Here is a 72,089-nt window from a genome sequence, read left to right as displayed (position 1 = left end):
TTTGAGTTCCAATAATTAGTTCTAAAGGTTTTGGAATCAATAGAAATTACAACAGTGCCCAAATGTATGCACCTGCCTAATTTTATTTAAACAATTATTGCGCACTTTCTGTAAATCCAATAAACTTCATTTCACTTCTCAAATATCCCTGTGTGTGTCTCCTATACGATATATTTAACTGACATTTTTTATCTTAACATCAATACATTTATACAGAAAAATCATGAAAATTAACAAGGTTGCCCAAACTTTCGCAGGTGCTTGCCCGCTTCCTCAGGTTACTGAAAAACCAGGTGCCTAAAATAAATAGTATACATAGTCTAAGAATTATTATATAAAAACAGCCTTTACAGTTCAAAAAAACCTTTATCATGTACCTCTATAATAATAAATATGCACAACATTTTGCAGTCAAAATGATTCACTGTCAATGCAGTATTCTTAGGGTTAATCATACCAGCTTTATATAAATATGATGAATATGACATATATTGAAAGAATATATACAGTATGTATATATATAAACATTATAGTTGAAAAGTGAATGAAAATTGTATTCAAAAGTGCATAATCATGCATCCAAAAGTGCATATTCTTGTGTTATTAATTCTCCTATATTTCTTAATGAGGTACTGAGTGCTTAAAGATTGGGATAAAAAGGTCTGGATAATAACTGCATCGAAAAATGCATATATTTTGTATTGATTATTATTATATTATTTGCATAAGTTTGTCTCAATTTGTATATATATGAATTTCTTTAAAAAGGTGCTTAGTGCGTTATTATTTTGTGCTGATCTATTTTGCTGCAATCTGAATCACACCAGAAACAAGCATGCAACTAACTTTGTCTGATCTGAAATAATGTCAGAAACACCTGATCTTCATATGCTTTTTCAGGGCCTGTGGCTAAAAGTATTGAGGCAGAGGATTAGCAGCATAGCCAAGCAACTGGTATTGCTTAAAAGGAAATAAACATAACAGCCTCAATATCCCTCTCGCTCCTGTTGTCTTTTAAACGTGTAGCATAGTATCGGTATGTTAGATCATTGACCAGGCTTGAAGATATGCAGGCTTACCTCAACTGTGTAGCAAGCATGATCGCCTTTATGTGCGACACGCCCCTGTGCAGCGATTTATAGATCTAATTCTTTTTCCAGTACGCAACTCCCGAACTGGCCTATCCACCTATAGGTTGTGACATCACGCTGTTTGATCACATCACTGCAATGTGATTGGACCTTCGGCAGCCATTTTAGTAGTGCTTTCTGTCCTGAAATTGAGAAGCTGGTTGCTTTTTTGTTTTATTATACTAGGTAATATGTTTACCAATAATGAGATCTACAGGCAAACAGGGCATAGCTATGGGTTCTAATTTTTTTTTATGGGATTATGTCTGTCGTTTACTAATAAATTTTGATATGCAGATTGAGAACTTGGAAGTTCCTTTTTTGATTGCGGGTTCTAATTTTGCCCATTTATGCCAACCTTACAATGGGTCTATTTGAGGAAATGATGCTTATTTCAATAACATATAATTTTTTATCAAAGATATAGGGCTCATTTCCACTAGCGTTGTGGATGCGACCTTCATGTCGCATCGCATCCAGCTGGAAGCATTTCTGGCCGCCGGCTGGATATCCAGATGCGGCGTCATGCGTTTTATCATCGGCGGCAATGGGGAATCCGATGCATGCTGCGGAAAACTGCAGCATGCTATCCATAATTTCCCCTGCGTCGCATCGTGCCAGATTGTGTAGGTACATTTGCAACAAGGGAAAATACTCCACTGATGTAAATTGGTTGCATTTTTGTGGTGCGATGCAGTGATCACATCGCACTGCGTGTAGTGGAAACGGGCCCATATTGACAATGTAATTTTTATTTGGAAGGGAAATGAAGAATCAATTAGGGATTTTAACCAGTATCTCAAAGGCGCGTACACACGCCATACTTTAGCAAACGACGGGTCCGTCAGACCTTCCCCCTATCAGGGCTGATTAGAAGCAGGTTGAGCAGTGAGGAATGAAACAGAGAGCAGGGTAGGCGTTTTCTTTAATGTTCCCACTGATATATATGGTAAAATACATGAGGGTGCTTCATTTCTGGTTCACTTTAAGTATCCGTTTAAAGGGGAACTTCAGCCTAAACCAACAACTGTCATTAAGTTACATTAGTTATGTTAATTAGAATAGATGGGTAATATAATCTCTTACCCACCCTGTTTTAAAAGTACAGGCAAATGTTTGTGATTCATGGGGGCAGCCATCATTTTGATTGAAAGGAGGTGACAAGGAGCAGGAGACACAGTTCCAACTGTCCTGTGTCCTGATAACCCCTCCCAGCTGCACACACTAGGCTTCAAATGTCAAATTCAAAATGTAAAAAAAAAATAATTTTGCACCAAAACAGCAGAACGAGAGCAACACCATCAAAAATCCCATAATGCTTTGCACAGCATCAGAGGAAAAAAGCCCGGGCAGTTTTCTTCTGTGCAGCTAAAAATGAGGCTTGGATAAGAGAAACAAAGTTCTAATGCTGTGAAACTGTTTAGGAAACACCAGGCCTTTTCAGTGCTGCTGAGTCGATTTTTAGTCCGGAGGTTCACTTTAAGCACTCAGCACCTCATTCATAAATATAGGAGAATTAATAACACAAGAATATGCACTTTTGAATATATATTTTTATGCACTTTTTAATACAATTTTCATTCCCTCTTCAATTGCAATGTTTATATATTGTGTATATATACATGTATATTTTTTCAATATATGCCATATCATATTTACATAAAGCTAGTATGATTAACCATAAGAATACTGAATTGCCTACACTAATGAATAGTTTTGACTGCAGATTGTTATGCATATTTACAATTATTATCCAATTTTTTTTATCCCAATCTTTTAAGCACTCAGCACCTCATTAAGAAATATAGGCAAATTAATAACACAGGAGTATGCACTTTTGAATACAATTTTAATGCATTTTTTAATACAATTTTCAATCACTTTTCAACTGCAATGCAAAGATTGTTTATAAATTCTGTATATACATATATTTTTTGTACTATATATCATATTCACCATATTTACAGTGGCTTCCAAAAGTATTCAGCCGCCTTGAAGTTTTCCACATTTTGTCACATCAATTTTATTGGAATTCCACGTGAAAGACCAATACGAAGTGGTGTACACGTGAGAAGTGGAATGAAAATCATACATGATTCCAAACATTTTTTAAAAAGAAATAACTGCAAAGTGGGGTGTGCATAATTATTCAGCCCCCTGAGTCAATACTTTGTAGAACCACCTTTTGCTGCAACTACAGCTGCCAGTCATTTAGGGTATGTCTCTACCAGCTTTGTACATCTAGAGACTGAAATCCTTGCCCATTCTTCTTTGCAAAACAGCTCCAGCTCAGTCAGATTAGATAGACAGCGTTTGTGAACAGCAGTTTTCACATCTTGCCACAGATTCTCGATTGGATTTAGATCTGGACATTGACTGGGCCATTCTAACACATGGATATGTTTTGTTTTAAACCATTTCATTGTTGCCCTGGCTTTATGTTTAGGGTTGTTGTCCTGCTGGAAGATGAACCTCCGCCCCAGTCTCAAGTCTTTTGCAGACTCCAAGAGGTTTTCTTCCAAGATTGCCTGGTATTTGGCTCCATCCATCTTCCCATCACCTCTGACCAGCTTCCCTGCTGAAAAGAAGCACCCCCAGAGCATGATGCTGCCACCACTATATTTGACAGTGGGGATGGTGTGTTCAGAGTGATGTGCAGTGTTAGTTTTCTGCCACACATAGCGTTTTGCATTTTGGCCAAAAAGTTCCATTTTGGTCTCATCTGACCAGAGCACCTTCTTCCACATGTTTGCTGTGTCCCCCACATGGCTTGTGGCAAACTGCAAACAGGACTTCTTATACTTTTCTGTTAACAATGGCTTTCTTCTTGCCACTCTTCCATAAAGGCCAACTTTGTGCAGTGCATGACTAATAGTTGTCCTATGGACAGATTCCCCCACCTGAGCTGTAGATCTCTGCAGCTCGTCCAGAGTCACCATGGGCCTCTTGAATGTATTTCTAATCAGCGCTCTCCTTGTTCGGCCTGTGAGTTTAGGTGGACGGCCTTGTCTTGGTAGGTTTACAGTTGTGCCATACTCCTTCCATTTATGAATGATTGCTTGAACAGTGCTCCATGGGATGTTCAAGGCTTTGGAAATCTTTTTGTAGCCTAAAAGCCTGCTTTAAATTTCTCAATAACTTTATCCCTGACCTGTCTGGTGTGTTTTTTGGACTTCATGGTGTTGTCGCTCCCAGTATTCCTAGACAACCTCTGAGGCCGTCACAGAGCAGCTGTATTTGTACTGACATTAGATTACACACAGGTGCACTCTATTTAGTCATTTCCGCTCATCAGGCAATGTCTATGGGCAACTGACTGCACTCAGACCAAAGGGGGCTGAATAATTACGCACACCCCACTTTGCAGTTATTTATTTTAAAAATATGTTTGGAATCTTGATTTTCATTCCACTTCTCTTGTGTACACCACTTTGTATTGGTCATTCACATGGAATTCCAATAAAATTGATTCATGTTTGTGGCAGTAATGTGACAAAATGTGGAAAACTTCAAGAGGCTGAATACTTTTGCAAGCCACTGTATGTAAGCTGGTATGATTAACCTTAAGAATACCGAATTGACTATACCAATTAATAGTTTTGACTGCAGAATGCATATTTATTATCATTATACAAATATATGATAAAGGTTTTTGTGAATAGTAATGGCTGTTTGTATATAACAATTCTTAGAATATATCAGGGCTGTGAGTCGGTACAAAAATCACCAGACTCCGACTTATTTTATGAAATCACCGACTCCGACTCCAGGTACCCAAAATTGCTTCAACTCCTCGACTCTGACTTCTTAGTCCAATTTTTACAAAGGCTATGGGTTTGGTTCAAAAATCATCCAACTCAGACTTCTTAGTTTACTGAAACCACTGACTCTGACTCCAGGAACCCAAAATTGCTCCAACTTCACAGCCCTGGTATACATATACAATTTATTATAGGCACCTGTTTTTTTTACTGACCCGAGGAAGTGGGCAAGCAGCCGTAAAACGTGTTGTCAATTTAATATGGACAAATAAAATACCTTTTTCAATAGACTGGCCCAAATTCTTCAAGAGAGCTAAGATTACCTCTCTTTTTATAAGATCAACAGCTTTATTAGCCTATCTTTTATGCATTGGGAACCGTCACCCGTTTTAGTGTCTTGTCAAAAATGTTTAGTTTGTCCTAAAGAACATTCATAGTGTTACTGACCTGGTACAGACCTGGAAAACCAAGCAGGGACTGTTAATTTCCCACCTGCTCTGACAGTGGTTGCAAGGATTTGCAACCCACATTTGCAATTTGTTTTTCTGAATCTTACTCGATTCTGCACCATTGGGCTCCTGGTCTCCTTTTGTCTTTTAGATGAGCCAGGGATTGTTACAACCACAGAAACCATCAACATAAGCTATCTTTTGATGGACAAATATCTTTTTTCAACCAAACTCTGTTAACTACAGTATATAATTTGAGAAACGTATGCAGCACAATGTTTTGTGTTTTTTCTGGCTGCTATCTCTCAAAATGCCTTTGAGGGGCTGATCATCATAAAATGCAATGCTCTAATTTATAGAAGTTGAAATGGGAGGTTCCGAAATATCCAGATGAGCTACAATTTGTCCTTTGAAGTATGGTTGTGCCTGAGGTCACATGTGATCCACTTATTTTTGAAGAACAAATGCTATAAAGCTTTATAATTCTGTCCAGCCAGTTCTGTCCTTCAGGTGTCTTCATACATGTGTGAGACAAAGTACAGCCAGTGACCTATCCTTTCTCCTGACACTCCACACTGAACTTTACAGGCTGCAGCACACTTATTTCTATTTGGTCATATATAAACTACATTAAGAGGCTAACATAAGCATTGAAATGACTTTTTTATCTAGTGATGTGCTAAGCATCAGGTGAAGTACATTTTATACATCCAAAACAATATGATGTTGTCTTGATCAAATACCGAGTTTCACCTAGAGGGACCACTTATCATGGGGTCCATGATTTATGTATTATAAGTAAGTATATAAGTATTAATACAAGTTTGTTTATAGTAAAATATTCTTACTTTAAGAAGTAGAAAGAGAGCAATTACAGCAATCACACTCCCATAATAGGTGGCAGTTTCTCTGCCTGCATCAGCATTCCACAAAATGACAGCATGCTGCTGCAGAGGTTACTAGCTACCTCAGCAATGCTTAACATAATGCTGAATATATTATTTTTTAAAATCAGGTCTACAGAATTTAACATCCAGTATCTGATTCATGGTCTCCACCCTTTCACAAATGAGCCAAGTTTCACCCTTGTGCAAAACTCGTTACTAGAGTTGATATAAAAACATCATTACGCTTACAGAGGGTGGACTACAGTGAGAGCACACTAATATCCTTTGCCTTAAGGTGTGTACACACATGCGACTATAGTCGTTTGAAACGAACGTTCCCCGATCATTTCAAACGGCGATCGTTTAAAAAAACCTCCAACAATCATTAAGCCAAACGATGGACGAGCTAGATCGTTAAAAACGAAAAAGATCTGCCTTGGCAAAACGAGTACATCGTTACAAAACGGTCGTTCGTACTAGGCTTGACATGCGCATTTCGTTATATCTCCATAGAAGTTTTCATTTTAATGCGCAAGCACAACACGTGGTTTTCGTTATTTAACGTTCGTTCTATGAATGTGTCCTGTGACACGTTTATTGCTCCATGTTTATACCATAATTGTAATTTTAATTGACACTAAAACAGGACAAAGTTTTTGTTTTTTTTAATGTGTTTTCAATGCTATATTATGTAAATGCTCTACCTACAGTATGAGTTCTCGTACTGTAATGTAATATACGTAACGTTAGTTTTATAGTGTATCGTACGTTTTGAACCGTTCGTTACGTGCGAGCGGAACTTCCTATGATGTCACTTCCAGGAACAGTATGTGACATCTTCACTGTACAGAAGATATAATAATAGCTAGACGTGAGCCAAACGTTCGTTGGCATCACACTCATCGCAGAAAACACGCATTTTCCTGTATTCTACTGTGACGTTGTCCCGGATCGTTACACACTTTTAAAAGCTACTTTTGCTTAAGTCGTTCTTTCATCAATTAAAAGATTGTTCGTCGTTCACAACGAACGATCGTTGTCGTATGTGTGTACGTAGCTTTACACAATAATGTCTATTTGGGAATGTGTGCTTGATTACAGGATGGGACAGGAGAATGATGAACTCTCTGCACTACTTATCTTAGCAGACAGGGAAAAGAGCTCTGGCTATGTTGTGTAGCACAACTGCAAATGAGAAAAAGGAGGGCACAGCGCTATTTTAGTTGGCTGTCTGTATCACATTTCACATAAATCTTTTAACAGTTGAGAAGCCCCGTACTTGCTTTTTCTTTCTGTGTAAATAGCAGCCTTCCCAGAGATATGCTTCAACATAGTTACATATGTAAAAGACGCCTAGGGACTCTATTAGGTGACAAATCACAGTTATAGGTTACCTGCAGCTTCTATTGGCATGTCAGTAGGGATGATCAATGAGATGCAAATATTTCTGAGATCATGCAGGATTATAGCAGTAGGAGAACAGAGGCAACAGCGGATAAAAACTTTAAAATTTGCTGGGAGGAAGTGGTGGACTTACCTCCATAAAGCAGACACGAAAGACTGTCTGAATAGCAGCAATCACATTTATTAAATAGTACACCAAAAAAGTGCAACGCGTTTCGCAGGCCCAGCCGGCTTCATTAGGCAATAAACGTGGGGACAAAACAGAATTTCGGCAATAGCAAGTGTAGCGCCACACCTGCTATTGCCGAAATTCTGTTTAATATATAATCCTGCATGAACTCAGAAATATTTGCATCTTTTGATCATCCATACATGTCAGGTTAGAGAGGATTAACTACTGGAGAGTCTGTAAAAACCTGATATTTTATCCCTTGAGATCAGATGTTGACGATGTTTGCTAGCTCATTCCTTATTCTCTCCCCATTGAAGCGACAGCAGTGACTTGGGGACAATAAGATTCTGCATTTCCTAATGCTTTTGGGATGTGTGTAATCAGGTTTACATTTCTTTTGGTGATAATTTTTTCTTGCTATTTACAAGTGAATTCTACCAATGCAGCTATCGAGAGCCACGTTTTTTTAAAAAAAATAGAGAACAGCCTTTATGCCTGTCACTCTAAAGGCGGTGTATGCACTAGCTACAATGCATACAGTCCACAAACCCACAAGATAACAATTATTCGTACTATTATTCAAAACAAGCTCTTGCATGCAGAGGAGTGCATATGCTTACCGATGTGACATAATCATCTCGGTCAGATTGGGAAATCTAGTGACATGAGTATGTACTTTGTAAATGTCAACGCTATGAAAATACATAATAATAATAATTAATAACACTCTGTTCTACAGCCTCCAACATCCCTTGCCCAAACCTGCTCCGATGGGAAAAGAGATGATAAACACACATACACTGAATTGGATTTTCCCAAGCAGCTGTTACAGCTGATCCAGGCGTGTTCATTCATGGAAAAATGCTGCCGTAATGCTGGCCACACACACACCTTATAATTTAATTATACAATCTCTACAGTCTGAGTCTCCTCCAACCGAATATAATTTAGGCAGGCAAATTAGATACTAGACCTCATTCTACAGAGATGAGGTAAGGCTAAAAATTATAGTACCGATTATAAGATGTGGTGTGGCCAAAATAAAGCTCTTCATAAATTCCCAGATCAGTCTTCCAACCCCCCCCCCCCCCCCGTTTACTGAACCGCTTACTGAAATAAAAATGTACTCACTAGTTTTGTTGCAGACTTCTTCCGAACAGGACTCTAGCATCCTAGGCAACTCTGAGTGAAACAGGAAATGAAGAGGTACAGTGCAGTGTAGAATGTTAACGGTTGCTAGTGGAGTGTCCAAAACGAATCAGCACGGCAGGGAGTGGGGAATTCTTTATATTTACTGGAAAATCCATGGATGATATGAGCAAAACTTTAATTTTGCAAGTGTATACACATGCTAGAGTCTCGACAGTACTAGCCACCTCAACAGAGTTTAATCTAGCATCAGCATGTATACAAGGCAATAGTGTATCTTCTCATATTGTTTGTCCATTGATTTCTAGCCAGCAGATGGTGAAACAGAGATCCACTCTGAAGGCCTCTGTGAAGACTGCAAAGGTGCACAGGAAGTGCCTCAAAAGGTCCACTATTTAACCACTTGTGGATGGCATAAATAGAAATTTGCACCGTTTGTGGCCGCTTATTTCTGACAGGGCATACAAGTTTGTGTTAAAGGGAATGTGTTTGTTTGTAGTAAAATCTACTGGTTGGACTGAAAAACTTTGGAAATGTAACTAAAGTTTTGAGGTTTAAGGTTAGTCTACTAATATCTCCTGCTCACAAACCTTTACCGATCAGACCAGAAGACATAGCTCAAAAAAATTAAAAAATTAAAAATAAATATTTTCTTAAAAGTTAAATGTTTATTGCAAAACTACATATTTGAAAATAAATCTATACGATCTTTGGGAAGTCGGTGCATGTGTGCTACTGGTAAGCTGGCGAAAGCGAAATTCAGAGCATTGGTAGACTTGGTCGCCACAGTGCTTCACACCCCTCTATATCCTCCTATACTACTTGATACTACCACCACCGCAGTGCTTCGCACCCCTCTACATCCTCCTAATACTACTTCATACTACCTCTGCCGCAGTGCTTCACACCCCTCTACATCCTCCTAATACTACTTCATACTACCTCCGTCGCAGTGCTTCACACCCATCTACATCCTGCTAATACTACTTCATACTACCTCCGCCGCAGTTCTTCACACCCCTCTACATCCTCCTAATACTACTTCATACTACCTCCGTCGCAGTGCTTCACACCCATCTACATCCTGCTAATACTACTTCATACTACCTCCGCCGCAGTTCTTCACACCCCTCTACATCCTCCTAATACTACTTCATACTACCTCCGCCGCAGTGCTTCACACCCCTCTACATCCTCCTAATACTACTTGAGCCGCAGTGCTTCACACCCCTCTACATCCTCATATGCTACTTCATACTACCTCCGTCGCAGTGCTTCACACCCCTATACATCCTCCTAATACTACTTGATATTACCTCTGTCGCAGTGCGTCACACCCCTCTACATCCTCCTAATACCACTTGATATTGCCTCTGTCGCAGTGCTTCACACCCCTCTACATCCTCCTAATACTACCTCCGCCGCAGTTCTTCACACCCCTCTGCATCCTCCTAATACTACCTCCGCCGCAGTGCTTCACACCCCTTTACATCCTCCTGATACTACCTCCGCCGCTGTGCTTCACACCACTCTACATCCTCCTGATACTACCTGCTTTGAGCTGTGGAGGAGGAAGTGACAGGAGGATAGAGGGTAGTATGCTGTTCTGCAGACAGAGGTGGTGATTAAGGTGAGTTAACCCTCTCTGCTGTGACCCAATTCCCCCAATGCTCAGTCTTCCTTACTGATGAGGTCTCAAGATCCAGGCATATACAATGTACAAAGGAATCATCCAACAAACATCTTGAAATGTCTGTAAATGAACACTGCCCTCAGACATGTGATGGGCTCATTACTATGGGGATTACAATGGGGAGAGTGTGGGCATAGACAACAAATCTCTCACTTTGAGAAAATATACAGCTGATCAGTCAGGAATATCTAGTCTGAACGAACATGAATCCTCCATGCAAGGTCGGCTGCACAGGACTATTGAGCTCAGCCAGGCACGGGTTGTTTCACTAAGGCTGTGTTCCTAAACTGAAGAGCAACCATCCAGCAAACCAGCATTGGATTTTTTAAAGAAAAAACTTGGCTGCTATTAAACATGTAAAGGCTTGCAACACATCCCTGGGCCAAATCAGAACATTGTCAGGATTGAAGACGTTTATGCTATGGAAGCCACATGCAGACACCTATGGGAAAATACCTGGCTTGACTCACTTGAGGTGTGCATGTGATTGCAATCACACAACCACTAATTTACTTACCATTAATTACATAAACTGTGTTTTGATATGACTCATGCAAATATTTACCACCTAATACATTTTTCTGTAAAAAAAAATAGGCCAGTTTTACTGGATTGCTTATGTCCTTTCCACAAGGAGAACCTTAGTAAATTAAACCAATAGTATATAGCAGTCCAATTCAACCAGCAGGAAAAGCTTCAAATAACACACTGAATATAGCCTTTTACAACTTGCTGGCATCTTATACAGCGTTCTGCTGACTGTGCACAATCATATAGCTTGTAAAAGCAGATAAAGCATTGGATAAGAATAATACTTATGAAATGTTTTCACTGATTATTGTAAAGCTCGACTGTTAATTAATCAGGAATGTGTCATTGCCACTCATGAAGGATTTGTACACAATTGTACGGGTGACACTCTTGTGCACATAACACTGCATCCAGCGTGATACCATGGGCCATATGCAATTCACTTTTTCACCTGAGTTTTCTCCTAGGTGATATTTTTAAACTTGTCAATAAAATGCCTTTTAAGCCACCAGAAAGCAAGAAAATACTCAAAATAACTTTGATAGTACCTTTTCACCTACTTTTTGGTACTTTTTTAGTTGAAAAGTACTGAAAAGTCATTATACCCGAAGATGAAAAATTATCTCCTGGGAGAAAAGTCAGGCGAAAAAGTAAATTGCATATGGCCCCATGTGTTGTAGATTTTGAGGTACATAGAGAGCTTCAGAAGATGTCATTTTAATTCTATAAAACTAGTAATAGTAAAAAGTTAATAACCTCAGTGATTTAGATACACACTTTAGGCCATATCCTATTAAATTTTCTTTAAGTAGATATTTTCAAACCTTATCAATAAAATACTTTTAACTCTTCCACCAAGCAAGAGATTAATCAAAGTAAGTTTGATATCACATTTTCACCTACTTTTTTTAATTGGCAAGTACTGAAAAATAATTTATTCGAGATAAGATAAACAATTTTCTCAAGAGAAAAGTTCCAAGAATATGGCCCTTTCTGAGCTGCTCACCTGGACCATGTGAGCTGTTGGGAAAGTCACTATACAGTACCCGATCAGAGTTCTTGTTCCAGGAGAGTGGTTGGAGGTTATGCTGGGAATACGCAATGAGATTTTTCAGCAGATTTACTGTCCGATCAATTTTCCAATCGTTTTACTAATCTATTTTCTGATCGTTTTTCTAATCGATTTCCATTCACTTCTATGAGAAATCGATCAGAAAAACGACCGAAAATAAGCTTGGGCATATCGGAAATTATCTATCGAACCATCTATCTGCCAAAAAAATCTCATGGTGTATTACCAGCATTAGCATAGGATCAGTTTTATAGCCATGAAACTACCCTTCCTTTAAATATCAATATAGCGCAGCTATCTAGTAATCAGTGTGCTTATCTCTCAGGAAGTCTTAATAAAACTTGCTAGGATCATTTGTAATGCTAGGTACACACCATACAATTTTCTGTTAGATTTACCCATCAGATAGATTTTTTCCAACATATTGGAAAAATCTATCTGGTAGGGAAACCTAACAGAAAATTGTATGGTGTGTACCTAGCAGCCTTTAATGAATCGATGCCACACCATACAATTTTCTGTTAAGATTTACCTGCCAGATAGATTGTACGGTGTGGCATCAATTCATCAAAGGCTGCTAGGTACATACCATAGATTTATCTGCCAGATAGATTTTTCACAATATGTTGTAAAAATCTATCTGGCATGTAAATCTAACAGAAAATTGTACGGTGTGTACCTATCATCAAAGAACCAAAGAGGAGAGAGATAATACTCCTCCTATGCAATATTGATCTAGCTATCATCCCTAAATATACACAGTGTTCTCCTCAGAAATTATTTTAGTAAGGTGGGGTAAAGCCATAGCTGGGTGGTCAAAAAAAGATAAGGAAAATCGCACATGGCGCTACATGCAAAATATGTGGCGTGCCAAAGTTCCCATGCCCCACTTGTGTGGTGAATATTTCCAGTGCTCCTCATACTTTGCTAATTCCCATACTTTTCCAAAGCCTTCTAGTGCTTTTCAAATTATGTTCCAACTTTCCAGTTCCCATAGCCCAGTACCAGCAACCCCCAATTCTCTCCTTGAGCTTAGTAGCACCCATGTGTTCCACCTCTGTTGGTACTTCTGTAGCATGTTCCCAGCTTAATTCCTCACAACCATATATAACGTATGAGACCCACCTGGGACTGCTAACACCTGGGCTGCACTGTGGAAGCAAGGGCAGCACCTAGCATAAAGGGGCTGGAAAGAACTCTGCATACATATACATACACCCCCTCTCATAACACAAAGGAGGAAAATGTATTTGTATTCCTATTTCTTCCTGACAAAACTTCCCTTCATTTAGAACAGTACCACACAGTCTGATCACTCTTCCTGGCAAACAAGTCCTCATAAAGCAATTCTACTATTCCTTGCCATGATATATTGAAACACTCTTTGAAGAACAGTAAATAGCTACCATACTCGGAATAGTACTTTGGTGAACAAGATTTTTTAATAAACATCACCCAGTGGTTCAAATTACATCAAATTTTACAATTAAAAAAGCGTAATTTCAAAGAAAATGAGTAACCAGAGACAATTTACAATGTCATAAAATGTATTTGGCATTTTTAACAAGTGCATACAAATACAGCTAAAAGCATTTGTTTTTCCAAGTGCTCTAAAAAGCATCTCAAGTCACAGCCTACACTGAACAGTAACTGTCACTGGATAAGAACAAATAGTTGCAAATATAACATTAACAAAGAATACCTTTCTGATCAGTACATACCTTTGTTTAAAAAAAATAGAAACACAATGTATTCAGAAATTAAAAATTATACAGCCATGTTTATGCAGTCTACATTTACTTTGTGTGTGCAAATACATATTTCTACATATCACACACACACAACGTAAGATTTAGTAAGATTATGGTGGCTACAAAGCAAAAAAAAAAAAATCCTTTAAAAAAAGTCAAGAGTCTCTCTCTTTTTTCACTTTGACATCCCCAGCAAGAATGGTGGCAATTTCACCCTGCATGAAGGCCCATGGTACATTTGATCCCACCAGGGGACATTTTTCCCCACTTGGACAATACACTTCTCCGGATGAGCCTTGCTGTTTAATACTTTGCCTTGAACATGGAAAGCAAAATTTGTGAGAAGGTACTGATGGGCACTGTACAAAATGTGTGTCCTCAAGACGCTCATGGCATAGAGTGCAGCATAATGGTATACTGTTTGGTATGGAAGAATCAGGAATGCTTTGGGGGTGCACCTGTTCCATTCCTGCATGGGATGATGTTCCACCACTGGGAAGCTGGCTTGGTACTTCCCTTGGAGCCATTCTTCTTTGGTTCATAGAGGAAGGTGAAGGTGGGCTGTTGCTATTTCGTCTAGTTGTAGAGTGAACCTGGTTGGCATCTTTAGAAGCTTGACTGCCACCAGCATTATCAGCCACCAAAATTAAAGCAGCCATTGGAGACTGGCCATTTTGTGCAGCTTCAGGTGGTGTGTTTCGGTTGGAATGAGGAGAAACAGTTGAAGGTGGGGATATGAAGGATGAACTAGTCATTGTCATATTTTTAAGACCATCAGTTGCTGGCAACCATGACGGTCCTTCACCGTTTAATTTAACAGAACCACCTTCGCCCTCTGGCTCCGGAGACGTCTTCCGCTTCCGAGCTGCACGAGCACCTACAGAAGAAAACAAGGAAAAAAGCATTAGAAGAGAAATACTTGACATTAAAAAAATATATGTCCACTCACAGCATTAATTTGCAGCAGTGAAAAGTATAGCAGAATTCAAGGACCAATGAATCAAATCTGTAAGCCAGCATTTTAAGAAGGTGAAGGAATATTTGTTTCCAGGGAATCAAAGTTTTTAAAGCAAGGATCACTGTTATACACCAAGTGTGGTATGGTCCGATGTTAGTCATGGAGCAGATATGCCAACATCAAACCACCAAACCTTAATACCTATAATGAATACATAGTTTATCACAAGCTTTCAAAATTTTAAGTTTCATCTTCAGGCAAGTTACAGAACTTGATTAGAACCATACAAAAGTGAATGTAACATACTTTTGTACAATTCTAATCCAGTTGTGTAACATACCTGAAGAAGAAGTTTTGAAAGCTTGTGTTATGTACAGTTAGTCACTGAAGCAAACATGAGCTTGCACAGCACACAATAAAGTCTCCATAGTTGCTAAAGGCAAGTACACACGCCATACTGTAGCTAATGACGGGTTCATCAGACCCTCCTGCTGGGTGGGCGTTCTGCTGTGGAGTCGGAGGCAATTTTGGGCACACGGAGTCATAGTTGGAGTCGTTGATTTCCTAAACTGAGGAGCCGGAGTTGGGTGATTTTTGTACAAAATCCACAGCCCTGTTAAGTATTAGATTAAGGAGTCTGAATCGGAGCCATTTTGGGTACCTGGAGTCGGAGTTTCATAAACCGAGGAGTCGGAGTCTGAAGATTTTTGTACCGACTCCACAGCCCTGGCCGACAGTAGGCCGTGTGTACACGCTGTCGGCAGACTGATAAGACTGTTTCTGACAGATCAGTTCAGCGGAGATCAGCCTGTCTAATTAGCGGTTATCAGCAAGTGTGAATCAAGGATGTGAACTGTGCTACAGCTCTGTGCTAATAAGTAAACTCTAATGCTGGGAATACACCATATGTTTTTTTGGCAGATAGATGGTTCGATAGATCATTTCCGACATGTGCGATCTTATTTTTGATCGTTTTTCTGATCGATTTCTCATAGAAGTGATGGAAATAGATAAGAAAAGATAAGAGAATCGAATTGGGAAATTGAGAGGAAAAACGAACCAAAAATCGATTAGGTGGAAAATCGACCGAAAAAACGCATCATGTATTCCCAGCATTAGGCTGGGTTTCCAATAGCCTCCACACATCCTCCAAGACGCGCGACGGCACTTCCTCTTCTGTGAGTAAGCAGCCGAATGCCAAAAGCTGTGCCTTGCACGGCTATGGGATTCACTGCCACTCGCACTAAAACTGACAGCAATGTTGGTCGTATCGCTATGGCAAGTAATTCGGCCAGCAGGCATCATTATTCTCTATGGCAGAGTTTCCCTGCACGATTTGCCTGTGGGGAAACTGCGGATTCGGCCCAATTTCCACGCTAGTACAAATGGGCCCTAATACTGGGTTTACACCATACAATTTTCTGTGATGCTGGGCATACCGGTGCAATTGTGCGCCGGCATCGAGCCAGCGCGTCCCCACTCGTCCGCGTGGATCGATTCCCGCCCGTTAGGGCTGCACGGTTTTTCGGTTCAAAACCGAAACCGCGGTTCGAGGCAAGACGATCTGCTGATCGTCAGTGCCTTCGGTTTTTCGGTCCGCTGTCTAACTTGCTTCTGGCCCCGCTGTGCGCGGATTGGCCAGAAGCAGTGAATATGCATAAGTGTTAATGAGCGGGCGGGGGGGCGGATCCACTCGAGCGAGCGGCGGGCACATACAGCATTACTAATCACTGGCTAGCGATGGAATGACGGCAGCGGTAGGCGGAGCTGTATGCTCTGTACAGCTCCGCCCACCGCTGCCATCATTCCATCGCTAGCCAGTGATTAGTAATGCTGTATGTGCCCGGCCGCTCTCTCGAGTGGATCTGCCCCCCGCTCATTAACACTTATACATATTCACTGCTTCTGGCCAATCCGCGCACAGCGGGGCCAGAAGCAGTGATCCTCAACACTAGCGGCTTAACTAACATTAAGCTCGACTGAGATTTTCAGCTTGTGCTGCAAGGAGGGCACGTCTGAGTCAAGCGCTAGTACCAGTCTGGTACTATCTGCGCTTGACTCAGACGTGCCCTCCTTGCAGCACAAGCTGAAAATCTCAGTCGAGCTTAATGTTGTTAGTTAAGCTGCTAGTGTTGAGGATCACTGCTTCTGGCCCCGCTGTGCGCGGATTGGCCAGAAGCAGTGAATATGTATAAGTGTTAATGAGCGGGGGGCGGATCCACTCGAGAGAGCGGCCGGGCACATACAGCATTACTAATCACTGGCTAGCGATGGAATGATGGCAGCGGTAGGCGGAGCTGTACAGAGCATACAGCTCCGCCTACCGCTGCCGTCATTCCATCGCTAGCCAGTGATTAGTAATGCTGTATGTGCCCGCCGCTCGCTCGAGTGGATCCGCCCCCCCCGCCTACTCATTAACACTTATACATATTCACTGCTTCTGGCCAATCCGCGCACAGCGGGGCCCCCCCAAGTGCAAAAAGCAGGATTTGAAAAAAAATCGGGGGGAAATCGAAATTGCGATTTCTGAGAGAAAATCGCAATTTCGATTTTCCCCTAAAATCGTGCAGCCCTACCGCTCGTCCCCGCGGGCACTTCCTTATCACCGCTTGGTTTCTTCCATTGTCCGCCTGCGGGGATCGAGCGCGGTATCACTCCGGCACGGTGATGGGACACGTCGGATATTATCAATCGAGCCATTAGCGGCTCGATTGATAATAAAAGAGCCGTGTATGCCCAGCATTAGATTCTTCTGTTAGATTTTCTGTTAGAATGCATAATTAGATTATTTTCTGTAGAGAATGGTCATTATCTCTGGTGCATTGTCTTCTGTTTATCTTCTGCTGAGTAGAACAATGCCTAATTGCTCGGCAGATAGATGGTAAGATAAATAAATTTCCAACATGTTGAACTTTATCTATCTGGCAGGTAACCCTTTGAGCCTATTTCCACTATGTCTATATTTGGGCTGAATATTGCTCATTTCTGTGTATTCGAGTAGGGCAGGAAAATGCTGCGTATCTTGCTTGTGACTTGCTATCCAGCTCACACTGCAGAGCAAAGCTGGAACAGCATGCTGCAGATTTCAGCAGCACGCAGCCGAATATTTATAGCCATGCATAGCACAGCTTAGCAATGTGGGCAGTGGCTTAGCAGCAGAGCGGAGGCCAAATCGGAAACCATCAAGACTCGTAGTGGAAATGAACCCTTTCTGTGCTCCCAGGAATGTGCAGGAATGTTCAGGGTTTTTTTTAGGATTTCCATAAATTGTAATGAAGACATTTTTTCTCCTGAAGGTTATCATGCAGTGTCTTATCTTTAAAAGCAGAGGAGAAGTTCCACTTTAAGGGCTCGATTCAGTAAACGGTGCTAACCCAGTTAGCACGCCTAAAGGCTTTGGGCGTGCTAACTAGGGTACTAAGTAGTAAGCACATACAAACTACTTAGCACCGTAGTTAGCACATGCAAACTTAGCACCGTAGTTAGCACATGCAAACTACTTAGCACCGAAGTTAGGACATGCAAACTACTACTTAGCACCGTGCTAACTAGGGCCCTAAGCTTCATGGTTAGATACCCCTAGTCTTGCTAATTATGATCTTGTAAAAGATATATTTAAGAATATTTGGAAATTTAAATTCAATCTGAGCTCTATATATTATGTGACGATCATTATATTATTGTTAACAATACCTCTCATCTTCCACAGTGATAATTGATGCTGAAGCTACTGTTGGAAAAGTTAGGAGGCGCACTGCTACACTGCATATTCTGTCATATGTTCCTTTTCTTTGTTGAATAAACACTGTTTTTTTAAAAAAAACTAGGGTGCTAAGTAGTTTACATGTGCTAACTACGGTGCTAAGTAGTTTGCATGTGCTAACTACTTAGCATGTGCAAAACATGTTAGCACATGCAAAGTGGCTTTTCACTGGCGTGCTAACATTTAGCACCCTTTTCTGAATCAAGCCCTAAATGTATTGCCCGAATCAACGTTTGTTAGTTTGATATTGGAATATTTGTTATATACCAACTGATTTTATTTTATGACCTGAAAAAAAGAGGACCTGACTTAATCTTGGTACCTCCACTCATTTGCAGTTTTAAGGGCAATAAATAGTGTTTTCTAAACAGCATAACTTTTAGGCCTGGTTCACTGGCTACAGCTTGTGTGACCCTGCCCTTACAAAGACTTCCCACTTCTTATCAAAAAGATGACATCTCTCTAGTGAAAACCCTTTTTTCGAGCACTGTATTAGAACATTTGGGATTTTTACAGTCTATAACCTTTTTAATATTATTTTTACTTCCTGTATCAATGAGTTCCCAAACTGACACAGCAATAAAACCTGATAGGTTCTCTATCCTTTTTGTAGTTTTCAATATATGGGAGAGGAGGGGTTTTTGCTTAGAACTTCAGTAAGCACAGCAGCACATAGATGGGTATAGATACACTTTAAACCTCAACTCCAGCCAAAACTTGGACAGTTTCCTAAATACCTATCTCTCCTTTCTGCCCCCACTGGAATTTCCTACAACACCTAACAGCTCCAAATACTAGAGCCACAACAAGAACCAGTTGAGTGGGTGAGTTTTTATACAAAACAAACTTGATTTTGCTAATAAACTGCAAGTTAATTAGACAGGATCTTCATCTTCTTTGTCACTGACATAGTTAGAGTATCTTCAAGTTTGGAGTTCGAGAAACAGAGCATTAAACAAAGGTTAGTAAAATATAATTGCAGATTACGATCATAACTGCAGAACCTTACATATTTGGGCACATCTCTGTAGTGCATGAAAATGTAAAATGTATGCAACCTTTCCAATGCTAATAATAAGTCAAAGGACTGATGATGGAACCATCTGTGAACTATACTGTACATGGCTTATATCAGTGCAAAGTGCAATGGGCCAGGCCAAGCTTTCCCCTCTGCTGTTTCTGCCTCTACCTAAACAGCACGATTAAAAGCGCTTCCCCTCTACAAACTGGGGCTCTTGATTTATTGTCTACTTGTGAAACAAGATCCACTAACAATGCAGATTGGCGGTCTATTTTCTTTACATTATGCTCACTCTTCATGCCCATGGGGCTTTGTCATCTGAGTAACATGGCTGATTTCAAGATTACAAAAATGTAAAAATGTTGATGAATGTAAGTAAAGGTGAAAGACAATATAGTTTCCCTTCAAGGGTATGAACACTATTGTAAAGAGATCTGAGCTGAACTACCATATTTTCAGAGTATAAGAGTATAAGATGCACTTTTTCTCCCCTTTAGTGTGTGTGTGTGGGAGGGGGGGGGGATTAAGTCAGTGCGCCCTATGTGGACTGGAACCAGGTGTCCCTCCCCCCCCACAATTACCTACATACTCCTCCTCAAGTGATTGGACCCAATGATAGAGTCATGGTCCCGCCCATGAGACCATCAGCTCCAATTAGAAAAGGGAGCAGTGTGCAACCATGATTAGCGGGTCCGGGACAGCGCCCCCTGCCATTTTCGTGGATCTCTTCCCAAAGCCTTTTGTAGCCTCTCTATGTGCGGCTACTTCCGCATCACCTGACAGGAGCGGCGGGCACCCGACTGTATGTATTATCCTCCGGGGCAAAGAAGGACATGGGGACCGAGGAGGACACGGAGGGACATACGGGAGCAGAGGACAGACACTGGGGGCTAGGAAGGACACACAGGAGCAGAGGATGGACACAGGGGGGGCAAGGAAGGACACACAGGGCAGAGGATGGACACTGGGGGATAGAGCGGACCAGCAGAGGAGGACACAGGGACAGAAGAGGATACTGGAGAACAAAGAAGGATGCAGGGGGGAACAGAAGAGGACACAGGGCAAAGAAGGATGCAGGGGAGCAGCGGCTGCTAGGTACAGAACAAGAGAACATTTTTGAAAAACATACCAAAGGCACATTGTGGCATTATTTTGACACTCAGGCCCTGATTTATGAAGACTGGAGAGCCTGTGTGATCCAACAAACCCAGCTTTGAGTTATTTAAAGTGAACCAGAGACAAAGCACCCACATGAATTTTACCATATATTATCAGTGTGAACATTAAGCTCCATACACCCGCTCAACAGCGGTCTTTTATGCAGCACAATTGTTGAACAACTTTTGTTCTGAAACAAGTTGAAACAGCTAAAATAAGTATTTTGCTATTGTTCAAAAAGCTGATAAGACTGATAAAAAGTCAAACCAATAGTTGTATTGACTTCTTATCAGTCTTAACAGCTTTTTTTGAACAATAGCAAAATACTTTTTTTTTGCGGTTTCAAAACAAAAGTTGTTCAACGATTGTGCTGCATAAAAGACCGCTGTTGAGCGTGTGTATGGGGCTTTAGAGAAAACACCTACCCTGCTCTCTGTTTCACCATTCACTACTCTGAGTTTGAGCTGAGTCTGTCTTCTCTGATGTCTTTTCAAGCCCAAGCCTGCCTCCTTCTGACTCTGCTATAATACCTCAGCTATAATGATTCTTGAGCAAAGCCAGACTGAATGCTCAGTCAGGGATTTTATCAGGGCTGATAACAAGCAGGCTGAGCAGTGGATGATGAAACAGAGAGCAGGGTAGGTGTTTTCTCTAATGTTCCCACTGATATATATGGTAAAATACATGAAGGTGCTTCATCTCTGGTTCACTTTAAAATGTCCGCTATTTCACCTAGGTGAAACATGATCACAGTAAGGATTACCAGAAGTTGAGTAAAAACAGCAGTTGTGTAACTGCAGTATTACAGAAGAACTTGCAGTGACACTTTATTGTAATAAGATCAGGACTACCTTGATTTATGTAAAGATTTTGCCAGGTAAGTGCATGCCTGTTATTTCAATAAGACCCTAGTTCAACCTCCCATTTATGGAAATGTATAGAATAGCGTTAAAATCAGCAATGCATCACGTCTTTACTATTTGCAATAAATATTTAAAAAAACTTGACTCTCTCCCATAATTCTTTCTTGTCATCAGATGAACACCCTGACACACAAGACACACCCTGATGAAACGTCCAATGAGGACGTGAAACGCGTTGGTGGGCGGAGCTAACGCGGATGCATGTGATGCAGCACTCTAAGACACACACAGCCTACGGGATCTCTTGCTGGCGTCCTATGTATCTAAATGGGCACGGGAGTAATCGGAGCAAACGGCTGACTTCAGCGTGGCCCTAAGAGGCCTGGACTCTTGTGTCGTCTAAACGTTAGGACATCTCAATGGTTGCTGATTAACGACTGGATGGGTGGGATCTAACCAATATGACTATGCAATAACCAGCGAATTGATCCAAACAGACCAAATGTTGGAACTTGTGGACTGGTTGTCAAACGAACAGCAGAAACCTATTAGAGACTTAAGGGAGGCCCCCAGATCAGAATTATAAATGGCACAGGTGTGAGTGATGAGTGCATACGCGGGCAAATGAGTGGTAATGTAGTGTTGTTATCCGGCCAGGAATAAACTACATGACATCCTGATATTAAGCACTAGCATGTTTTGCATGCAAACAGTTGTGATATTCTCCGCAAATTGGTGTTTTTAATTGATTGGGATGTAATTGTACAATCTCGGTTGTATTTGTGAGGGGATCTGTTTTTGAAACTGTGACTTTAATAAAAAGCAATTTTGGTATACCTTTGAAGGCTTTGTGACCCATAAGAAACAAATTGGTTAGTAGTGGACAGTATATGCGGCGTTTAGCGTTCCCCCACATTCTATGGGGGCTTTGGAACCAAATATCCAATAACAACACTGATTCTTATTTATATGCATTGTCATCAGATGAAGTCAGCAGCAGATCGCATATCCTCAGCCACTAGGCATGGGCTCTTTCAGTATTCAAATGAAGTCTAATGACTTCACCTGTGACAACAGGCAACGTGGGTTAACTTACCCAGAAGTCTTCGGTCCCATCTGTGTTTCATTACTTGTCATAGGCGTACTGAAGACCGCATTCCAGGGCTCACTAACGCGCTTCTTCCTTCCGGCTTGAAAGAGGAAGTGCAGTAGTGAGTCTTGGAACGTAGCTTTCATTACGCCAATGACGCGTAATGAAACGCAGACGGGACCAAAGACTTCTGGGTCTCATGGACGGGACCACCTGGCCACAGATGAAGTCATTAGACTTCATTTGAATACCGAATTTGAGTCCTTCTGGACTCGTGAGCCCATGCCTGCCAGCCACCTCCTTCCTCTGCTGGAAAAAATAACTCTTATTGGCCAGCACTGCAGCTATAGCTCCTCACTGCCTAGAGCAGGTATGTCAAACTGGTCCTATGAGGGCCGAGGTCCTCACACATTTTTGATACAGCTCAAATGAATTGATGGGTCTGAATCAGGAAAGGTGTGGTCCTTCAGGTAGAACACATTCCTTTCTTTCTCAGTCCATCCTAAACACTGGCATGGATCTGGCCCTCCAGGCCTGGAGTTCAACACATGTGGCCTAGAGTGTGATAAAATATTTAACCCTTCCTACACTGACCCCAATGTGGTTATAAATGCCACTTCTCCCCACCCTGCCTTTCCTGTAATAAGAAAGCATTTTTTTTTAAAAAACACTGGGGATGGTGGGAGAAGGGTTAAATGTCAATTTTGTCTTCAGGTATAATGAGAACTAAATTAACTGTAACACAAACTTCTCTGTAGGTCCTCTTTAAACTCTAAAGCCTTGTAAACACGCATGACTTAACCACTTCCAGACCGCCTAACGCACAGGGGCGGCCGGGAAGTGGAGCCCACAAGGACCAGCTCACCCACAGAGGCGGCGGTCCTTGTAAGGGCATGGGTGGAGCGATCACGTCATCCGTGACGCGATCCTCCGCCGGCGCCTGTCACCGCTCACCCGCCGCAACATCCCGCCGGCCATACGGAAGCGCCGGCGGGATGTTAACCCCGCGATCGCCGCATACAAAGTGTATAATACACTTTGTAATGTTTACAAAGTGTATTATACAGGCTGCCTCCTGCCCTGGTGGTCCCAATGTCCGAGGGACCACCAGGGCAGGCTGCAGCCACCCTATGTCGCAGTGTTTACATCTGTTCTCTACCCTAAACACCCACTAATTACCCATCAATCACCCCCTATCACCACCTGTCACTGTTACCCATCAGATCAGACCCTAATCTGCCCCTTGCGGGCACCCAATCACCCGCCTACAAGCTCAGATTGCCCTCAGACCCCCCCTTATCAATTCGCCAGTGCATTAGTTACATCTGTTCTTCCCTGTAATAACCCACTGATCACCTGTCAATCACCCATCAATCACCCCCTGTCACTGCCACCCATCAATCACCCCCTGGCACTGCCACCCATCAATCACCCCGTCACTGCCACTCATCAATCAGCCCCTAACCTGCCCCTTGCGGGCAATCTGATCACCCACCCACACCAATAGTTCGCCAGCAGATCCTACGTCAGATCACCTCCCAAGTGCAGTGTTGATATCTGTTCTCTACCCTAAACACCCACAAATTACCCATCAATCACCCCCTGTCACTGCTACCTATCAGATTAGACCCCTATCTGCCCCTAGGGCACTCAATCACCCGCCCACACCCTCAGAATGCCCTCAGGCCCCAGCCCTGATCACCTCGCCAGTGCATTGCTTGCATCTATTCCCCCCTCTAATCACACCTTGAGACACCCATCAATCACCTCCTGTCACCCCCTAGCACACCTACGCATCAGATCAGGCCCTCATTTGCCCCGTGTGGGCTCCTGATCACTCGGTCAAACCTTCAGATCCCCCTCAGACCCCCTTCCGATCACCTCCCCAGTGCATTGATTGCATCTATTTTCCCCTCTAACCACCCCCTGAGACACCCATCAATCACCTCCTGTCACCCCCCCTAGCACTCCTATCCATCAGATCAGGCCCAATACAACCTGTCATCTAAAAGGCCACCCTGCATATGACCGGTTCCACAAAATTCGCCCCCTCATAGACCACCTGTCATCAAAATTTGCAGATGCTTATACCCCTGAACAGTCATTTTGAGACATTTGGTTTCCAGACTACTCACGGTTTTGGGCCCGTAAAATGCCAGGGCGGTATAGGAACCCCACAAACTGACCCCATTTTAGAAAAAAGACACCCCAATGTATTCTGTTAGGTGTATGACGAGTTCATAGAAGATTTTATTTTTAACTTGTGACAAAAAAATAAAAACTTCTATGAACTCACCATACTCCTAACGGAATACCTTGGGGTGTCTTCTTTCTAAAATGGGGTCATTAGTGGGGTTCCTATACTGCCCTGGCATTTTAGGGGCCCTAAACCGTGAGGAGTAGTCTTGAAACAAAAATGACCTGTGAAATCCTAAAGGTACTCATTGGACTTTGGGCCCCTTAGCGCAGTTAGGGTGCAAAAAAGTGCCACACATGTGGTATCGCCTTACTCGGGAGAAGTAGTATAATGTGTTTTGGGGTGTATTTTTACACATACCCATGCTGGGTGGGAGAAATACCTCTGTAAATGACGATCTTTTGATTTTGTTTACACACAATTGTCCATTTACAGAGTTATTTCTCCCACCCAGCATCGGTATGTGTAAAAATACACCCCAAAACACATTATACTACTTCTCCTGAGTACGGCAATACCACATGTGTGGCACTTTTTTGCAGCCTAACTGCGCTAAGGGGCCCAAAGTCCAATGAGCACCTTTAGGCTTTACAGGGGTGCTTACAAATTAGCACCCCCCAAAATGCGAGGACAGTAAACACACCCCACAAATGACCCCATTTTGGAAAGTAGACACTTCAAGGTATTCAGAGAGGGGCATGGTGAGTCATTGGCAGATTTCATTTTTTTTTTGTCGCAAGTCAGAAGAAATGGAAACCTTTTTTTTTGTCACAAAGTGTCATTTTCCGCTTACTTGTGACAAAAATTAATATCTTCTATGAACTCACTATGCCTCTCAGTGAATACTTTGGGATGTCTTCTTTCCAAAATGGGGTCATTTGGGGGGTATTTATACTATCCTGGAATTCTAGCCCCTCAAACATGTCAGGTGGTCAGAAAAGTCATAGATGCTGGAAAATGGGAAAATTCACTTTTTGCACCATAGTTTGTAAACGCTATAACTTTTACCCAAACCAATAAATATACACTGAATGGGTTTTTTTTTTTATCAAAAACATGTTTGTCCACATTTTTCGCGCTGCATGTATACAGAAATTTTACTTTATTTGAAAAATATCAGCACAGAAAGTTAAAAAAAATTATTTTTTTGCCAAAATTCATGTCTTTTTTGATGAATATAATAAAAAGTAAAAATCGCAGGAGCAATCAAATAGCACCAAAAGAAAGCTTTATTAGTGACAAGAAAAGGAGCCAAAATTCATTTAGGTGGTAGGTTGTATGAGCGAGCAATAAACCGTGAAAGCTGCAGTGGTCTGAATGGAAAAAAAGTGGCCGGTCCTTAAGGGGGGTAAAGCCCACGGTCCTCAAGTGGTTAAGTTGGCTGATAATGTATGCCTCGAGTCGATAGGTGGCCCCCGACCGCAGCTCTACAAGCAATCCGCTGGGTGGATCAACTTCTTTGTTCACGCCGCTCTTGTCTGCCACATGACGTAAAGTACACCCTGCTCCTCCTCCTCCCCCCCCCCCCCAACACAACACGTTGTCAGCTACACAGCTGACACGTGTCCCGATCACCAACGAGTGACATGAGTTAAAGGTGTGCATACAACTTAAAGGGAACCAGAGACGGAGCAAACTAAAAAATAGGAAAAGCTACTATTCATACCTGGGGCTTCCTCCAGCCCCATAAGCCTGGATCGCTCCTACGCCGCCGTCCTCCGCTGCCTCTATCGCCGGTACCGGGTCCCGTCACTTCCGGCGGATGCGGCCACTTTTCCGCATCACAGGGGCTCCCTCCATATACGTACGCATGCGCCTGCGCAGTAGTGAGGCGCATGCGTATGTATATGGAGGGAGCCCCTGTGATGCGGACAATTGGCCGGCAGTGACGCAGTGTGCTTGCCTCGACTGGTCGGGAGTACGGGACCCGCGCAGATAGAGGCAGCGGAGGACGGCGGCGTGGGAGCGATCCAGGCTTATGGGGCTGGAGGAAGCCCCAGGTATGTATAAAACATTTTTTTTCTACATCTCTGGTTCTCTTTAAAAAGATGGTGGGAGTAGCTTACAGGGAAATACTGTAAATCCAATAGAAGTTTTAAACTGCTAAAATATATATATTTGTTGACTTCTGTGTCATATTCCATAAACTTTCTTTAGCCATCTGGTTCTACAGTAAAGAGCTTATAAAACATCCCTTATACCACTTAATGCTACTCACACAGACAAAGACTATCGAACAGAAAGCAAAACTCAGTTCACAGCCTTACCATCTCAGCAGTTCTCTCTGCTGCCTGTAATTGAGCTTTACTGAGCCCCCAGCAGGGGCCCAAATTCTTCTGAACTTCCTGGCATGGAAAACCCTGTCACGCTTCTGTATCCAGCCCTCTCCCATTCCACTGGCTTGAAAGGTCACTGTACCAATACAGATGCCAGCTAGCTATGAGAAAACTGGGGGCAGGCAAAGAGTCTGGTGTCAGATATCCAACCATCTGCGGAACCTGGTGAAGCTCAAAACAGCCCTGATAGCAACAGCAGGGACCACTGCTGATGTAATAAAGTTGCCTACTAGGCAGACTGGCTACCTGAGCGTTACCGCGAACCACTGCATTACATACAAATTTTTTTCAGCTCCCAGTCTACAATTGTGCTTCACATATGAATGCTGGGAAAATGTGTTTTATCTATGCATGCTGGGACACTGTGCCTCACAGATGAATGTTGAAAAATATCAATGGAGGCTGCAGCCCCGCCCTGTCTGTCTGTCTCACTGTGGCTCAAACAAAAAGCTTTATTGTACAAGTTGAACATGCAAAAATTACTCCTGCGTTCCAAGAGTACAGTTGGAAAACTAACTAGTTGTCTGTCAAAACAGTGCTTCAGAGAAAAAACAGACCGTAAATGGAAGGCTAGGTCCTTCAACTACTGCAATTAACAACTTCGAATATACAATGCAGGATACATTTAATTTAAAATTAAACATCAAGCATGGAATTGTACAAGAGATTTAAACAGACTCATTGAAAAGCCCTGCTAAAAATTCAACACACAGCTGAGCTAGAGCTGATTAGTTTAGCACGGCTCTGCTACTTTCGAGCTAATTCACACTACAAGAGCTTTTTTTTAAGCACTTTGCAATTTTAAAAGCTCTTGCTAATGGTATCCTAAGTGTGTGTTCACACTGGAGCGATGTGATCTTATAAAAATCCCCCATAGCGTTGCATTAGCAAGAGCTTTTAAAATTTCTAGCGCATAAAAAACTCTTGTAGTGTGAATCAGCCCTTCCATCTGTAGTTCCATGTGCAGCCTGCTTGGTTGCTGCAATCTCCTCTCTCTGTGAGGGCCCGATTCCACTTGTGCGGTGTGAATTCGTTGCGGAAAACGCAGAAACGAATTTGTTTGTATGCAAATTGTAATGCAAATTTGCGTGCGTTTTTGTGTATTTTTGTAAGAATGAGAATTTAACCATGACAGTGCCTGTGTGCTTTTACATTGATTTTAGGCAAAATTGTATGCGAATTTGCATGGAAAATACGCATAGTGAAACCGCATGCGAATTTCCTATTAATTACGTTGCATGCAAAACGATGGCTCTGCTGTGCAGATTTAACCTGCACAGCAAACTGCACAGATTTTCTGACAAGTGGAAACAGGCCCATTTACTATCATTGGCTATGTGAATCTGCATGCAGAAAACGCATGCAGATTCGCTATAGTGGAAACGGGCCCTGAAGACAGAGTTTCAGCTCTCTATTGCTACAGCTTGACTAATGCTTGTCAATACAACTGCATGCACCACCTAAACTTATGTCAACAAGCAAGTTAACTTTTTTTTCTTTAGAGTTTAGGAGTTGAAGTATCTCCCTTACTTAAAATTCACTTCATACTTCAGTAATCCTGCACACGGGTTACTAAGGACGAAACTAGTGACTCATTGAATAGCAATGCCGTAACCACCAGCACATTTCCTCTTTGCAGGCCTGTATTCATAGCAGACCAACAAATCTGCACCCGCTGGGTATGGCACAGATTCATGAAGAGCCACTTCTAGGGTGAAAGGGTTAAGTGTTGTGTGGTTAATCAGGCAGAATAGGGGTTGAATGCTGAGAAGAGAGGCGCTTGGTGGCTGTGCAGTGAAGTTTATATGTTGGAATAAATAATTGACTTGTAATGATGGAGACTTGATTGAATGCAAAGGAAGGCCCAGTGCACACCGAGTGGTTTTTGGAGCGATCCGCCGGCCGCATCCGCCTCTAAAAACGCTTGTCTAATGTATTGCAATGGGATGGTGCACACCGGCGGTTTGCGGTTTTTGCCAAGCCGCAAACGCGCCTCCTGCTGCGCGTTTGCGGTTTTCGGAAGCGTTTCGTCCTCAATGTAAAGTATAGGAAAACCGCAAACCGCTCTGAAAAACGCTAGTTCAGAGCGGTTTGCCAGGCATTTTTGTTACAGTAGCTGTTCTGTAACAGCTTTTACTGTAACAATATGTGTAATCTGCTACACAAAAACGCACGCAAAACCGCTAGGTATGTTTAGAAAACCTCTCTAAACATACCTAGAATCGCTCTGAAATCAGCTCCCAAAACCGCTAGTGTATTGCGGATCTGCTAGCGGTTTTGGTGTGCACTGGGCCGAATTGAGTAAAATCTGAAAGATCACCATACTGAATCAGTTTACACCAGAAACTGCTGTCATTCATAAGGCCTTCTCTGGACAGAGGGCTAGTGCAAAACAACAGCCTGAGGTAGAGTTGCCGCAGTTTACTGTAACAAAGGTCCCGTTTACACTTAGGCCTCTTTTCCACAAACTGTTGAGCTGTGTGCTCAGCAAGCAGTTGCCAGGCAGCAGTGAGCAGTTACCAGGCAGCGACAAGCAGAAGTGAGCAGTTGTGAGAGGCATTTAACTGCCTAGAAACAGTTCGTGGAAAAGAGGCCTTAATCAGTTGGTACGTGTTTTTTTTTCTCCATAGCAGCGCATTGTAAAAAAATATTTCAGTTCAAACGCGTTAAGTGCGAAAGGTGCCATAGGATAACATGGGACTTAGGCATCTTTTCCAGCTCAACAGTTCGTGGAAATGAGGCCTTACTTTGAAAATCAGTTGACCTTTCAGTTATAACTGAGAGCAACTGATTAAGGCCTCTTTTCCACGAACTGTTTACAGGCAGTGAAATGCCTCTCAAACTCTCACAACTGCTTGCTGCTGCCTGGTAACTGCTCAATGCTGCCTGGCAACTGCTTGCTGAGCACACAGCTCAACAGTTCGTGAAAAATAGGCCTAAGGGCCCTTTTCCACCAGCGCGTTTGCGCTGGCTGAATCGCAAAGTCGCAAACCGCTAGCGATTTTACAATCGCTACGGTTTGCTTTTTAACATAGGAATCGCGGTAGGTCATTTCCACTACCGCGATTCGTTTTTTACCCGAACGCGCGGCGGAGCGATATTTGCCGCGATTTTGCTATGCAGTGCATAGCATAGCAAAATCGCGGCCGCAAAACGTCGGGGAATCGCCGGTTTTGCGATTCAGCAATCGCTAGCGTTCAGCATAAACGCTAGCGACTGCAGGTGGAAAAGGGCCCTAAGTGTAAACGGGGCCTAAGGCCTCTTTTCCATGGACAGGTGATAGGCAGTGAAATAACTCTCAAACGCTCTTGCCTGATAAGTGCTCACTGCTGCCTGGAAACTGCTTGCTGAGCACACAAAAAGTTTGTGATCATTTACCTAAGACCACTTCACAAACAAGCTGCACTACGGTCCGGTACTTATCTGTTAGCCGGGCGCATCCGGCAGGTGGCGCTAATTACTATTCCCCCTCCAGGCCGACATGGATAGTAGGGAAAGATGTAAGGCCACATACACACATCAGACCATAGTCTTTTGAAAATGAAAGATCACAGACCAATTTTACCCCCTTCCATGTAGTATGAGAGCCATACCTACACAGTCTTTTCTATGGAGCTGAACTCCCCATCAGGAAAAAATCTTTGCAAGATGCTGCACACAAAGATGCTGTACAGACACAAAAGATCAGTATCTGCAAAAGATCTGTTCCTGCCAAAGATCCGTTCCTGCAAATTGCATTCATAGTCTATGAGATCTGCAGATCATTATACACACCTTGTTTAACTGACATTCATCTGCAGATCAGACTATCCTCTGCAGATCTAAAAATCCATCCTGGTGGATCTGATCTGCAGATGAATGTCTGTTAAACAAGGTTTGTATGATGATCTGCAGATCTCATAGGCTATCATTGCAATTTGCAGGAATAGATTTTTGGCAGGAACTGATCTTTTGCAGATACTGATCTTTTGTGTCTGTACAGCACCTGTGTGTGCAGCATCTTGCAAAGATTTCTGTCTGATGTGGAGTTCAGCTCCATAGAATAGACTGTGTAGAGTATGGCTCTCATACTACATGAAGGGTGGTAAGATTGGTCTGTGATCTTTCATTTTCCAAAGACTATAGTCTGATGCGTGTATGAGCCTTAACTCTGGTGGAGTTTTGTCGCCACCTAGAGGATGCGCCCGGCTAACGGATAAGTACCATCAATCCAGAGAGGGGGAAGTGTCAGGTAATGGGTGGTGTACAACATACATTGGGCTCTATTCACAATCATTTTCCGCATGCGGAAATGCACTTGCGGTAAATTCCCGACTGAAATGAGACCATCTTGACATTCACAAAATTGCACGCATGAACATTTACCGCATGCACAAAATTTTACGCATTAATTATCCACATGCGGTAAAAGTCCGCAAAAGTCGGTAGTTCCCGCAAAAAAACCTTATTTCTGACTTAACTACCGATTTATCACCTACTAGTACTTGGTGATATATTTCGCTTCCCATTGACTTAAATGGAGTCTGGAGCCTTGAGTGCCGTGTTTGGTAAACTTTAATTTTTTTTTTGGGACAAGGTTTTTTATGCCACTTTTTTCCACATGGTTTCCGCATGTTTACTATGTAATTACGCATGTTTCCCAAATTTTTTTTTACGCATTGTTCATGCATTCGGGAAACATGTGGAACATATTTAGTGAATGTGGAAAAAATGCGGAAATTATCACTGGCGGTAAAAAATCTCTTACCACATGTGATTGTGAATAGAGCCCAATTTCTTCTGAAATCTGAACAAAATGGAGTGTTGCAAGAGGCAGGTGATATAAGTTACCTGAGGAATATTGATGGATAGGCCTCTTTTCCACGGACTGTTGATAGGCAGTTAAATGCTTCCCAAACTCTCACAACTGCTCACTGCTGCCTTGCAAACTGCTCACTGCAGCCTGGCAATTGCTTGCTGAGCACAGAGTTCAACAATTCGTGGAAAAGAGGCCTTAAGGTCAATGGGAACTTTAAAAATCAGCCAGATACTTACCTAAGGAGATAGTGTACTGGCTAATGCTGGGGATGCACGGTACATTTTTTTTTATCAATCGAGCCGCTGATGGCTCAATTGATATTTTCCGACGTGTCCCATACCCCGCCAGATTGATTCCGCGCTCGATACCGGCTGGCAGGACAATAGAAGAAACAAGCGCAAGATAAGAAGCCGCCCACGGGGACTAGCGGGAATCACTCCGGGTGCCCGCGGGGTCGAGCGGGGACGCGCCGGAATCTATCGAGCGGCTCGATACACGGTACAAAACGTACCGTGTATTCTCAGCATAAGGGCATTGCCTGAGACATAGGAGACTAGGGTTGCAATCCTGGTTGAAGCCAGTACCTCTTCAGTGAGGAGCCATTTGGCAAGACTTCTTAAAGAGACTCTGAAGCGAGAATAAATCTCGCTTCAGAGCTCATCACTATCGCGCGGCTAAACGGGGGTCCCTTACCTTCAAAATCCCCTCCGTGCAGCGGGGGACCGCTTCCGCATTGGGGCAGGGCTAATCGCCGCAGCCCTGCCCCACGCGCGTCTGTCAGTGCGTATCTCCGCCTCTCCCCCACCCTCTCAGTCTTCCTTCACTTGAGAGGGGCGGGGGAGAGGCGGCGATGCGCCGCTGATAGACACGCTGTGAGGTAGGGCTGCAGCCGTTAGCCCTGCCTCCAGCAGCAGCAAAATCTACGACCAATTTGGTCGTTGATTTTGTGGGGGGGGGGGGTGAAGGGACCCCCGTTTAGCCGCGGGACCCTGCTGAATATAAGCACTGAAGCGAGATTTATTCTCGCTTCAGTGTCTCTTTAAGGGACCACTATCGTGAAAAAAGAAGGCAGTTAAAATATGACAGAACTGACAGGTTTTGTGCCAGTCCATCTCCTCATGGGGGATTCCTAGAGTTGTTTTCAATAGCATTTCCTGAACAGCAGTTTAACTTCCAAAATATTAAGATACCAGCCAGCCTCCATAATCACTTGTACACTATTTTGTCAGTTAGACTTTGCAACTGCTGTTCAGGAAATGCTGTTGAAAACAAAGAAAACCATGAGAATCCCCCATGAGGAGATGGACTAGTCCAAAACCTATCAGGCCCAGTGCACACCAAAACCGCTAGCAGATCCTCAAAACGCTAGTGGTTTTTGGAGCAGATTTCAGAGCGATTCTAGGCATGTTTAGAGACGTTTTCTAAACATGCCTAGCATTTTTGTGTAGCAGATTACAAATATTGTTACAGTAAAAGCTGTTACTGAACAGCTTCTGTAACAAACACGCCTGGAAAACTGCTCTGATGTAGTATTTTCCAGAGCGGTTTGCGTTTTTCCTATACTTTACATTGAGGCAGAAACGCTTCTGCAAATCGCAAACGTGCAGCAGGAGGCACGTTTGCGGTTTGCTAAAAACCTCAATCCGCTGGTGTGCACCATCTCATTGAAATACATTAGCCAAGCGGTTTCACAGGTGGATGCGGTTGGCACATCACTGCTAAAACCGCTCAGTGTGCACTGGGCCTCAGTTCTGTCAGATTTTAACTGCCTACTTTTTATGCGATAGTGGTCCTTTAAGGAACTGTGTGCTCTGCAAGCAGTTACCAGGCAGCAGCAAGCAGTTGTGAGAGTTTGAGAGGCATTTCACTGCCTATAAACTGCCCGTAGAAAAAAAGGCCTTACACTGCTGGGTGGCCGACTGAGCACACCCTTAGTGGCTGCAGCTCTAAAGTGCTTTTAGTCTAACAGGAGACAAGTGTTCCCATTATTATTATTTGTCTTGTATTTAACAATATGAAATGTCTTCTTACACAAAAAAAGTATCCTGCTAAAGCCACTTTATTTTTTGTACCATGAACAGTGCCGTATATGGTGTAACATGCCAAGCATTTTACTATGGTGATCCCACTACAGGTTAAGTGATATATGAGCTGTTACTGACAGGGAAGCCAAGGGCCTGCACCACACCAAGGGTCGGTTAACAATGCACGGATTAGGTGTAAAACTGATCCATTGAAGGGTTCAGTCTTTATCGGGCATCCGTTTTTCATCTGTGGCCTTCCATTCTAACACATCCCGCGACCGCCCCAAACTTGAGCTCCGTTCGGCAGATTAACATAGCATCTGGTCCGCTAAAAGGACCGTTTTTAAAGAGAACCCGAGGTGGGTTTGAAGAATATTATCTGCATACAGAGGCTGGATCTGCCTATACAGCCCAGCCTCTGTTGCTATCCCAAACCCCCCTAAGGTCCGCCTGCACTCTGCAATCCCTCATAAATCACAGCCACGCTGCTGACAAACAGCTTGTCAGAGCTGGCTGTGTTTATCTCTATAGTGTCAGTCTGCTGCTCTCACCGCCTCCTGCAGAACTCCAGTCCCCGCCTGCATCCCTTCCCTCCCTGCTGATTGGAGGGAAGGGACGGGGGCAGGGACCGGAGCTATGCAGGAGGCGGGGGAGCAGCTGAGACTGACACTACAGATGTAAACACAGCATGGCTGTGATTTATGAGGGATTGCAGAGTGCAGGCGGACCTTAGGAGGGTTTGGGATAGCAACAGAGGCTGCGCTGTATAGGCAGATCCAGCCTCTGTATGCAGATAACATTCTTTAAACACACCTCGGGTTCTCTTTAATGCCAATGTGAACAAGGCCTAGCTGATCTCTGCCTTCCCGGCTCTCTGACCACAGACACAACTGATTTTCATCTCAGCTCACATACTTCACAATGCATGTGAGCTGTGTATCAGCACATCACTTATAGCAATGAAGCAGAAGAATGGCTAGACAGCTAAATAACTTGGAGGACACTGTGCTAGAACCCAGGAGGTTTTGGCAGCAAGGCACAGGAATTACAACTACACTATTGGCTTCTGTAATTAGTGTCTATGTTTTTTACTGTCCTCCCGAGTGAGAAGACTGCTCTTGCGTGCAGCATCCTCAATTCAACTGAATGATACTGGGATTCTGAGAAATAAGTGGAGCTTGATAAATAAATCATTTTCCTTTCTAAAGAACTATTGTGTATACATGGGTATACTTCAAAGTTTTTAAACAAACCTCTTTGTGTTACAACTGCTATGCATATAACAGGGATGAGGATATTGAGTTGCAAATTAGGTCCCACGCACAAAAAAAGGCATATTGCATTTTACACAAATAACATATGGCAATGCACTGCCCATTGCTTTTAATGTGGCCAATCACAACGGGCAGCATATTTTAAAATCCATTTCTTCATGCAGCAGTTTATTTTTAAATAATTGGGGTATTACTGGTAAAGCAGAATTACTAGGCAGCTAAATAACTTTGGAGAGAGCTGTAATTGAACCCATGAAGTTGCTGCCACAAGGCAAAAGCACTTCCCTCTACACCACACGTGTCGAACTCCAGGCCTGGAGGGCCAGATCCATGACAGTGTTTAGGATGGACTGAGTTAGAGAGGAATGTCTTCTACCTGATGGACCACACCTTTCCTGATACAGACCCATCAATTCATTTGAGCTGTATCAAAAATGTGTGAGGATCTCGGCCCTCGCAGGACCGGTTTGACATACCTGCTCTACACCATGATTTCTGCTTTAAGTTCCTGTGTTTTTTTATTAGACATTAAAGTGCACCTGAGACTAGAAAAAGAAAAAAATGATACATACCTGAGGCTAGCCACCTTCAGGCTAATCCGTCCCTCGCCACCATCCCAGGTCACCCGGATCCTCTGCTATGCTGCCCAGTAATTCTGACAGTTGGCGCAAGCGCAGTCAAGCTCTGCACGTTCCCCCTGTCGTACTCCTGAGGCTGGGTGTTTTCTGTGCCTGCGAAGTGGTACTGCGAAGGCGAAAACTCTCTCAGCGACAGAAGCGCTATGGGGAGTGCATGGCTGGGCCATGATTGCCAAAATTACTATGCCACCTAGCAGAGGATCAAGGAGAGACAGCATCATTTTTTTTCTTTCCCTTAGGGCCCATTTACACTTAATCAGTTGATACGCGTTAGTGTGTGTTAGTACACGTTGGTGTGCGTTTTTTCCATAGCAGTGTATTGTGAAAAAGATTTCAGTTAAAACGTCTAATTAAAGTGGATCCGAGATGAACTTTTACTCTTGTTTATAAGGCCAAATACTTTTTTTTTTGTTTGTTTTAATACTCTAATTCCCTATAAACGAAAGAAGCCACCCCCACAGGTTTTCAGAGAACCAAGGCACTTTCAGACAGTAGCAAGGGCTCATGGGAGCTCAGTCTGTGCAGGATGGGGGTGGGGGTTTGGGGGAGAAGAGGTATTACTAGTCAGAGATTTCAGAGGAGGAGGGAGGATTAGTTTTTTTTGCTCAAGATGCAGATAAGCCCGCCTCTGTGTAATGTTTACAAACAACATGGCTGCTGTCATTGTATCACAGGAATAATCAATCATATTCTAGTAAAGCTGTTTGCAGCTAGATTTGCTGTGTAAACTATCTAAACTTAAAGCCCCGTCTACACGGGGAGATGTTAGGGAGATGTTGTGGCGATCGGCGGCCTGTTGCGCGTCCCCGCCGCGTCCCCGCTCGCCGCATTCGATTCCCCGCTCGTGCCCGCTCGTCCCCGCCGGCGCCGCTTATCTCCCGCACGATTCCCTGTCATTGTCCCCTCGCGGGGATCGAGCAGGGAATCGGTGGTGCGGAGATCCGTCCTGTCGGATCTTATCAATCGAGCCACATCAGCGGCTCGATTGATAAGGAGCATCGCGGCCGCATCTACTCGTGTAGATGCGGCTTTAGATAAGATATATAGACAAGTTACTTGTTATACTTAGTTTTTCATCTCGGATCCGCTTTAAGGTTTTCAGAGATAACCCTACACCAGCAGTAATGGTGCAATGGTAGTGCTGCGGTCTTAAACCCAAAACATCCTGGGTTCCAACCCAGCTAACTTCTTATTATTCAGCTGCCTCTTAAAGAGACTCTGAAGTCTCAAGAAAAACATCTTTTTATTTAAAAAATGTGTTTAATATGTTTGCCCTACTTAAACCACCTCATTCCCGATAGCTGTAATCTATCTAATTTCCCCCAAACTCCCTGGGGGCCAATCTGGGCAGCGCTTCCGTGAGAGGCAGAGCTATGAGCCGCAGCTCTGCCTCTCAGCGCGTCTGTCAGCCCGGATCGCCGCCTCTCCCAGTCTTTCTTCACTAAGAGGGGCGGCGGAGAGGCGGAGATCCGCCACTGATAGACGGGAATGGAGGCAGAGCTGCAGCTCATTGCTCTGCCTCCAACAGCAGCAAAATCCACGACCAAGAAAGTCGTTGATTTTACAGGGGAGAGGGAGGTGGAAGTTAAGGGGGATTTCGATAGATTACAGCGGCGGGAATGCGGCGGTTTAGGTAGGGCTAGCATATTAAACACATTTTTTAAATAAAAAGATGTTTTTCTTGAGACTTCAGTGTCTCTTTAATTTATCTGCTTTATTGCTACATTTCAGAAGCCTGCAGAAACACAGATCTGAAGTGTGTAAGGGCTGGAACCCACAAGAGCGGTTTTGTGAGCATTTCTGGAGCGATTCAAAACGCTAGCGTTTTGCCAAAACGCTCAGCTAATGTTAATGGATGGGGCAACTTCCAATGGAGCGATTGCGTTTCCTGAAATCGCAAGCGCAGGACATGCAGCATTTTGGGAGCGTTAGCGATTCAATGTTAAGTATATCATCGCTGGCATAATCGCTCATCAAAACTTGCACGGAGCGATTTTGCTAGCGTTTTAAAGTTACTGCACACTGTAACAAAATTAAAATTAATTGAACGGACCAATCAGACTTTAAAACGCTAATCGCTACACAACCGCTAAAATGCTCATGAAATCACTTACAAACTGCTCATACAAAACGTTAGCGATTGCGTTTTGCAGTGGGTTCCAGGCCTAAGAGTTAAAAAGCAGAGAAGGAAGGCTGATACCAGTTATTAGAAAGAAGGAGAACAGTCCACAACTAATCATCACCCGATGCCCAAAGATTGTGACCTGGTGGCAAGTACATGCTTATGCCATGTCATTGGGTACAAGTACTGGGAGACGACAAAAGTCACGAAAGTACACAGGAGGGAGTGTGACTTTGCTCTGCTAATACTTTACAGGGAGAACAGTATTAGCCTGGAGGGCTGTCTGCAGCTCTAGGCCGCTCGCATAAAAAAATAAAAAAATTGTACTGTCGGACTCAGAGCAGTCCTGTCAGTGAGGCAGGCACTCAGGCTAGTAACACACCAGGACGTTGTGTTTAGGGGACGTTATAGGGCACATAACGTGCCCCTAACGCAACGCCTGGTGCTCTCTGGTGAGCCGCGTTGTGCAGCTCAATCTGGCGTCTGTGATGCCGTGATGCGTACTCTTGGACGCATGCGGCATCACGTGGTCTCGCCCGGCCAATCGCCGCACAGAGCGGCCCCTCCAGGAAGTAAACACTGCACGTCACTGAGTGCAGTGAATATTAATTAGCCATGTGCCCGGCCGCTCTCCCCTCCTCCCCAACATGACTGAGCATGTGCAAACAGTCTAACGCGGCTTAGCCGCGGAGAACGCACAGCAAGCAGCACTTTGCTGCGTTACAATATAACGCAACGTGGGCAGTGTGAACAGCCCACTTGTGTTACATTGCAGTGCGTTGGGGGAGCGTTACAGGCTGCACTAACGTGCACCTGTAACGTCCCTGTGTGCAAGAAGCCTCAAGGAACACTCAGTAGGCAGTAGCAGTGTTAGGATACTGCTTTACCAAACAGGAAGAGGCAAGATTCAAACCCTGTTTGCCTATGTCAAAGCTAATTACCTTAACCAGCACACACTCAACCACTTCCCTAACCATCCTCTGTTAAACACCAAAAAGGGCCCTGTATGATCAATAATTTCAGTGGATTTGACCAGGTTATGAAATTATGTGTTGTAAAGCATTTCAGTACACACACATTAAACCGTGTACCTTATGCAAGGCAGTGTAAACCCAGCCTTAAGTTATGTACACAGTTAAAACTTTCCTCAGCTGTTTGATTGGTTCAGCCAGAAGGTGTGTACAGCTGTCCCCAGGCAAGCTGGCTTCCTTACAGGACATCAAGCCAGCTAGACAGATGTCTTTTTTCTGTCTTCTTTTGTCCCTGCAAGAACTTCAAAGAAAGTTCCCACAGCAGCTTGTTGCTTGAATGTCCTTCCCCCTCCCTAGAGAAGTAAAATGCTGATCAGCCTGCAGTGTCTGTGCAAAGATCCTATCACTCTGCCACCCAAAATGATTTCCTCTTTCCACCAGTTTTAAATGTGTACATAGCTTTAAGGGCTGGTGCACACCGAGCGGCTTTTTCAGCGTTTCTGCAGCCGCTTGCGGCTGCGGATCCGCTTGGTCAATGTATCTCAATGGGGTGGTTCACACCAGAGCAGGAGGCGTTTTGCAGAAACGAAAAATGCCGGGGTGAGGCATTTTTTGGATTGCGGGTGCGTTTCTGCCTCAATGTTAAGTATAGGAAAAACGCAAACTGCTCTGAAAAACGCCTGTTCAGAGCGGTTTTGAAGGCGTTTTTGTTACAGAAGCTGTTCAGTAACAGCTTTACTGTAACAATATATGAAATCTACTATACTGAAATCCGCTGCAGCAATCCGCAAAACGCTATCAAAACGCCATAGAAAAATAACAAAAAGTGTTTCAAAATCTGCTAGCATTTTGCGGATCTGCTAGCGGTTTTTGGTGTGCACCGGGCCTAAGAGTTTTTTTTGGTTCTTTTTTTAATTCACTTTAGATCACAAATAACCTAGCACATCCACAAGCATTTTGCTCTATCATAAGCAATATTATACTAGCAGTGTATACATTCAGATGTTTTGTAGTTGATGTCTTGAAGTGTTCTTTGTGTGATACCATCGAAGTAATGTCATATTTGCTTTTGATATATTTGGAGTGATGTCTATACTGTAACAAGAATTTTTAAACACCCAAAGCCAATCCCATCCCACAGAATATCACAAGGTCTTATCATAGCATAACAGAATAGCCATTTTTTGTGATTCTTAAATCTTTTTAATTAACCATATACGGTATTTTAAACTGTGCTTCACAGCATCAATGCCCTCCCCCCCCCCCCCAAAAAAAAGAAAAATCCAGAACATGGCTTGTGGGCTGGAGTACCAGATCTTGCAGGATAAGGTCAGGTCTGGTAGGTAAAGCCAGGTAGACTGGCTCAACAGCTTCTGAAGTATAAATAAAACAGGGAGTGATAAGGATGGTGTTTGTTTCTCTTGCATAATATTGTTCACTACTACAGAGAACATTGCAAGGGGGAGGAGGGTAATCTACTTGGCAACGGACTGAATACTTCAATAAGGCCTCTTTTCCACAGGCAGTTGATAGGCAGTGAAATGCCTCTCAAACCCTCACAACTGCGTGTTGCGGTCTGGTAACTGTCTGCTGAGCACACAGTTCGGCCTTGTTCACATTATAAATTGCAAGCGCTGAGCAATTTTGAAAGCGCTTTTCCAAATGCCAGCGATTAAGATTTTTCATTGATTTTGTTTTGCGATTTTTCATTTCCATTGCATTATCCCTCTTAAAATCGCTCCAGAAAGCTATTGCGATTTGCGAATCACTGTAGTGGAAAATACTTTTCATGATTTATATGATAAAGTAGCAACTCGAGCGGTTTAAAAATCACTAGCGATTTGCGATTCAGTTGTGCAGTGGAAAAGGGCTATCAGAACGATTTGCACTTAGAAAGGCTAAGTGCTTTTGTGTAGCGGTTTTTTTTTTCCCCACTTCCTGATGTCAGTCAGGAAGTGAACTCTTTGCCCCGGGAAATAATGGCCTCAATTCACTAAGCTTTATCAAACGTTTGATAATTTACCTCATGAGTAAAATCTAATTTTGAATTCACTAAGGTGTTAAAGATTTATCGAATATTTTATCTATAAAATGTTCAATAAATCTATAACACCTTAGTGAATTCAAAATCAGATTTTACTCATGAGGTAAATTATCAAACGTTTGATAAAGTGTTTGATAAAAGTTTAGTGAATTGAGGCCAATGTATTTATTCATTAAAAGCGCTCAGGAAATCGCTTTTCAAAGTGCTTTTTCAAGCGCTTAGCGATTTTCCTATCCTTTCTATTGAATCCCAAACGCTCTGAAAATGGTGCAGGAGCCGCGTTTGCGATTGGATAGAAAGCTCATCGCTCATGTGAGAACACTCACATAAGCGAACATTATACAAGCACTTTTAAGGCGATTTTTAAAATCGCCATCGCTTTTTAAGAAGTGAATACGCTTTTAGTGTGAACAAGCCCTTCAACTGCCTGTGGAAAAGAGGCCTTGAGAAGAGTCTACACAGATTTATTTAACAAACAAAAAGGTATGGCAAAACCATAAGATCAAGTGAACATCTAGTTAGAAATAATTCATTATAGAATATAGGCTTGGTCCATGTTCAATCAGTTTATTAGCTGAACACAGATTAAGAAAGGCTGTTATTGTAGCAACTAAGCAGATGGGGTGGGGGGGTTCCAGACAGGAGCAGTGAGCAATCAGCAGCTTCACAGAGCAGTGCATAGTGAGTAAGCAACAGTGCTCTTAAAGGGATACTGTAGGGGGGGGGGTCGGGGGAAAATGAGTTGAACTTACCCAGGGCTTCTAATGGCCCCCCGCTGACATCCTGTACCCACGCAGCCACTCACCGATGCTCCGGCCCCGCCTCCAGTTCACTTCTGGAATTTCTGACTTTAAAGTCAGAAAACCACTGCGCCTGCGCAGCTGCATCCTCGCTCCCGCTGATGTCACCAGGAGTGTATTGCACAAGTCCAGTATGGTCTTTGGTCTGCGCAGTATGCTCCTGGTGTCATCAGCGGGAGCAAGGACACGGCAATGCAGGCGCAGTGGTTTTCTGACTTTAAAGTCAGAAATTCCAGAAGTGAACTGGAGGCGGGGCCGGAGCATCGGTGAGTGGCTCCGTGGGTACAGGATGTCTGCGGGGGGCCATTAGAAGCCCCGGGTAAGTTCAGCTCATTTTCCCCCGACCCCCCTACAGTATCCCTTTAATATTAGATCAGATTCCTGCTGGTACAGCAAGTTAGATATACATATCAGGGAGATTACTGCGTTCCTGATCTAAATAGTGTGTAGCAACCTCTAGGTAGACAACCTTGGGGAACTGGAAAATCTTATTGCATGAATTGCCAACATGTTCTCAAGATAAAACTTGGCTAGTAATGACCAAAACCCCCACACTCTCAGCCAGTGCGCATTGTTCTCCCCACTCACCCGACTCCCATGTGCCGTCACACCCGTGCCACCCTGCCCCCCTTATAGCAATACTGCAGGCTAGTGATCACAAATGACAAACAGTGGGATCACCTATCCTCACAATAGATTTTTTTTGAACCGTATTAATCTTCTGATCCCCCTCATATATAAACCAATCTACATCTATCCTTACAACTCCCATGTCACCCTTACCGTCCACAACTAACTAAGGGCCCATTTACACGTAATCAGTTGGTGTGCGTTAGTACGCGTTTTTTCCACAGCAGTGCATTGTGAAAAAATTTCAGTTCAAATGCGTTAAGTGTGAAAGGTGCCATAGAAAAACATGGGCATTACTTTGAAAATCAGTTTTCTTTCAGTTATAACTGAGAGCAGCTGATTAAGGCCTCTTTCCCACCAGGACGTTGCGTTTTAGGGTACGTTATAGGTTGCATAACGTGCCCCTAACGCAACGCCTGGTGGTGTTGGTGGGGGACGCTGCCTAGAGCTGCGTTATGCAGCTCTTGGTGCGACTTTTTTGTGCTATAGACTGCGGAGACCACGTGATCCGCATCACAGAGCAGCGCTCCAGGAAGTAAACACTGCACGTCACACCGTGCAGTGAATATTAATTAGCCATGTGGCTGGCCGAGGAGGAGAGACCTCCTCCTCCAACATTACTGCGCATTTACAAACAGTCTAACGTATAACGCACAGCATGCAGCACTTTAACCTGACGTGCAGCGTTACAATGTAGGCAACGTGGGCACTGTGAACAGCCCATTGATTTTTCATTACTGTGTGGTGGGCTGCGTTACAGGCTGCTCTAACGTGCGCCTGTAACGTCCCACTGTGAAAGCAGCCTAAGTGTAAACAGGGTCTAACTACGCATCACAAATGTTTGCATTACTAGTAAAAACTTCTCAAAACCTTTATGCCCACCTAAACATAGCTGCATACATATGAATAAAGAATTTGCATAATTTAACATCAACTCAGAATTATTTGCATTTCACTGGCCATCCCTAGTCCAGGCAAAGCATATCTACAATAGATTTGATACTGCAACATCTAAGATCATCTGCCACAACCTTAGTACAGTTGAGATGATAAAAAGGAGGTCTTGGAAATATACGTGGCTATCAACAACTTGTCTAGGAAAAAGAAGATTGATTATTTATTAATAATTCCAACTTGCAAGTATATTTAATACAAATTGTACAGATCTTGGAACTGGGCCAATCAAATGCACTTCCTGCCAGTTTTGATTGGTGCAGTTTTAAGCCACATACAATATGCATGCAAGTCAGAATTAGCATCTCACCAACCATCTCTAGTCTGTTATATGGCCTATACTTGAGACATCTTGTTCTGACATAAAAGCATAAGTAGGCTGGCTTACTATGGCACTGGGTGTTTTCAGTGTATTGAATAAAAATGTTAGCAAACCAGTACACTTTCTAGGTTTGTAACTTCCAATCATGGTGTTTTAAAGGACTTACGAGGCCAACTACGTGAAAAAAGTTAATTACCTGCCTCTAAGTTTCAGGCACGGAGGACGCCGTCCGCGCCCTCCGTGCAGCGCCGCCGGGTCCCCCGCTCATTATTCCCCCCAGGCCGGCTCCCGACCCCACGGCCCGGGTCGGGCTCTCCTTCCCCTCCAACGATGGCCGCTTCCTCTGGCCGCGGCTGCGCAGTCCGCCTGGCCGCGAGTGCGGCTGCGCAGCTCTAGGGCCAACTCCTCCGATCCACGCTACGTAGCGTGGAACGGAGGGGTTGGCCCTAGAGCTGCGCAGCCGCATTCTTCATACTGTGTTTTAAAAAATTCTTCATACTGTGTTTTAAAAAATACAGTATGAAGCTAATGGAAAGCACATACAGTGCATTGAGAATGTTTATAAACATGCAATGCCACCAACACTACAATATCCAGCCATGACACGGCATTGTAATCAGTATTACATGAATCTCCATTCACAAAAGTGGAAACTACCACCTTGCATGGAGCTCTTCACAACGTTATCTTCATCACTTTCTGCAAGGTGGTTTCAGTCAGCTTCTGAAGAATATAAGCAAGAATATGAGCTCTTCCACTGCTAAGCAACAGCACACTACAGCACGCACTTCCCAGTACAGCAACCTCAATACAACTGAATGATACTAATATTCTACAAAATAACTGAAGCTCTCCGTAAGGCTACATTTCCACTGTAACACCGCGCTTTCACTTTTTTTTTCCTGGACTCCTAACATTGCGTTTTCAGGTCAGGAAAATCATATGCGTTTTTTTCTGAAACACCGCTCCGCCCCCCAATGGTATTTTACATCCTTTTTTGTGCAAATTTTTGCAATGACACTAATTTACATGTTCTGCCTAGTAACTGCATGACATTCCTTTTTAGAGTAAGTTCCTTTTTTGGTAAGAATACGGATGTGAAAATTTGCATATGAATGTGATTTTTCGCAATATATATGTTACGGCCAAAACCAGAAATCAGCCAATTCTAGAATTGGCCGGCTGTTTCTAGAACTGGCCGATTTGACGCTGGGAATTTCTGACATTGGCCGGTCAATTCTAGAAACAGCCAAAGTCAGAAAATCACAGCATTTTAGACTTTGGCCGGCGTCAGATAGGCCAGTTCTATTCCCGTTTTGGTCGTAACATATTATATTAGCATTTTATTAGCGTTGACATAGCTGTAGTTATTAAGAATAAATATGCCACCAAATAATCATTAAAACTTATGTCAAAATGCAAAATCATCTCCCTTCTCCTATCAAATTCCTCTCCTCCCCACCCCCCCCCTTCTCTGTGTCCACCCCGTGTCAACTGGAGCCTTGGGTCGTTGGAGGAGAAAGCAGACACTTGAGGACAGCGGGGACTGCTGAGCAGGGACAGCGGGACACCGTGGGGACATTCCTCCCCCCTCCGTTCTCTGTCACCTGGGTCCTAACATGCTCGGGTCCTTCAATGCAGACAGCGCAGACACTTGGGAGACAGCGGGACTGCTGAGCAGGGACAGCGGGATACCTTGGGGACATTCCTCCCCCCTCCGTTCTCTGTCATCTGGGTGGAGAAAGCAGCCGGCGGCCGTTGAAGAAAGCAGCCGGCAGCATTTAGGCAGCCCAGGGGTCCTTGCACGGAGAGAGCACGGACCTGACACTGACAGCGGGGTTCTGGCCGGCCAAAGTCCGAAATGGTGTATCGTTTTCTATATTGGCCGCATCAGGCAGCCACTTTGCGTTTTGACCGGCCAGAACCCGAAGTGGCCAGACTTCGGGTTCTAGCCGTAATATATATAAAAAAATCGAATACAGCATATGAAAATATAGAACAGGCTGTTAATTGTTTTTCACGCATACAATTTCATGTGAAAATTCGCATGAAATGGAAACTAGCCCTTTCACAATCATTGGTTTTCATACACATGCAAATTTTCATCGTGGAAATTTGTGGAAAAATTGCACAGGTGGAAAACTAGCCAAATGAATCAGTCACTTTCTAATGAGCCATCAGGTAAACGTGGGTGTACTTCAAAGTTGTTAAACAAACTCCTTTGTGTTGCAACTGCTATGCATATAACAGGGCTGAGGATATTGAGTTGCAAATTAGGGCCCCCTCACAAAAAGGGCGTACTGCATTTTACACGAATAGACAAGTAAACAGCGTATTTTAAATCCTTTTCCCTGTGCAGCAGATTGTTTTTAAAAAATCAGGGTATTACTGGTAAATCAGAATTACTAAGCAGCTAAATAACTCCATCGACCATGGAATTGCTAGGCAGCTAAATAACTTGGAGGGAGCTATAATAGAACCTGTGAAGTTGTGGCTATAAGGCAAAAGCCTTATCCTTTACACCATGACTTCTGCTATAAACTCCAGTGTTTCTCATTAGCCTTTCAAAGCAAGCATTTGCATTTGATATACTGCACTGCTGTCATCTACCTCTGAAGCAGAGATTCTACCCTCCAGAGGTAGAAGACAGAAATGCAGTTTACCAAATGCTAATGAGAACTGACACAGGCTCATAGCAAAAGCCATGGTGTAGTGGTAAAGGCTTCTGCCTTGTAATCAAAACCTCCAGGGTTCTAGTACAGCTTCTGCCAAGTTATTATTTAGCGGTCTAGGAATTCCTCTGCTTTATTGCTAAAGGTGACCATTAACAATACAATTTCCTGGACAATAGATTGTCCGATTCAATAGTAATGATTGATCAGAAATGATCATTCGGGTCCATTAACGGAAGAAAACTGCTAACCTATCAGAACAGATTTATGGAATTGATCCGAAAAATAGATCGATTCCATTAGGGCCTGTCTACACTCTGCAGTTTTCTGTGCATTTTCTGCATAGGAAAACTGAGAACCAATGTTAATCAATGGGCTAGTTCACACTAGAATGCATTTTTCACATGCAGAAAAGCAATTGACAGCAAATGCAAAACTGTCAGAAAACTCATGAAGAAAAACTGAGGCACAGAAAAATTGACAAGTGGAGATTTGTCAATATAAATCTGATCGAATTGTTTTGCAGTTTTCCTTCCATTACCCGGGCCAAATGATTATTTCTGATCTATCACTACAATCAATCGAGGGATTGCATCATTAATGTCCACCTTTAGTTTGATGAGCCTGCAGCAGATACACAGTTCACATGCACTGTAATGCTGGGAATACATGGTATGTTTATTCCTGCTGAATCGAGCCACTGATGGAGGCCGCTGATAAAATCCAACGTGGCCGATCACCCGCCGGATCGATTCCCCGCTAGATACCGCGGGCAGGAAAATAGAAGACAACGAGCAGAAGATAAGAAGCGCCTGCGGGGACGAGCGGGAATCGATCCAGGCACCAGCGGCTCGATTTAGCAGGAATAAATGTACCGTGTATGCCCAGCATAAAGTTTGTGAGTAGAGATGAAAATCTTTTGTGTCTGTAGGCAGAGTGAAGGAGGCTGAGATCAGTTAGGAGAGACCATGTGGTGTGGTACAGGGGAACTTATTTAAGTTACTGACTCAAGATTAGCTGTTTACAAAATAAAACAAATGGTGTTTGGACCTATTTTTTTCACAAGACTATGGAGAAATGAATGCTGTCCCTATTACAAAACTGATATGAGGAATCTGGAAACAGTATAACTTCGACATAGTACCCCTTGAAGGGATAGTAGTACTGGAAGACACTGAAATGAAAAAACAAAACTTCAATACAGAAAAATGAAATGGTATCAGCTCCAACTTGGAACTCGGCCAAAGTCTCGCCTTGCATCGCTGGGTCCACAGTTCGAATCTCATCTATGTCAACATCTGCAAGACGTTTGTATGTTCTCCCCGTGTCTGTGTGGGTTTCCTCCGGGCACTCGTTTCTTCCCACATCCCAAAAACATACAGATAAGTTAATCGGCTTCTCCCTAAAATGGCCCAAGACATAGCGATACATACACTACACGAGACATACATAGACTTATGACTATGGTAGGGATTAGATTGTAAGCCCCTCTGAGGGACAGTTCGTGACAAGACAATATATTTTGTACAGCGCTGCATAATATGTCGGCCCCATACAAATAAAGTCCAAAGAAGTGTATTTGACCAAATCCTGAGCTGCATACAAGTCTGAATTATTGGAATCTCATTTACCATCTCCAGCTATGACAATGCTGAGTGCAACCTCTCTGTAGATTAATTAAGTTCTGATCCATTCTTCATCCCTGCTGTGGCAGGCTGATGTGACCGAAGGTACATGGAAACCGATCACCGAAGGTACAAGGTTAGTGCTGTGCCCTTAGTTTCTATAAATGGAAGATGTAGGCCATACTAAAAATGTACCCAGCGGTCTATCAGAGGCAATCAAAAGGAAACTGACAGGATCTGCACAGGATCCACCCCCACATTCCCCTTTAAAGTGTACCCAAGACAAAAACATTTTTAAAAAGTACATTTATCTGATCCTCTACTGGCAGGCCCGGTCTCATCTCAGTGGGCGTGTACTATGCATGTGTGGCTACAGGACTTGCTTGGACAAGAGGAAGCGACCAGATGGGCCAGCGGAAGATTGGAGTGTCCCAGGAGAAAGGCGAGGGAGCCCACAGCCTAAATTGGGTTAAAGGAAGCCCCAGGTAAGGATTAATGCTTTTAATTTTTTTCTCTGTCTCAGGTTTCCTTTAAGGATTTAATCATTTCCAAACATAGGTAATGTGAAATACATATTGGTAATTTAATAAACTACCAGATATGTCATTGCTTGGGGGTAAGTGATTATTTTTATTTTCACTTTGTTACCATTTTTTGCTCATGGTCTGTTCCTGGTAGGTTTGACTGCTGTCTATTTTTTCCATTTTGGACATCTATAATTTCCCATGATTGCACTGAGGATTTTCCCTTAAGGCGTGTACACACGCCATACTTCAGCAAATGACGGGTCCCTCAGACCCTCCCGCTGGGTGGACGTTCTGCCGACAGTAGCACGTGTACGCGCTGTCGACAGACTGATAAGACTGTTTCTGACAGATCCAGATCTGTCAAAAACTGTCTTATCAGTCTGCCAACAGCGCGTACACACGTGCCACTGTCAGCAGAAAGCCCGCCCAGCTGGAGGGTCTGACGGAGGGTTGCACACGTATGGCGTGTGTATGCGCCTTTAGATCTAGCATGGCTGGCTTTTTATTAGCTCTGAGCTTTACAAATATGGTATATACAAGATATGTTCATATTGCTTGTGTGGGTGGTTATTGGTAACCTCCCTTTAATTACTTCTTCTGGATTACAAAATGTATGCATTATATTGCCTTTGGGTCAGCAACACATAGGTCTTAATACAGCAGTCCCAATTATCCAGAACTCAACTAACCAGAAGTCTCAAGTAATCAGAACAAATCTTCGGCAGTACTCAGTGGTGAAGACCAACTTCTTAAAGAGAGTCTGAAGCGAGAATAGATCTCGCTTCAGACCTCATAGCTAGCAGGGGCATGCGTGCCCCTGCTAAAACGCCGCTATAGCGCGGCTTAACGGGGGTCCCTGTCCCCCTAAACCCCCTCCGTGCAGCGGGGGAGCGCTTCCTGGTTGGGGCAGGGCTAACCGCCGCAGCCCTGCCCCATGCGCGTCTGTCAGACGCGTATCTCCGCCTCTCCCCCGCCCCTCTCAGTCTTCCTTCACTGAGAGGGGCGGGGGAGAGGCGGCGATGCGCGTCTGATAGACGCGACTGGAGGCAGGGCTGCAGCCGTTAGCCCTGCCTCCAGGAAGACAATCCCCACGACCAACTTGCCGACCATCTTTTGCAGGGGGTGGGTTGGGGGTTAAGGGACCCCCGTTTAGCCGCGGGATAGCGGCGTTTTAGCACGTGCCCCTGCTATATATAAGACCTGAAGCGAGATTTAGTCTCGCTTCAGTGTCTCTTTAAGCTTTTAGTAGGCACTGCTGTGCTTAAAGGGGAACTGAAGAGAGAGGTATATGGAGGCTGTCATGTTTATTTCCTTTTAATCAATACCAGTTGCCTGGCAGCCCTGCTGGTCTATTTCTCTGCAGTAGTATCTGAATAACACCAGAAACAAGCATGCAGCTAGTCTTGTCAGATCAGACTTATAAGTCTGAACCACTGAAACACCTGATCTGCTGCATGCTTGTTCAGGGGCTATGGCTAATAGTATTAGAGGCAGAGGATCAGCAGGGCTGCCAGGCAACTGGTATTGCTTAAAAGGAAATAAACATGACAGCCTCCATATACCGCTCTCTTCAGTTCCCCTTTAAAGAGACACTTAAGCCAGAAAAAAAGAGTTTTACTCACCTGGGGCTTCTACCAGCCCCCTGCAGCAGTCCTGTGCCCTCGCAGCCACTCACTAATCCTCTGGTCCCCCACTGCCAGCTAGTTTCGTTTTTGCCAACAGGCCCGTCAGGACTGGCCACGCGTAGCTTTTTCTGCATTCCAGACTGTAATTAGCGCTATTGCGGGCCGCAGCGCGTACATAAATACGTGTTGCCGCATTACGAACGCATAGATATGCGGCAACGCGTATTTTTGTACGCGTTGCGGCCCACAATAGCGCTAATTGCAGTCGGGAATGCGGAAAAAGCTACGCGTGGCCAGTCCTGACGGCAAAAACGAAACTAGCTGGCAGCGGGGGACCAGAGGATTAGTGAGTGGCTGCGAGGGCACAGGACTGCTGCAGGGGGCTGCACTTTTTTCTGACTTAAGGTTCACTTTAAAGACTGAGTTCCATGGATTTCACAAGGTTAATATACTTTCAATTACAGTATTTTAAAATGTAATACATGTATACAGAGTTGGGGATTGTACTGTAATAACTAGGCCTATTTTTAACATTCAGTCTCAAGCAACCAGAAAGCACACTTATCTGGCATCAGCCAATCCCCGTGGGTGCTGGATAACAGGGACGTTGTTGTATATAGTTTCCATGGTGCTGTAAACCTTCTTTTGATCTGCAACCTAATTTTTTTATTAAATCTTTACACATTATGGCTGAGCAATCCTTACTAAACATTCTACTTTTATATTATTTCTTTACTCGTTTATTACCTTTTGCTCAGCTCCCCATAGTGTTGTGCTTTTATCCTCTGTACAACTTAAGAATATTGCAATTTGAGGTCAGGAATAGTAAATTACACTGGCTAGTGCCTGGAACTAGTCATCTAGTATTGCAGGGATTTTTTTTTCTACATATGCACTGGTGAATGCTGTACAGCAGGGCTTCCTAGCCCTGTCCTCAAGTACCACCAACACTACATGTTTTGCAGAAAGCCACAAACATTCACAGGCGAGGAAAGAAGTGTCTCAGCAGAACTGATTAACTACTTCAGTGGAATGCCACAAAACATGCACTGTTGGTGGTACTTGAGGACAGGGTTGGGAAGCCCTGCTGTACACACACTAGGTTCTTGGCAGGGTAGCATGTGAACAAAACTTTGGACATCAACTATGAACCACTACCTTAACTGTCAATAGTGTGCTATATTAACGGTAGTCATTTATGTAGCAATATGTACATCTCTGATTATATTAATTACTACAGCCACTCGTATGTTAATTTACTGTTGGATGTGTTTGTTAAAACTTCAAAGGTAATACACCACTTGTGGAATCTGCAAAACCTTTTAACAAATTATCTGCTAGAACCTTAGGTTTGGTATTGGGGTACATTAGGGCCCCTTGTCCTTTGTCAGGTAAGGTATAGAACAGTAACACATTTGTTGTCCATTAATTAAAATCACTTATTGACAAAATTACAATTTGGGGTCCACTGTCTGTTGATAGGTTCATTAAGAACAGAAGTTACTGCAATATAGGAATACTGCACATGGGAAAAAGTCACTGCAAGAGGAATACTGCACAATGGAAATCAGGGATGACCTATAAAAAGGTGTTAAAACCAGGAGTATCATATGCTGCTTTTCTTTTTGTATGTATGAAGTAGCAATAAATAGAAGCTGGACAGTATCATTTGCCACTATATACTATCTTTGCTGCTTTGTTTGAAACTGCAGTTTGACAGGCCTGCAGCTATTTATAGCACAGCAGTAAATCTTTCTGCTGCCAGGGCAGCTTTTACTTCACTATACTAAATGTGGTTATTTCAATGAAAACAAGAAAGCAATGAAAGAAGATTGAACCAACTGATTGCTCTTATTTTTCCACCTTGTTTTGTAACAAAATGATATAATCTATTTGCTTTTCTCTATGCATAACACTCCTCGCTTGATGATTTGCCCCCTTTATGAAAAAGGGAAGGGATAAAAAGAAAAATCAATGGAGATTATTAAAAAAATAAGCAGAGAAAATCAGTACATCATCCTTTATTATATCCCACACTTCCTTAAATCTGCATATACATGTTTTATTAGTATCATCTGTCAGGGTTGAGAACTTGATCCCGCAGGCGGTCCGCTGTACAGACAAGATGCTCAGGTGTATGGTTGCTATAGAAAGAGGGTGGAGCTGGATGGGGAATCTTCCGGTGGGCAGTTTGGCAAGGTGAACAATACACTCTGTGATTGGTATTAAAGATCTGGCAAGACCTTTAAAGTGTACCTGAGACGAGAATTGTCTCAGGTACCGAACTTACCTGGGGCTTCTTTAAGCACCCTCACATTATAAATCGGCAGTGCTATCGCAAGCACTAAGCGATTTATAGGTAGTTTTTTTATAAGTACTTTCTGAGCAATTTTTACTCAGAAAAGCACTTTTCTAAGCGTTTTTGTGGAGCGATGTGAAGTGAACTCTTTGACCAAGAAATTATTACAATGTATTTATTCATTAGAACAGAAGGAACAGCCGGCACCATCCAGTATGCTCTTTTACTTTATTAAAAGACCGTCATATTTGGTTCCCTTGTCTGATGATATGTGAAACAATAATATATTCTTGGATACTTAAATGGATATCTATATAGATCAAATGTGGACTATAAAATGGTTTGCTTCTCAGCATCGCGCATTGTGCCATCACGCCTATACACTGCTAGCCTCTAGCGTGTACATCACTATGGTAACGCGGCTACGGCCGTGGATTCCATACAGGGAGACTGGAGGCCAGTCGATTGGTGGGTTCGCCCACATGACCGGCTGGCGTAGGCAGTGACGTTGTCCTGTCATTTGGTAGGCGTACGTATTTCCGCGTACGCCTCCGCTCCGTCTCCCTGGCAACGCAGTGACGTTGCATCTCCGCCCCCATTCCCTCAGTTCCCCATCTGGTCCGCGACCTAGATAAGTGTGTCCATCGGATCTGACGTCGGGAGGGGCTGGTCCATCGCGGTGTATGGACGTTTGGTGGCACAATGGCGGTGAGTCTTTTGATGTCTATTGGCCAGCTTAATTTAGATTAGGTTTCCTATCAGGTCCACTCGTGATGTAGCGGACAGTGATTGGCCTCTAAGATTTGTGAGACCTTTGATTGGTGAGTTTGAAATAATGATGTACTATATAAGAAGTTTGTTAAGCAATGCATTTTGAGACTGTCAAGGCGTGATAAAGGGGCACGACATCGCTCCGAAACATCAGAAGCTATGTACTATGACGGTCTTTTAATAAAGTAAAAGAGCATACTGGATGTTGCCGGCTGTTCCTTCTGTTCTACTGCTATACTCAGGTGGTGACTGAGTTTGCCTGGGCACATCCGCCTGATCATTATATGGGGTTGTGCTTGTCTGCACTACTACTAATGTATTTATTCATTAAATAAAGCGCTTGGGAAATTGCAAATCAAAGCGCTTTTTCAAGTGCTTTGTGATTTCCCTATACTTTCTATTGAATCGTAAACTCTCAGAAAATGGTGCAGGAACCGCCTTTGCGTTTGGATCGAAAGCTCATCGCTTATGCAAGAACACTCACATAAGCTAACACTACACTAGCGCTTTTAAGGAGATTTTTAAAAATCGACAGCGCAAAAAAGAGCTAAATCGCTCTTAGTGTGAACAAGCCCTTAACCTGCCTGGCGTTCTATTAAGATCGCTAGGCTGGTGACCGAACGTTTTTTTTTTTAATAAAAAAAAAAAAACTATTTCATGCAGGCAACTGAAAGTTGGCTGCATGAAAGCCCACTAGAGGGCGCTCCTAATCTGCACTTCTGATCACCTCCGGCGATCAGAACAAGAAGGGCCGCGATAAGCGGCCCTTCTTGTTTTGCTTTCCTCGTCGCCATGGCGACGAGCGGAGTGACGTCATGGATGTCAGCCGCCTCCGATCCAGCCCTTAGCGCTGGCCGGAACTGTTTGATCCGACTGCGCTGGGCTCGGGCGGCTGGGGGGGGGACCCTCTTTTGCTGCTGCACGCGACGCATCGCCGCGCTGCGGCGGCGATCAGGTAGCACACGCGGCTGGCAAAGTGCCGGCTGCATGTGCTCCTTTTTATTTGATTGAAATCGGCCCAGCAGGCCCTAAGCAGCACCCCCCGGCGTCTCTGGACGGGCTCAGCTCGTCCAGAACGCTCAGGAGGTTAAAGAGAGACACTGAAGCGAAAAAAAAATAATAATATGATTTGTATGTGTAGTACAGCTAAGACATAAAACATTAAGATCAGATACATCAGTCTAATTGTTTCCAGTACAGGAAGAGTTAAGAAACTGCAGTTGTTATCTCTATACAAAAAAGCCATTAATCTCTACGACTTTCAAAGTCGTGGAGAAGGCTGTTTTCTGACTTTTATTATCTCAACTGTTCCTTAACTATTTACTTTTTCTCTGCCAGAGGAGAGGTCATTAGTTCACAGACTGCCCTGAAAGAATCATTTTGAATGCTGAGTGTTGTGTAATCTGCACATATTAGAGAATGATGCAATGTTAGAAAAAAAACACTATATACCTGAAAATAAAAATGAGAATATTTTCTTTGCTGCTAATTTTCTAGTAATTATTCATAGTACACAACCAATTCATTATATCATATATATTTTTTTCGCTTTAGTGTCTCTTTAAAGCCACTTGTCCCTCGCTGGCTCCCCAGATGGCTCCTGTCACCCGCAGTAGTGCACAAAAGCCTGGCTGAGTCACACTTTGTTATGCGCAGTCCGCCATGCTCCCACGACTGGGAGCGTTCTACACTTGTACAGGTGCAAAACACTCCCAGGGACAGAGCGTGACTTGGCTAGGCTTTCAGGCACTATCGTGGGTGACAGGAGCGAACCAGGAAGACGGCAAGGAACGAGCGGCCTCAAAGAGGCTTAAAAAAGCCCCAGGTAGGTATGGAACCTAAGACGCTTCTCGTCTCAGGTTCCTTTTAAATGAGGTCAGGAGATACTTCTACACAATGGATTCTCAGCAGAGACAGGCTTAACAGCCTTGGCCGAGTTCAGTTCTGACAAGTGTACAAGGATTTACTCACTCAGCCTCTGACTGCAACTTGAATACAATCACTGTTCAGTGTTCTCCCCAGAATTTTCTTCCCAGCCGGGTGACATTAAAAAGTAGTCGAGTGGCCTGAAAAAGTAGCCGGGTGGGGTGAGATGAAAGAATGCAGGGCCGGCGCTTCTCTGCACAACTCTGTTTACAGCAGAAAAAGGAGGCGAGTCGATGACAGCCGGGTGCTCACCAAAACTAGCCGGGTGGAGCACACGGCTAAAAAAGCCTTGGGAGAACACTGTTATGCTATTGTAAAGATTACATTGTAAGAATGATATAGTATTAACTTTTTGACATTAAAATAGGATGGAGTACTCTGCCTATTCTTAATATTCTCCAGTGGATTCTTACGAAGATGTGTCTGCAAAAGGCTTTCTATACTCAACATGTTGGAAGTGGCTTCCAAGCTATAGTTAAGCAATTGATGGTACGCACTGAATTTTATTGAGTGTCATAACAATAATCAAAATAAGATGTCCAATGAAACAGTTTTTATCAGCACTTTATTAATAGACCTCTTATTAAAATGGCAATAAGCACCAAGAACAAAAATATTGTGTGATGTAGTACCCAGGTAAATAATCAATATCAGTCAGATGATGATAATTTATCCAATATTAAAGGACAACCGAGGTGAAATGTGACATGATGAGAGACATGTGTATGTACAGTGCCAAGCACACAAATAACTAGGCTGTGCTTTTTTTCCCCCTTTCTCTGCACCGAAAGAGTTAAACATTAGGTATGCAAGTGACAGTTTATGTCTGGGTCAGACTATAGCATAACCCTCAGTGATAAGTAGTTACAGACATAAAACACTTATGTCAATCTGCTTCTGAGGGCAGCAAAGAGATAAAAATGGTCCATTCATAGGATTTAAGCTCTGGCATACTTCAATGAGCAGACAATCAAACAGTAAAAACTTAAAATCTAGGTTTAAATATACAACTGTGGGATACCTAAAAAAAAAAAAAAAGAGGTCATTTTTTAGGAGGAGGATAGATGCAACTGCTTTTCTCATCAGATTATTTTCACCTTGGATGTGCTTTCAACTTATCTGACAGCATATGATGGTCTTTAGCAGTTTTCCTATTCCACAGGATAGTGTGGAGCTCTGTTCCTCAGCTGTGTTCTCACTTTCCTTTTCACCAGATTTAAACACCTTAAAGGGCATTGAGCAATTGATTTTTTACAATGAACATGGGGTGAGCCTCACTACTTACCTATAGTGTGCTGCTCTTTTGATGCCTACAGGATGGGCCATCTTCTCTGTAGACCAGACGCATTTGCCGCATTTTGTGGTCCCTGGCAGCGTCTCATGCATGCCACAGTACATGCCAGGAGATGTAATCCATGGATGTACTCGCATCTACACACACACCATCTCCCGGCATGCATTGCAGTGTGCACAAACCACTGCCAGGAAGAAGTACAAAATGAGGCAGATGCGTCTGGTCCAATGAGAAGATGGCACATCCTGTGCGAACCAGGGACCAGAAAAACATCTGCCAGTATGACAGATGTAATCCTGACCTTTTCAAAACTGGAAAGCTTCAGCACTCCTTACAAAAGATCTGATAAAACGTTTTCCCCCTGTTTCCAACAGACTGTTTCAAATATATTGATATTAGTAAAGAAAACATCACACATTTTTAATGTTTAAAGACTACATGCACAAAGCATTTAATGATCAATGGAGAAACATGGGTAGAGATGCACCCAAAGCCAGGGAAACTGGCACTATGAAGAATGGAGGAAATGCAATTGGCTTGACATGGAGCCTTGTCATCTTTACCAGAATGGCAATGCAATGTGTAAAATATAAAAATGTAGCTGTCACTTTTAGTCTTAAAGCTCGGCCTCGCCCATACTTAATCCAGAAAGCCACAAAGGCAGAATATCACTGGCTGAATCAAAGTATCACCTTCTCACACCAGGCAAACTACAACACATAGGTGTTTTTATGTAACATTATTACATTTTGTGAGATGGAAGGGGCCTACCTGGCACATGTTGCTTTTCTTTTTTGAGCTACAGCAAGTCCTTGTCAACTGCCTAACTTCAAGGCAGTGGAAATGCACATTTGTCCGCAGCCTATGCATCAATGCAATGATAAAATGCATTAATGAAGTGCAGTGTTCTCCCCAGAAATTTTTTCCAGCCGGGTGGCATGAAATAGTAGCCGGGTGGCATGAAAAAGTAGCCGGGTGGGGTGAGATGAGAATGCAGGGCCAGTGCTTCTGTGAGCAACTCTGCTTACAGCATAGGAAGAGGAGAGCCGATGACAGCCGGGTGGTCACCAAAACTAGCCGGGTGGAGCACCCGGCTAAAATAGCCTGGGGAGAACACTGGAAGTGTTGTGTGTGTGGAAAGGATGAGGTGAAGTGGAGTGCTAGATTCATAAAAAAAGAAGTCCTCTTAGGGGCTCTCACTGCAGCCAAATTATATAAAAACATGGCAAGAATTACAAAGTTGCCATAAGCAAGTCCATTTCTAAAAGAAACCTGAACCAAGCATGCATATCCAGTGCGCAGGAATGAGCACGTCTGAACTAGAGCTATGTGGGATCACAAACAGGCCCATATACAATTAACTTTATCTCCTGGGTTTTCTCCTAGGCAATATTTTCACCCTTAAAATGCTTTTTAAACTACTCTACCAGCATGCAAGATCATACGCAAAATAATTGTATAGTACTTAGTCTACTTGTCCATATTTTTTTCAGTTGCAGAGTGCTGAAAAGTGGTTTTAAAGAGATGAAAAATTATCTTCTAGGAGAAAACTTAGGAGGAAAAGTGAATTGTATATGGGCCACCATGTGTGCCATGTGAAAGGAAGCACTTGTGCACAAGAACAGTGTGATGCCTTTACACCATACCATTTGGATCTATAAGCAAACATCTATGTGTACATGGGAGAGTTGTACTGATGCACACGTGCCAAAGAGCAAGCAGAAGAGCTATGGATGGAGAAGACACAGGTTCCAGCCATGCTGTGCTTATTTTTCTGGTTGAGTGGTTATGTTTTTTTTTGTCTTAAATAATGTACTTTTGATGGCTCTGAAAGAGCCCAGGACACAGTGATATTTCCACTAGAAGTGGAGCAGTCTGCTGTAGAAAAAAAAAACACTTTTGAGAAATAAGGCAAGGCCTTGACAAAAACCAGAAAGTCTGTGCGCGCCTTGGTTTGGCCACCTTGAAGTGATGGCAGGTAGCACAGGTTATCTTTATTATCTTCTGTGGAGACATTTAAAGTAGGGATATAGCCATATGTGGTATTTCTAGAGGTGTTATATAGCACTTTGCAAGTGAATGTCTTTAACTTCACTAATACACTGTGCACTCACACAGCCCAGTGAGCGTAGTACCAAAAACTCAAAACAACTGCTACTCTCTCACAGACAGACCTGACACCCAGGCAGTATTAAGTACAGTCAAGCGCTAGACAGCTGCAGCACAAGGTATATCTGCATGTCAAGGAAGTGCAGGTCAAATCAGATACCCACAAAAACTATTCTAGACCAGAGATTTGCTAGTTCAGCTGTGACCTACACCCTTTGACTATGGTATGAATCTATACCTAATGTAGGCTTCTAGTCCAGACCACATAAGTGATGCCTATGTCCCATTCCAAAGCAATGAAAGCAGGCAATGCTCTGCACCATACAAAAAAAAAAAAAAAAAAAAAATGACCCGACATTTCACTACAATGGGCATTAAAACAAAAAACAATAGTTTAGTTAAAAAAATAAAAACAAAAATTGAAAAAATGACTAGCCATGAAAGACACATATAAACACATTTCAGCTACAAGAATAGTTAGTGTCTGAGTTAGCCGCATAATTACAAAGTGAAAACTCACTTCAGACAAGCATTGTTTTCAGTAGTATTTCTAACTCTAAGCAAGGGGAAAAAAAGCACTAAATAGTATTGTAAATACAGATGTAACGAATGGGAGCTTTAATTTAAATTAGCCTTTAACAAGAAAAGTCGAATATTGCCTCCATACCAGGCTGCAGAAGAGAACAGTTGCCACATCTGCAGCTTGCAAGTTATAAATTCCAGCAATACCAACATGGAGCTGTGTTGTGTGGTAGTGGAGAGGCTGCAATTTAAATTTCCTGTTTACCGTACTATGAATTCTGAGGACATTAAAGCCACTAAGTAAAAATCGAATTTTAAAATCAACCTACCACAGACATCAGAGGGCAGGTAAACATGAGCATGAACCAAGCCATCAAAATGCTGACAGCTCTACAAATAGTGCCTAGCTCAGCTAAGTATCTATGCTACAGAAAGGAAAGAACAGTGATCACACACCCTCTGGTACTTCTTATGCCAATTAACCATACGAGAAGTTAGGCAAGATTTATCTAACCTATGGGGGGGGGGGGGGGGGGGGTCTGCTACTTTGAAGAAGAAAAAAAAAACCAACCTGTGGCATATGCTATCAGGACAACTATTAGCACCAATTTATGAGAATACGTTTATATTCTCATCTTGACCCACAAACTCTGTGTTTATCAGTTTGTATGTTCTTGTTAGGATTTAGCATATTTTATTTAAAAAGATGTTTGTAATCATCTTGCCTATTTTATAAACATGCCTTTTTTCCTAAAGAGTAGATGCCTGAAGTGATCACGATAACTAATCAACTTCTTTAGTAAGACTGTCAATTCAAAGTGACAGCAACATCAAAGTTTTTAGACACATGACAGCCCCAGGCCACATCCTTCATGAAAGGGATCAATGTTTTGGGGGTAGGATTTTCTTTATTCCCACTGCCTTCCCAGAAGTTTCTGTAGTACTAGGATACAGGCCTGTAATAACGCGCCACTTGGCTAGAGCTGGAAGATGAGTGGGAGAGGCAGCCTGGAGCAGTCACAAGACCACTACTTTGGCCAAAAATAAGTCTAAGCATTTAAAATGCAATACTTTTTTCAATTTTAACATGAAAACTTGTCTAAATCTACGTATTTGGTCTGTGCTTCTTACATAATCCAAAACATTACCCTTTCAAAGCAGCAAGGCAAAATTAACTAGATATTTACATAAGTACTCCCACATGGCAATGCTTGGGCCTAGTAAGTCACTTAGGTACAGTATTAAGAACAGGTAGGGACATGCCTATCCTTCACTAAGTAAATCCGAGGCATGCCCAGAAGATTATGAACTGGCATAGTCTGGAAGCTTATGAAGTCTGACTTTTTTGAAAGCTGTCTACAGCGCAATTTGCTCTAAATTAAAAAAATACAGCTGGACAAATTCTAAAATTCAGGTGGTGAATGTGCCTTGAATAATCAAACTGACTCCTTGATATCAAATGGAAAACCAACTTGGAGAAAAAGGAGGGGGAGCAGTGTGCTCCCTTGATATCAAAATACTAAATACTGTAGCCAGTACTTATATTTGGCATCATATTTTTCTATAAAATGGCTCATTAACTCATCTGCACTTTGGTAAACTTAGCTAAGAAAGACACTATGGAAAATACTGCATCATAATATTTAGTGGGGGCAATTTCTACTTATTCCAGTACAGATATGGTTAGGTTACCAAAATCTATAGTTAAGATAAAAAAAATATTCCATCCCTAGTGGTAGCACATGCCAAATACACCCCCGTGCAAAATACCTCAATTTCTGGGGAAAATTCAACATAAGCAAAATATCCAAAGCATGTAGAACGCAAGCACATTTTAAACCACATAGAAGCCAATTATTTGTTCAGTAGTTCACAGAAAAGTTTGATCACATATTTAGCAATCAAACCATCCCTATATATCATAATATGTCTTGTATGAATCAAGATTTCCCATAAAGAAACACCGCACCTCAGCTTGTCAGCTATCAAAAATATGCTAAGCAAGCACAGTCATCTTAGAAGTCTGAAAACACCGACTAAAATGCAAAGACACAAGCTGAGCCCAGAGAAGTGCTGTCTCAGCATAGCAACAAGCTTGAAGTCTAGCTAGGGAGGGAGGTATAGACCTTTCTCTCATACTGGCAATGCACAGAGGGCCATGCTCTGCAAGTTGTGACATACTTTCACTAGTTTTTTTTCGTCATTCCGTCATCCCACCCACCAGGAGGGAGAAGCAAGAATCTGTACTAGTTTCTAGAACAGGGATGTCTCCCCCTCCCCTCTCCCCCGTTCAGCTACGTATACACAGTGTACAGGAGCAGATTATCTGCCTGTTGCTCTATGGTAAATTGTTCCGTACCAGATTTCGATGCTTGGCTGCTGCCATCGAAGCCCATAACCCTGCCAGCGCCAGGGTCCTTCTTGAATTTGGTGTCGAATGGAGGATGATTGTGCTGCATGGCCATCAGGGTGTCCCTGACCGTCTTGGGCTTGTTGAGCCATTCCTCCGGCCTCCCCTTGTGGTTCTCTCCCAGCTCGGAGTAGCTGTCAGCCCGGTGCTTCTCCTTGGCATCGTGCTCGCTGCTGGACACAGACCCGGCCCGCTTGGGCCCCATGTCCCCGGATGTAGTGGCGGCGGCGGCTGCAGCCAGGGAAGCGGTGGTGATCCCCAGAGGAGGGGCCCGAGCACTCATAGGGGATCCGTTCATGAGGGCGCTCAGGGCGGGGGGGACAGCGCTAGTCCTGCGAGGGTTGGGGCTCTGGCGGTTCAGCTCAGGGGGCTCTTCCGGCTTAGGGAAGCCATTAGGGAGCATCATGCCATTCATCGGCCTGCCAGCGCTGTAATCCGAGGCCAGGCGGGGCGGCGGCCTCTCCGAGAGCAGCGGGTAGCGGTCCATGCATTGCGGCTGCTGAGAGGCCCTGGAGACGCCATCCGCTCCCCCCACCGGGTGCCCTAGTTGAGTCATCTCCTTGACAGCAAGCTGCGGCTTGATAGCGGAGATGCTGCTGGGAGCGGACGAGCTCGGTGGCGGCCCCGGGGACCGACCTTCCTGGAAGCCGTGGGCCCGCTTCAAGTGTCGGGCTGTCTCGATGACGAACTCGATGCGGTCGGCCCCTTCGTAGTTGACGCAGCCCCGGCACACGGGCTCGGTGAAGTCCCAGATCATGGCCCATGGCATGCGCGGCAGGTCACACAGGTAGCACGACTGTCTCCGGGAGGCGGCGATCGCGGCGGATGACATAGCAAGAAAGATCCACACAAATCCAAGCGGCAGACGGACGGGAAAGAACAAGCGGGGCAGATCCGGCGATGGAGACTCAGCCTCGGGGAGCTGGGCGGCGGCGCCCTCCGCCTAGGCTGCTGCGAGGTCCGGCTTGAGACATGCACACTACGCCCTGGATCCCGGGAGGGAGGGGGTGACTTCTCCCTCTGTGAAGCGCTTCTCTCGCTTTCCTCAGCTGCACCGCTCTAGGGAGGGGGGAGGAGGGAAAGGAAAGGGGGAAGGGAAGAGGCTTTCCGATTGGCTGCGGCTTCAGTCACCAGAGGAGCCCCCCTCACTAGACTGCTGCGAAAAGCTCACAACAACTCCAAGCTTAACCCCTTCCTAGGCCGAGACTGGGCGGATCAGGCAGCAGTGCGGTGCACGCAGACACGATGGAAGCGCCGTGTAGTCCATGCTGGGTCACATCTCCTAGTGCGCCTCACGCAGCATACACTCCATGCATCGCAGCACTGCTAAGGCGACTGCCGTCGGATAAGGATGATGATGGATGGTCGTTGCAGCTGCAGCACTTTCCCGCCTCTCCTGCCAGGCTTTCTTACAGCTACTGACGTCACACTCGGGCCAACCGTTGTGATTCCATTCCTGTCCTCGGCTTATAATTCTTCGACAGTAGCCGTCCAGCCGTCGTCGCCACCACCTCCTTTCTGCGCAGGCGCAGTACCTTGTCATTGAGATTGTACGCCCACGCTTCCTGGGCCATTCTCCCTCCTCCTCCTCTTCATTCTTTGAACTGCTGCCAAGACAACAAACAAGAGCTGCTGCAGGAGAACCACTGACTCACTTACTATGCCCTGTTGTAAGGTTGGGGGAGGGAAACTTGGACTTTGCATGCGTGTGATGCAAACACAGGCCTTCTCACACAAGTGAAACTTCAACTTTGTTGACACCCTTGTAGCCGTAGACAGCTTGTGAACTGTTTAAACGTAAGCATGAATAGCAAAGGGGAAAAACAGCAATCTAGCTGAAACTAATATTTAGGTTTCAGGTCGTTGGTGGACAATACAACAAAGGAGGAAGTAGAGCTGATAAATATGCTGAGGAGCTATCATTACACGTTGATAAAATTATTTCATTAGTCTTGACCTTGTATATATATATAAAAAAAAACCAATTGGAATTTGTTGCTGGCTGCCACTAACCTAATTTAAAGAAGAACTCCACCCACCACTATTCAGAAGAGTGGGTTGAGGTCAGTGTATTTCATACATATTAGAGGGCAGTATTTGTTTGAAGAGAAGTTTCCCTGATAGCTAGATTATAGTGTCATTTGAATCAGTGTAGTAGTGATGGGAATTCCGGTTCTCGGAGAATCGGCTCGTCTGAATCGGCTCCCAGCAAAGAGCCGGTGTTCCAACTAACTAGCATACATTGACAGAATAGCATACATTTAAAGTGATATACCCCTTGTAAGTAGAATCAGTGTCCCCTTGCCCGCTCGCTTCGCTCGCTGGGCTGCGGGCTAGGTCCTCGCTTCGCTCGGACAACTTTTTATTCTAACTCTATGTCCACTTGGATAGTGGAGATTGCACATCAGCACACAGGCAGCTAACTGGGGTTGAAAAGGTTAATGCTGCTGATGGGTATTATGGGGTTAACCACCTTAGCGGTATGGACGAGCTCAGCTCGTCCAGTACCGCCAGAGGGTGCCGCTCAGGCCCTGCTGGGCCGATTTTGTTCAAATAAAGTGCAGCACACGCAGCCGGCACTTTGCCAGCCGCGTGTGCTGCCTGTTCGCCGCCGCTCTGCGGCGATCCGCCGCGAGTTGCGGCGAAAGAGGGTCCCCCCAGCCGCCTGAGCCCTGCGCAGCCGGAACAAATAGTTCCGGCCAGCGCTAAGGGCTGGATCGGAGGCGGCTGACGTCACTCCGCTCGTCGCCATGGCGACGAAGTAAGCAAAACACGGAAGGCCGCTCATTGCGGCCTTCCGTGTTACTTTTGGCCGCCGGAGGAGATCAGAAGAACGCCTCCGGAGCGCCATCTAGTGGGCTTTCATGCAGCCAACTTTCAGTTGGCTGCATGAAATAGTTTTTTTTTAATTTAAAAAAAACCCTCCCGCAGCCGCCCTGGCGATCTTAATAGAACGCCAGGGTGGTTAATGTATGCCCTGCATGACTTTGCACATGCTCAGTAGCATTTGTATGCTATTCTGTCGGGTATGCTAAAATGTTGGAACACCGGCTCTTACTTCTCTGAATCGACTCTTCATTAAATATCACTAAGAATCGGAGTAGAAGCCCCGCCCCCGTCTCCATGACGTCTCCAGACTTCTTCTCTGACCGGGGCAATCCCTCCTGCTACTGCTCCGCTCCACCGCACACACTCCTACAAGCTGCAAGAGGAAGACTACATCTCCCAGCATGCCTCAGCGCCCTTTATTACAGAGCAAATCAGAGCTCTGTGGGGCGGCTGAGGCATCAGCTCTTTTAAAACTGAGAACCGTCTCTCGTCGTTCGCAGCAAAGAGCCGGCTCTTAGAGCCGGCTCGTTCGCGAACGACCCATCACTACAATGTAGTCAGTTAACTTATAACTACCACAGTAAGATAGCTGAACTTGGAAGTTAGGCATTTACCCTGTACCCTCCAGGGTACTTTCTCTTTAAACAAATTGTTCTGAAGCTGCCAATGTGTTATTATTAATGATTTAAGTAGTGCAAATATAATCCATGTTGCTGTACAGAGTAAGAAACAAACACGGCTAAAAGTTATGTATGAAACACATACAAGTATTCACCACCAGTGATGCTCAGATACCCCCCCAATCACGGATTCGACTATTCGGCCGTGATTGAAAAAGAATCTGGAAATTCCGTGATTAATTTCCGAATTTGAAACGGACTCACGAATTCAACAACAATTTTTTTCCGTGAATGAGGCAATCACGGAAATTCACGGCCGTGATCACGGAAAAACGTTTTAGCTAATAGCAAGGCTCCCATACATGCTATAATCCCGTAAATTGCATGGATTATAAAGGTGATAAGGGGCTACAACTTAAACAAAAAAAATTACTAGTTAAATCAACACTTTAAATGCGGCTATTAATTGGTAATAAATGGTTTTAAACAGGGAAATACACTTTAAGGGCCCTTTTCCACCAGCGCGTTTGCGCTGGCTGAATCGCAAAGTCGCAAACCGCTAGCGATTTTACAATCGCTACGGTTTGCTTTTTAACATAGGAATCGCGGTAGGTCATTTCCACTACCGCGATTCGTTTTTTACCCGAACGCGAACGCGCGGCGGAGCGATATTTGCCGCGATTTTGCTATGCAGTGCATAGCATAGCAAAATCGCGGCCGCAAAACGTCGGGGAATCGCCGGTTTTGCGATTCAGCAATCGCTAGCGTTCAGTGTGAACGCTAGCGACTGCAGGTGGAAAAGGGCCCAAAAGGAATACTATCGATACCCAAGTGTTCTAAAATGACAGTGTGCAAATAATGTCTAAGTAGCTGTGTAAACATTTTCCTACTTTTCATGTTAAATATCAGAGGCAAAAGCTGTAATTTATTGAGGGTAGGATTTAGCTATATTGGGACAAATCAATTGCAGAAGGGGTGTCTGCTTCAATGTACAGCCAGAGGTTCATATCAGACTACAGAAAGCAAATATCAAACTCTGAAAGCAAAAACAGTATGAAAAAGCTGTGACAATTAGTTACATTTCCTCAGCTCTCTTCAGACAGGTCAGTCAGAAACACAGGACACAGGAGCTGCAGCTGTTGGGAGCTCTCTTCTCTGTCACACACAGAGCTACACATAGAGTTCACTGATCAAGTGTGAGGGGAATTTCCCCTCTCCTCATGGCTCAGTTAGCCATCAGTTTTGGCGTCAGTAAAGTTTGAATGTATATTGATAACAGTAAACAAGGAAGTTGCTACTAAAATGTATACACCAGTACTTAGCAGCACTTCCCAAACAATTCCTGTGTCAATTGAAAAAAATATGTGAATCGATAATATTCCTTTAAGCAATCACAGAGGTGAAGGTGAGTCCCAATGGCACCTGGCGGTGATGGTACCACTGGAGGAGGATGAGTGGCCAACACCACAAAAACACCCTGAGAGGTTTTTGTAAATGTTTTTTTTCCCTTGCAGCGATAGCAGTGACATGGCAGCAGAGTTGTCCGTGGCCGCTGGCGGCAGGAACACAGACTTTAGTAGTGAAATAGAACATCAGCGGCAGCAGGATGAGGACTAAAGCGGTCAGCAGCACGTAACGACCATAGCACCTAACTGGTGGTACCACAGCATGATAATGCTGCCCAAAAAATTACATGCATCCGTGGCTTCCATCCATGGATGGTTATCACAGCAAGCGTGGGTCTGCTGCTGCTGGGAATACTGCTCACAGAGAGGTCTGGGATAAAGTAATGATGGGCTGCTCCTCCATCATCATGTCCATCAATGCCTGTGAGTCTATCTCCTGAATGGCCACACGGCGACCCAAGGTGCTGAAAATAGGCGACACCGGTGTCGGCTGACTCGGCACAGGCTGTGCTGCTGATGGACGCCTCTCTGCTGCACCCCCTACAGCTGAGCGCCCTCTCCCTGGCCATGGACCAGTCCCAGAAGTGGCGGAGGCAATGGCACTCCCTCTCCTGCCACACCCACGACCCCTGCCAGATATGTATACTATGCACAAAATTTTCGAGGTGGAGAAACTGCTGCCTTTTACAGTCAATACGTGTGTGTGGGCCTGGGGACAGATGGAATATAACGGGGTGATTTTTCAGGAAAAAAAATAAATACTGAATACAGTAAAATAGAACACGGAAATCAGTGGACAGCGCCGTGGTCTGCCTGCACTATGCGCACAGCAAGGTCACTGACTAAACTTAGTGACTGACCAACTGTGGCAGCTTTTGGAAGAGGTAGTCAGAATGTTGGTGCTCTGCAGTACAAACTGCTCCTAAAGCACCCACCTTCCTTGCAGCCTTAAGATTTTGTAACTGGATCTTGAGTCATATGCCTAACTTTTCCAAAGGGAATTTCTCTGGAACAGCTGCCTCAAGTATCAAAATTGTGTGAGTAGTGCGATAGTTCCCTGTCAATCTTTACTAATAATGCACAATATGGGAGAGTAAATTAGGGCTTTAAGTGTCTTTTCCGGCTTATGAAGGCCTAACTAATTTTAGCAAGGTTTCCCACAATATCTTCAATACGTCGTGAGCTCTTCTGTGTGACAATAATAATGGGGACCACCCTTTTATATGGGGGAAATATTGCTGCACTTGTCACATGGGGGTAATGACTGTTCAATGTGGTATCTGAGGGTAATTGCTGCATTTGTTCGATTGCTGCTCTCCCTTTCAAAATCTGCTTACAATCCTGACTGCAATCAATATCTGTTTATTTAATTGGTACGATTGCTGCTCTCCCTTTCAAAATCTGCTTACAATCCTGACTGCAATCAATATCTGTTCTTTTAATTGGTACAATTGCTGCTCTCCCTTTCAAAATCTGCTTACAATCCTCAGGGTTCTCCCCAGGTTCTTTTAGCCGGGTGCTCCACCCGGCTAGTTTTGATGGCCACCCGGCTGTCATCGGCTCACCTCCTCCTATGTGATAAGCAGAGTTGGTCACAGAAGCACTGGCCCTGCATTCTCTCATCTCGCCCCACCCGCCTACTTTTTCATGCCACCCGGCTTGAAAAAATTTCTGGGGAGAACACTGAATCCTGACTGCAATCAATATCTGTTTGTTTAATTGGTACGTTTGTTGTATACATTGCTACTAAGATTGTTTAATATAAATTTAAGTAGTTCAGCAGTGTTGTATATTCCCATATTACATTTGTGAATCCTTGTGTTCCAGTCCAGTGAGCACTAATTATTTATTGCAGGCCTACTTTTTGGTAGCCACTCCCATCCTCAGCTGGTGCGCGAATTATGTTGTGTAGATTTTGTTGCGTGAAATTGTCACCTAAAAGGAAATCTTGTGTGTGTGCAGGAGTCCCCTGATGTCATTGACAAAATTGTTAGTGATCCATCGTGTTTGATCACCAACAACTGACTACTGCTGTTCTTGCAGGAACTTAGTTTTCCCATAGCACCTTCAGCTCCCCCCCCCCTCCCCCCAGCACTGAGCTCTGTGTCTGTATAGACTCAGTGTTCCTAAAATGTGACCTGAAACACTGGTTTTCAGGCAACAGAAATTTAAGTTGAGTATGTGGATTAACCACTTTGCATCCAGACCTTATTTCTCACTTATGGACCAGAGCAGTTTTGACAGTTTAGCTATGTCCTTATTTAATCAGCAATAACTTTATGCCTACTTAGGATGCCTAAATGAAATATATATTGTTTTTTTCAAGACAAACTAGACTTTCATTGTATGCCATTTTCCCCTTCAATTTTGCTTTGTATGCATTTTAATAGGAAAAAGAGGAAAAAAATAAAAAAACACATTATTTCTTAGTTTTACTAATTACAGTTTAAAAATAAAAAGCGATACTGTAGATAAAAACACATATTTTGTTTGTCTATTTCTATCGTTTATCACAAAACTTAGATTATGTTCCTGTCACAATTTATGGTGAGGATATTTGATTATGAAATAATGCTAAAATGTGTATTTTTCACTATGAATTGAGAAAATACAAGTATTTTTAATGGTAAGTTGTTGTTTTTTTAGTTTTGAGTCACTGTAAAGAAAAACTGCATTAAGTTTTTTTGGATCAAGTGTGAAATAAGAATAAGGTTTGTAATGTATCTCTTTTTCAAACTTTTCAGCCTCCAAAAGTGCTGTATTAGTTGCTATTATTTTTAACATTCCTTAGGCTCCATGCCTACTCATCTTTTTGAGCAGGTTCATGGAAATGACCTAGATAACTTCAGAATGTGTGATTAGCAGCTCTAGAGATACTAGGCAGTGTGTGGCAGCAGCTCCAGAAACAATAGTCGCGTGGCAGCAGCTCCAGAGACAATACTCGTGTGGCAGCAGCTCCAGAGACAAAAGGCGTATGGCAGCAGCTCCAGAGACAATAGGCATGTGGCAGCAGCTGCAGAGACAATAGGTGTGTGGCAGCCACTCAAGAGACGATAGGCATGTGGCAGCAGCTCCAGAGTCAATAGGCATGTGGCAGCAGCTCCAGAGACAATAGGCATGTGGCAGCAGCTCCAGAGATAATAGGCATATGGCAGCATCTCCAGAGACAGAAGGCGTGTGGCAGCAACTCCAGAGAGAATAGGTATGTGGCAGCAGCTCTAGAGACAATAGGCATGTGGCAGCAGCTCTAGAGACAATAGGCATGTGGCAGCAGCTCCAAAGACAATAGGCATGTGGCAGCAGCTCCAGAGACAATAGGCATGTGGCAATAGCTCCAGAGTCAATAGGGATGTGGCAGCAGCTCCACAGATAATAGGGATGTGGCAGCAGCTCCAGAGACAATAGGCATGTGGCAGCAGCACCAGAGACAATAGGCATGTGGCAGCAGCTCCAGAGACAATAGGCATGTGGCAGCAGCTCCAGAGACAATAGACATGAGGCAGCAGCTCCAGAGACAATAGGGATGTGGCAGCAGCTCCAGAGTCAATAGGGGTGTGTCAACAGCTCCAGAGTCAATAGGGATGTGGCAGCAGCTACAGAAACAATAGGGATGTGGCAGCAGCTCCAGAATCAATAGGGATGTGGCAGCAGCTACAGAAACAATAGGGATGTGGCAGCAGCTACAGAGTCAATAGGGATGTGGCAGCAGCTACAGAAACAATAGGGATGTGACAGCAGCTACAGAGTCAATAGGGATGTGGCAGCAGCTACAGAAACAATAGGGATGTGTCAGCAGCTACAGAGTCAATAGGGATGTGGCAGCAGCTACAGAAACAATAGGGGTGTGTCAACAGCTCCAGAGTCAATAGGGATGTGTCAGAAGCTACAGAGTCAATAGGGATGTGGCAGCAGCTACAGAAACAATAATGATGTGTCAGCAGCTACAGAGTTAATAGGGATGTGGCAGCAGCTACAGAGACAATAGGGATGTGGCAGCAGCTCCAGAGTCAATAGGGATGTGGCAGCAGCTACAGAGACAATAGGGATGTGGCAGCAGCTACAGAGACAATAGGGATGTGGCAGCAGCCTGTTGAAGCCTTTAAAACAATACACAGCCATTACAAGACCAGAACAGGCTGTTTTTAACAATCTATCAAAACATATTTAAAGAAGGAAAAAGGCGTATGTACAGTAAAACAGCCTCTAATTTTTTTAATGCATATTATTGGCCATGTTTTGCGCATTGCATGTTTATTTTGTGCAATAAATATGTTGAATGTACTTAACTGTCTGCATCTTGTAGCTTCTCTCCCTTCAATTTCTACTGAAAAATGTCCAGGCTCCTCCTTCACAGACTCAAAGAACTTGCAAGCTGCAGCCACTAAGGTCATGCACAAAGGCCACTTAAAGCATTAGGGAATCTTGCCCACGGACTCCTTGCTGAATAGATAGCTGTCTGCATACAGTATTTGAATCATCGTCTCTCCCATGTCAAAGGGGTGTTTTTAACCAGTACACTATTCAGTGCAGATGACTTGATCTCTCCTTCACCTATTAAGACATTAGTTCTGTGCACCCAACAATGCAGCTGCAGCAAAGTCCCATAAATGATGAGAATCTTCTGAGATGCAGGGCTGTCCACAAAAAGTTAAGCTATGTGTACACATACTAAACTCGACCGAGGCAGTCATTTGGGACCATGTTGGCTGAAAATCTAGCAGACAGGTGTCCCTTGGACACACTGGATCTTTAAACGACAGTGACCACCTAGCGCATTTTTACTCTGAACATTGGAAGCTAAGTTATCACGCACTCTACCGTCTTTACTTCTCCACTCCCCATGGAAACACTATGCCTTGTTCTGCTGTAGGCGCCTGTACAGGATTCATTCTCTGTAGTGCCACGCAAAGGATCATGCACAATCCTGACGGTCGACACTAAAGGTAGCCATACATCAGGCGATGATGGTCAGATTCGACCAAGAGACAAATCTCTCTCATCAAAACTGATTACAGAGAGATCTCTTGGCTGCCCATACACCGCAGGCTGATTCCTAATCAATTTCAGCATGAAATCTCTCAGGAATCAGCTGAGCCCACCGCATCTGCCGCTTCGCCACTGTTTCCCTAACGTATAAATGTGCATGTATTTGTGCATTTATGCATTACCTGTCCTGCGTCCCTGTGCCCATCTATCTATCGAATCCGCCACTCTTTCATTAGCCCTATAGACAACGCCGGCGTGGCACATGTGACATCACGCACGCTGACGTGCTGTGCACTAGCAGTGTGTATAGGGCTAAAGGAAGAGCGGCGGATTCGAAAGACGGATGGGCACCGCAACACAGGACAGGTAATGCATAAATGCACACGTACATGCAGATTTAAACACTGCAGGAACAGAGCCGGGATTTTTGTTGCATTCGTCGCTCATCCCAATATCGCTCGCCGTTACCGCCGCGCACCCAATCAATCATAACAGCCCAACATCTT

The 72,089-nt window shown here is 43.8% G+C and overlaps 1 protein-coding gene and 1 long non-coding RNA gene across 2 annotated transcripts; one reads left to right on the top strand and one right to left on the bottom strand.

The window, feature by feature from the left end:
* Window positions 1-13,668: 13,668 nt before the first annotated feature.
* On the bottom strand, window positions 13,669-63,268 carry IRF2BP2 (interferon regulatory factor 2 binding protein 2). Its single transcript, XM_068231815.1, has 2 exons — window positions 61,692-63,268; window positions 13,669-14,876 (listed from the first exon to the last, which is right to left on the bottom strand). The coding sequence occupies exons 1-2, from the start codon at window positions 62,572-62,574 to the stop codon at window positions 14,155-14,157; spliced, it is 1,605 nt and encodes a 534-aa protein (XP_068087916.1). The 5' UTR covers window positions 62,575-63,268; the 3' UTR covers window positions 13,669-14,154.
* LOC137503980 (uncharacterized) lies at window positions 29,913-51,973 on the top strand. The gene is made up of 3 exons (XR_011019397.1): window positions 29,913-29,991; window positions 48,589-48,744; window positions 51,894-51,973. It is a non-coding gene; the product is annotated as an uncharacterized lncRNA (long non-coding RNA).
* Window positions 63,269-72,089: the final 8,821 nt, after the last annotated feature.

This window comes from Hyperolius riggenbachi, chromosome 4, assembly GCF_040937935.1.
Source record: "Hyperolius riggenbachi isolate aHypRig1 chromosome 4, aHypRig1.pri, whole genome shotgun sequence".
NCBI classification, from domain to species: domain Eukaryota; kingdom Metazoa; phylum Chordata; class Amphibia; order Anura; family Hyperoliidae; genus Hyperolius; species Hyperolius riggenbachi.
Note: the sequence above shows the minus strand (reverse complement) of the source record. Positions and strands in the feature narration are given on the sequence as shown.

Bases quoted from the DNA above. Each gene is read 5' to 3' on its own strand.
- IRF2BP2 (XM_068231815.1), bottom strand. From the start codon at position 62,574: ATGTCATCCGCCGCGATCGCCGCCTCCCGGAGACAGTCGTGCTACCTG. The intron at 14,877-61,691 runs GTACGGAACAAT...TTTCTTCTGTAG, and splicing joins CAGCCAAGCATCGAAATCTG to GTGCTCGTGCAGCTCGGAAG.